General features: G+C 41.9%; 3 protein-coding genes across 7 annotated transcripts in view; all 3 read right to left on the reverse strand.

Annotated features, from left to right (window-relative positions):
- Nucleotides 1-2,152: 2,152 nt before the first annotated feature.
- On the reverse strand, nucleotides 2,153-31,790 carry LOC118362906 (microsomal triglyceride transfer protein-like). Of its 3 annotated transcripts, XM_052486573.1 has the most exons (19): nucleotides 31,714-31,790; nucleotides 31,476-31,579; nucleotides 31,141-31,349; nucleotides 29,125-29,315; nucleotides 27,832-27,975; nucleotides 25,212-25,319; nucleotides 23,671-23,927; nucleotides 23,215-23,365; nucleotides 22,642-22,799; nucleotides 22,196-22,364; nucleotides 21,319-21,426; nucleotides 20,338-20,550; nucleotides 18,374-18,585; nucleotides 12,855-12,952; nucleotides 10,952-11,073; nucleotides 5,854-6,081; nucleotides 5,372-5,496; nucleotides 3,643-3,813; nucleotides 2,153-3,498 (listed from the first exon to the last, which is right to left on the reverse strand). In XM_052486573.1, the coding sequence occupies exons 3-19, from the start codon at nucleotides 31,199-31,201 to the stop codon at nucleotides 3,351-3,353; spliced, it is 2,664 nt and encodes an 887-aa protein (XP_052342533.1). In that variant the 5' UTR covers nucleotides 31,202-31,349; nucleotides 31,476-31,579; nucleotides 31,714-31,790; the 3' UTR covers nucleotides 2,153-3,350. The 3 variants fall into 3 exon arrangements, with proteins under 3 accessions (XP_052342533.1, XP_052342534.1, XP_035599517.2); XM_052486574.1 differs by lacking the exon at nucleotides 31,141-31,349 and having other exon boundaries at nucleotides 31,714-31,779; XM_035743624.2 differs by lacking the exon at nucleotides 31,714-31,790 and having other exon boundaries at nucleotides 31,476-31,648.
- A 1,281-nt stretch (nucleotides 31,791-33,071) lies between these two features.
- Nucleotides 33,072-44,578, reverse strand: LOC118362090 (uncharacterized protein C4orf17 homolog). 2 transcript variants are annotated; one of them, XM_035742293.2, is made up of 9 exons: nucleotides 44,459-44,578; nucleotides 38,223-38,434; nucleotides 37,755-37,976; nucleotides 36,717-36,788; nucleotides 35,739-35,833; nucleotides 35,316-35,397; nucleotides 34,695-34,851; nucleotides 34,106-34,143; nucleotides 33,072-33,984 (listed from the first exon to the last, which is right to left on the reverse strand). In XM_035742293.2, the coding sequence occupies exons 2-9, from the start codon at nucleotides 38,362-38,364 to the stop codon at nucleotides 33,749-33,751; spliced, it is 1,044 nt and encodes a 347-aa protein (XP_035598186.1). In that variant the 5' UTR covers nucleotides 38,365-38,434; nucleotides 44,459-44,578; the 3' UTR covers nucleotides 33,072-33,748. The 2 variants fall into 2 exon arrangements, with proteins under 2 accessions (XP_035598186.1, XP_035598185.1); XM_035742292.2 differs by lacking the exon at nucleotides 44,459-44,578 and adding an exon at nucleotides 44,073-44,133.
- A 4,037-nt stretch (nucleotides 44,579-48,615) lies between these two features.
- LOC118362907 (tetraspanin-5-like) overlaps nucleotides 48,616-71,915 on the reverse strand; it is a 27,155-nt gene continuing 3,855 nt past the window's right edge. The window contains exons 2-10 of one of the 2 annotated variants that reach the window (XM_035743625.2): nucleotides 71,682-71,732; nucleotides 67,468-67,614; nucleotides 64,716-64,886; nucleotides 61,239-61,364; nucleotides 60,308-60,355; nucleotides 51,224-51,340; nucleotides 50,066-50,127; nucleotides 49,819-49,864; nucleotides 48,616-49,539 (exon numbers count right to left, since the gene is read on the reverse strand). In XM_035743625.2, the coding sequence (XP_035599518.1) occupies nucleotides 49,852-49,864; nucleotides 50,066-50,127; nucleotides 51,224-51,340; nucleotides 60,308-60,355; nucleotides 61,239-61,364; nucleotides 64,716-64,886; nucleotides 67,468-67,614; nucleotides 71,682-71,732 (735 nt within the window). In that variant the 3' untranslated portion in view covers nucleotides 48,616-49,539; nucleotides 49,819-49,851. The remainder of the gene's footprint in view (nucleotides 49,540-49,818; nucleotides 49,865-50,065; nucleotides 50,128-51,223; nucleotides 51,341-60,307; nucleotides 60,356-61,238; nucleotides 61,365-64,715; nucleotides 64,887-67,467; nucleotides 67,615-71,681; nucleotides 71,733-71,915) is intronic. The other variant, XM_035743627.2, reaches the window with a different exon arrangement.

Here is a 71,915-nt window from a genome sequence, read left to right on the forward strand (position 1 = left end):
CAGACAGCCCTTTGCACCCAGCTGCTCTCTGCACTTCCTAAAGAATCTCCATTAAGCCCCAGTTGTTGTGCTTGGATGCCAACCGGGGGCTCTGATGTCACAACTGCGACACAAGGCCAGACACGATTTATTGCCTCACCCGGGTCAGCAAATGGGTGCACGACTCACTCAGTGATCCTTCACACACACACTTACTCACTCTCATGTCATGCTGAATTCCAAATCAACCCATGGCCCTTAATCCCTAGCCACTCCGTAGATCTGAGAGGATTGGATAGGTGGAGGCGATATGGTGACATTTCCACACAGCCAATCATAAGGCAAGATGAAGCGATTTCCATGACGCTGATATCTCCGATCAACAGGACCGCCTGCAGTTTAGGGGTTAGGGGTCAATTTGGGATTCAGAATCAATGCTCTCCCCTGTTTGACATACTTTGCTTACGCTACATACCATCAACACACAGTGTCAAAAACATAACAGGACTTGGTTTCCAGCATTTGATGGGTTATTTTTTATACTATAAATCATTACTAAAGTGCAATTTTTTAATAGGCTTGTGAAGTATTTGTAACCATATCCTGTAAATATACATTGCTTTCAGAAAGTATTCATACCCCTTAACTTATTCCACATTTTGTTGTGTTAAAGCCTGCATTTCTCCTTTGCAGATTTCTCAAGTTCTGTTAGAAGGGGAGCAGAAGTGAACAGCAATTTAAAAATCTTTCCAAAGATTTTCAATGGGAATCAAGTCTGGGCTTTGGCTGGGCCACTCAAAGACTTTCACATTCTTGTTCTGAAGCCATTCCAGCATTGCTTTTTCTATATGCTTGGGGTCATTGTCCTGTTGGAATGTAAATCTTCCTTTGCACTCTGAAGCAGGTTCTCATTAAGGATTTGCCTGTATTTGGCTCCATTAATTGTTCCCTCTAACCTTACCAATCTCTGCCAATGAAAAGCATCCCCATAGCATGATGCTGCCACCACCATGCTTCACGTTAGGGATGGTGTTAGATGGGCGATGAGCTGTGCCTGCTTTTCTCCAGACATAGTGATGTGCATTCAGGCTTCAGAGTAAAATTTGTCTCATCGGACCACAGAATCTTTTGCCTTATGCTCGGAGTCTTTCACTTGCCTTTTTGCAAACTCCAGATGTGTTGTCATATTCCTTTTTCACAGGAGTGGCTTCCGTCTGGCGTACTCTCCCATAAAGACCAGATTGGTGAAGTGCTGTAGAGACTGTTGTCCTTCTGGCAGGTTCTCCCATCTCAGCCAAGGAACTCTGTAGTTCTGTCAGAGTGGTCATAGGGTTCTTGGTCAGGGAGGTGACCAAGGTCCTTCTTGCCCGGTTGCTCAGCTTGGTCGGACGGCCAGCTCAAGGCAGAGTCTGGGTAGTTCCATACTTTTTCAATTTCCCAATGACGGAGGCCACTGTGCTTTTGGAACCTCTAGAAAATGGTTTTCTACCCCAGATATACGCCTCATCACAATTCTATCATCTTGCAGATCTACAGACAGTTCCTTGGACTTCATGGTACGGTTTCTGCTCTGACATGCACTGTCAATTGTTATAGGACAGGTGTGTTTCTTTCTAAATATTGTCCAAACAACTGAATTGGCCAAAGGTGGGCTCCAATAAAGTTGTGGAGTCATATCAAGGACGATCAAAGGACATTGGATGCACCTGAGCTCAATTTGAAGTGTTATAACAAAGGGGCATGAATACATACATAAATAATCCTGTATTTAATTTTCAATACATTTTCAAAAATAAATTAAAACATGTTTTCACTTTGTCATTATGGGGTATTGTCTGTAGATGGTTGAGAATACAAATGATTTAATCTATTCTAAATTCAGGCTGTAACACAACAAAATGTGGAATAAATCTAAGGGTATGAATACTTTCTGAAGGCACCATCTATGAATATCCCTTATATGTACTGTACTTCTTCCCATACCTTTCTACTATGATTGACATGTGTTAAAATGGTCAAACTGAACAAGCCACACAGGAAATATATTATTAATTATCATCATCTAAAGAAATGTCAGGTAAACCAGTGTTCTGATAGCTTAACCAAGTAGGCAGAATGGCCATGTACAGGTCAGTAATGTTAGTGGGAAAGGTCAAAAGACATACAATTTCCATTCTGGTTTTCATAGCTTTATTGAAAATAATCTTACACATGCACACTAGTGTAATGCCAGAAAAGCACTGCAATGGAGCATAGTGGTTCCAGTACACTCTTTGTTGTTGGTCTAGTACAAACCCTAAACAAACTGATCTCAAACTATGGTACAAAAAAATATATATCAAACGCTTAATGTAATTATTATAATATCAAGTCACATTTCATATGGGACACAATTATCTAAATAGGATCAATTACAAATGTGTAAATAAATTAATCAGACACTTTCCTATTGATGTACATGTTTAGCATCCAGAAGTTAAAATCATAGAAGTCAATAAATTAACCCTGCGTTATCTGGTCTCATGTAACAGCTCCTTCAAGCTAGCTACAGAGTGAATCAAGTACTGTAAACATTATTTTTTACATTGTTACGCAATGACTTAACTGTAATTCAATCTTTGCAGTCTTGGAAACCACATCCATGTCTTCAATTAAACAAACAATCTAGAAACTGTAATGTGAGCATTTATGTAAATGCCAGTAAATTCAACCATAGCATCAGCTCACCCAATATATATGTACCATATTTACATAGGTGAATATTGTGTTGTATCACTTAGCTATATTGAGTATATGACACTCATATACCCATATAAATAGATATGCAAACAAATTCATAAAAAGGCACCACAGAAATTCCTGATTTGAAATAAAACGTTGAATTAAGAATGTAAACATGCATGTGGTGTGATACAGTAGGTGTTCCTGGAAAGCTTTAACATTTAAAAAATAATATTAATAAATAACTCTTCAGCTAGAATGTCAAGTAGGACTCATTGGAAGAATAACCCTATTACACTATTGTCACACTGTAAATGATGCATTGTGGAGATCGAAAGGGAGATAAATAGTAGTAAACAGCTAGCAAGTTAGCCGCTAGTTAGCGATTTTGCAGTAAACAGAACTCTGATGTAAGCGATTAAATAAATGCATGCAATTTCCAATCAGATCAACAAAAAAAGGCACAAGACGGTTCACTTTTGCCATTTTACAAATGGTCATTTCTTAGCTAGCTAGCATCCATTTATCCGCCTCATACAACACACTGTTTACACTATGACGTAATAACAAAATAGGATTGTTGGGCAATAACTCTCTACACTCTGCAAAATATCTTCCATCTTCTTACCGATGGATAAACACGGAGAAGACTACCAGTCTGAGTCAAACACCCTCTTGCACATGTTGGAATTCTCCTGGTGGAGAGGGAACTCCGAGCCAGGCAACAGCTGCTTGTGGCCCCTGCGCGACACGTAGCGCTTCCCTGATGGCAGGCTCTCGTATTTTGTTAGGGACTCACTGCAAAAATGGACAATGTCAATTCATGAGCTATGTAATCAGAGACTGTACAGGTGGAATTATGAGCCATTTTCTCATTCCTAATTCACTGAAAATACAATGTAGAATTCACTAGGCTGCAATTGGTCTTTAGCCCCGGCCTACCTGAAGGGGAAGGTGGTCTTGTCCATCTGCATGCACACCAGGAAGGGGTACTCCGAGAACTGGACCGTGGTGATAAAGTCTAGCGACGCCTCTGTCTCAAAGCTCACTTCCATCCCAGTGCGCACAAAGTCCATGTCCACGGTCACATTCCCAGTCACCACCATGGCTCCCCTGCAAATAGACACAATTACAGATGACAAATAAAAATGGGTCGATGAGAATAATTTGTGTTTTTTCTCAACTAAAGATTCATTTGCATTTGGCTAGCCTTTGACCAGTAAAATGCCTTTTAACTCAACAGACAATTAACAGGTGGTGACTGGTGATGGACACAGAGGTGTGACAAAAATCTTTTACAAACTTGAGAATGTCTGAAAATGAAACCGCTATCGTCATATTTCTCTGCTTGAAAATCTCAAAATGGCCACTGCCAAGCCATCTGAAAGTCTGTCTGTGGAAGCATGCCTTTGGCCTAGATGTCACATGGGTTTGTTCTGCTCACTTGGATTTGTTCTGTACCTATAGATAGCCTGCTGGTCTATTATCAGAGGAGAGGATCCATACACCTGCCTCTGCCATTCCCCTTGTTGACTTTGAGCCAACACAGAATGCCACCTAAAATGCCATCGCGAAACAAAGACCAAGAAAGTCTATCTACAGTATCCAGATCAGCGTTTCAACTCTAGGAAGTCATGAATCGAGCAAATTTCATTTCTTCAACTAGTATATTTGGAGGACCAATCCCAATGGCACTAAGATCAGACCAACCAAATCACTTCTTGGATAACATTTTTGACAAGACAAAACAACTTGACATTGTCAAGACCACTAGCCTCAAATAGGTGATACAAGCACTGGAATTAAATGTCTCATAGTAGGATTGCTGATCTAGGATCAGTTTTGCCTTTTTGAATAAGATTACAGCATGGACAGGGGAAACCTGATCCTAGTCTGAGACGCTTTGGGGGAATAGCATGCTATTAACCCGCCATTAGTTTGGGGTGGAGATCAAAGAAATGAAGATGGTGTGGTGGAGGTGTGTCTACAGATACACTGTATTCTGACCTTCACTCCCCTCATAATTCCAACACCTTTATGCGCAATGAAATGATGAATAAGGTCCAGGAATCGGTCGGTTCCATGTGGAACATCTACTTTGTTTTTTAAAAGTCTTAGAATCTAGATAGGCGCTTTACAGTTCCATCACTGGATTATGTCATATATTTATCTACTGGAACGATGATGTTTTCTGGCCATTGGGTTTGCATTGACAGCAAGCGTCAGTCAGTCAACTACTCTAATCTAGTGCTGAATGAAATGATGTCACCTTCACATATATCTGATGGAGACGAGAATAGTCACGGAGCCACTCGCGAGCTTGCTCTATGAATCAGTGGATGAAATGAATCAGGTGTCATTTTTAGATTGGGCAGTTAACGTCAATCTGTCAATCATGTATTCCCAGTTCAGTTTGTAAATGCTGCACATGTTGACTTAAGCATAACATCACTTTAAAAGTCAAGTATTAGTGACCTATTCCATAAAAACACATTGGATTGAATCTTGGCCTTTTTCTCTGATCTGACCCACCAAAAAAAATGATTATTCCAAATTATCCAACAATAAGCATGACTAAGTACATTCAGTTGGCAACATATGAGAAGAATGCGCCAACTGAAAGTGTTTCTGTTTGCATTCTGCCCATCACTATTGAACCCAGGTTCCCTACTTGTTGTTGACGCTGGTCTTTGACTCCCTGTACCACAGGCTGACCTCCATGCCTCCTGAGATGTCGATGGCCAAACCACCCTGGAACTCGGCATTGGCCTTCAGCCCAGACTGAAGCTGGATGACCTGAAATGATGTAGGAGAAGAGAGAAAACAGGAGTGAAAACACAATAGCCGCTTGCCCATCCGGGCCAGTGAGTGCTAGTGTCAAGAGGTTTGAAACCAAGTGGCTGAACAAGGCAGACAACTAAAATGTGGCCTAGGCGGATACCGACACCTATAATAGTCTATATGAAGAAATTTGTAAAAAAATGTCAGGAGGTATCAGTGACTTTATATGATACAGAAGAACAAGTTGAATGAACTCAAAGTTCATTTGTGTGTTGTGATATATTAAAATACATTTGAAATAAAGTTTGATTGACTGATTGATGGATTGACTGACTGATTCATTGGTTGATTCATTGATTTAAGAGTGCCAACCTGGGAGTGGTCAGTGAGCAGGATCAGGCCCTTTACCACGTTCATGGGCTCGCCGGACATGGAGAACATCTTGGACATGAGGTCACTGTAACCCTTGAAGAAGGTCACAGGCCGCAGCTGGACGTCGAAGAGTAGGGCCGACATCCCAGCGAAGGACTCCAGGTCCTCCTCGCCTTCGTCCGGCTTGGCCGCAATCAGGGACTCCATGCCTTGCGCCTCAATCGCCACCTGGACAGCGAGAGATAAAATAAGGCATGACTACATATACAGTGCTTTTCTACATGACTGCATATACAGTGGGTATTATAAGTATTCACCCCCCTTGGATTTCTTCACATTTTATTGTGTTACAAATGATTTAATTGTCATTTTTTGGTCAATGATCTACAGAAAACAGTAACACGTGGTACCGATTATTTGAAAATTAAAACACTTATGTTCCATGATTAGAAAAAGATTCACCCCCGAGTCAATACATGTTATAATCACTCCTTTAACAGCAATGACAGCTGTGAGTCTCTAAGAGCTTTGTACACCAATATTCACCCATTATTCTTTTAAACAATTATTCAAGCTCTGTCAAGATGTTGGGGATCATGGCTAGACAGCCATTTTCAAGTCTTGCCAAAGATTTTCAAGCAGATTCAAGTCAAAACTGTAACTTGGCCACTCAGGAACATTCACTGTCTTCTTGGTAAACAACTCCAATGTAGATTTGGCCTTGTGTTGTAGGTCATTGTCCTGCTGAAAGGCAAATTCCTTATGCAGTGTCTGGTGTAAAGCAGACTGAAGCAGGTTTTCCTCCAGGCTTTTGCCTGTCCTTAGCTCTATCCCTTTTCATTTTATCCTGAAAAACTCCCCAGTCTTTGCCGATGTCAAGCATACCATGATGCAGCCACCACCGTGCTTGAAAATAAGGAGGCAGTTACTCAGTGATGCGTTGGATTTTCCCCATACATTATAGCTTTGCATTTAGGCCAAAAAGTGTATTCCTTTGCATTTTTCCTTTCAGTATTACTTTAGTGCCTTGCTGCATACAGGATGCATGTTTGGGAATATTTTTTATTCTGTATCTTTTTATTCTTTTCATTCATTTAGGTCATTATTGTGGAGTCACTTCAATGTTGTTGATCCATCCTACATTTCTCCCCCCCATCACATTCATTGAACTCCGTAGCTATTCTAAAATCACCAATGGCTTCATGGTGACACCCCTGAGCAGTTTCCTTCCTATCCTGCAGCTCAGTTCAGAAGGATGACTGTATCTCTGATGTGTCTGGGTGGTTTAATACATCATCCACAGCATAATTATTAACTTGACCATTCTTAAAGAGATATTTAATGTCCGATTTGACATTGTTACTCCTCTACCGATCACTGCCCTTGTTTATTAGGCTTACGAAAAGCTCCCTGGTCTTTGTAGTTGAATCTGTGCTTGAAATTCAAGTGATTCAATGTAACTTTTTGTGATTTGTTAAGACAAATTTGACTCCTGAGCTAATTTAGGCTTGCATAAACAAAGTGGGTGAATACTTATGCAACGACTATATGTTCGTTATTAAATTATAATAATAAAATAAATAACATTATTTTGACTTCGACGGAGTATTTAACTCAAGTCAATGACAAAACAAATACCACCTTGTAACGCAACAAAATTAGAATACTTTTGATACCCACTGTATAATATTAAAATGATCGAGGTAAAACTCTATAAACAGAAAATCGCTTTGGATAAAAGTTTCTGATAAATGGAATGATACATGGAATATAATGACACAATGATAGTGACATAGTGCCTTCAAAGTATTCACACTTCTTGACCTTTTCCACATCTTGTGTTAAATCCTGATTTAAAAAACAAACATATATATTTTTTTACAAATTAAAAGCAGAAATATCTTGAGTCAATAAGTATTCAATCCCTTATTGTTATGGTGGGCCTAAATAAGTTCAGGAGTAAAAATTTGTTTAATAAGTTATATGGATCTACCCTGAGCGCAATAATAGTGTTAAACATGATTTTTGAATGACTACCTCATCTCTGTACCCCACACATACAGATAATTGTAAGGTCCCTCAGTTGAGCAGTGCATTTCAAACACAGATTAAACCACAAAGACCAGGGAGGTTTGGAGGTTTTCCAATGCCTCACAGAGTAGAGCACCTATTGGTAGAAGTAGACATTAAATATCCCTTTGAGAATGTAGTGAAGTTATTGATTACACTTTAGATGGTGTATCAATACATCCAGTCACTGCAAATATACAGGCGTCCTACCTAACTATGTTGCCAGAGAGGAAGGAAACTGCTCAGGGATTTCACCATGAGGCCAACAGTGACTTTAAAACCGTTGCAAAGATGAATGGCTGTGATAGGAGAAAACTGTGGATGGATCACCAACATTGTAGTTACTCCATAATACTAACCTAATTGACAAGAAGAAAGCCTGTACAGAATAAAAATATTACAAAACATGCATACTGTTTGAAACAAGGCACTAAAGCAATACTGCAAAAAATGTGGCAAAGCAATGCCCTTTTGGTTCTGAATACAAAGTGTTATGTGTTGCATTGGATTAGCCCCAAACATAACAGAGTACCAACTCCTCATATTTTCAAGCATAGTGGTGGCTGCATCATGTTATGGGAATGCTAAGGACTGGGGAGTTTTTCAGGATAGAAAAGAAACAGAATGGAGCTAAGCACATGTGAAATCCTAGAGGAAAACTTGGTTCAGTCTGATTTCCACCAGACAGATGAAGATAAATTCACCTTTCAGCTGGACAATAACCCAAAACACCTAAAAGGCTGAATGTAAAAGTAGACATTAAACATTGTGTTTTTCGAAATCGTAACAAAAAATTTGGAAAAAGTCAAGGGGTGTGAATACCAGGGTAATTACCACCATTAACCACGCCATCCCAGGACCTCCACATTTCTGTCTGTAATAAAGCCATTTTCTGGAAAAAAAGGCTATTCTTATTGGCTGTGCACCTGCACACTCATTTTAAATCTAGATTAGAGCCTAAGGAATGCATTTAAATTGACTGATTTCCTTATACTAACTTGTAACTCAGTTGAATTGTTGAAATTGTTGCGTTTATATTTTTGTTCAGTATAGTTATAGCTAGCTACCTGGCTAATATCCAGCCCTTGAGATACCTAGCTTACTGAAATATCTGTGACTATTTGCCAGTTCTACACTCATTCTCAAAGAGTTAGGTGGTTTTTGTTTGGGGGATGTCTGTTGACACGGCAGGAGTCAAGGTATAACAAAAAAAAATCCCACCGTCAGCGGTGTCTCTCTGCCACTTGCTACTGTAGGTCTCTACTGAGCTAGTTCGTTTCACCCTTCTAGGTCATGGACGGAGTTTCCCGTTGGACAGAGTAGTGAATGAATGCGCTGCTAACAAGCCAATTCTGGGGGAGCAGGCGAACATAACGAGAATACAAGAATTACTCAAGATTACACTCGTTCGTAGAGGTAGGCGTGATTAGAACTCAGATCAAGAAGTCTCCTGAGCGTTGATCAATGCTTGGAATGCAATGGTAAGGGGGTAAACGCAATTTCACAAATAAAAAGGTGCGTAAATTGCGTTTACTCTCTACTACATCAATATCCTGTCAGGGAGGATTAAATCTACATTTGCCTTGCATTTTAGCTATCAAATTGACGTTTGGCGGCGCCTAATCAGTCAGTTCTGTACCTGCCTGGCGCCAGTGTGGGTGGAATGAGTGAGCTTGCCTGGCAAACAGAGCGCGAAATACATGAGGAAATAAAACTTGCCTTGAAATTAGATCACATTTTACGAATATTTTTCATATTGACACATTTGATCACTTTCTGTTCCCTTCTCATTTTAATTCAAGTATTTTCAACTTGCAACTTGAGAAAATGTCTGATTTAAGGTATTCCAGTACTTGAATTTCAGAGTGCCAAATTCAAGTACTTTAACCTGTTACTCCTACCCCCTACTTTCTCGAACATTCTGTTAAAAATCATGCAACATTTCAGCACCCTGCTGCTCATGCCAGGAATATAGTATATGCATATGATTAGTATGTGTGGATAGAAAACACTCAGACGTTTATAAAACTGGTTAAATCACTGCTGTGACTATAACAGAACATGCGTTTCATCGAAAAGCGCAGGAAAATCTGATCACTGAAAATGGAAATAAATATCCATGCGCCACTTCCAGGAATTGTTAAAGAAGAACTGAATTAAATGAGGCCGAGGTTGCAGTACCTACAGCTTCCACACGATGTCTAGAGTCTTGTCATTTGCTTCGGCTTTGATTCTTGGTCAAACCGAATCAAGGGAACCGATTCCCTCCGGTCTCCGACCGGATGTTTTGGTTGAGAAATATCCGGCCATTTTTTCCAGACGGACACCTATAGAATTTACATCGCCTCCTGATGAATTTTATCGCTTATTAACGTGTACTAATACCTAAAGTTGCATTACAAAAGTATTTAGAAGTGTTTTGTGAAAGTTTATCGTCAACTTTTTTAATTTAAAAAAATGACGTTACGTTATGAAACGCTATTTTTTTTCGTTTATCACAGTCTTCATAGATCGATATCTAGGCTATATATGGACCGATTTAATCGAAAAAAAGACCCAATAGTGATTATGGGACATCTAGGAGTGCCAACAAAGAAGATGGTCAAAGGTAATGAATGTTTTACATTTTATTTGTGCGGTTTGTGTAGCGACGACTATGCTAATTATTTTGTTTACGTCCCCTGCGGGTCTTTTGGGGTGTTACATGCTATCAGATAATAGCTTCGCATGCTTTCGCCGAAAAGCATTTTAAAAATCTGACTTGTTGCCTGGATTCACAACGAGTGTAGCTTTAATTCAAAACCCTGCATGTGTATTTTAATGAACGTTTGAGTTTTAACTAATACTATTAGCATTTAGCGTAGCGCATTTGCATTTCCAGATCTCTAGATGGGACGCCTGCGTGCCAGGTAGGAGCAAGAGGTTAAGCTCCTCAAGCACCTTATGCGAAAACCTCGAATACTTTCTGAAGGCACTGTAAATTTAATATAATTTCTTCATTATCAATTCACCAATTCATTCTCTTTACCTGGAGGCCATGCAGCATGGCGCCGTTACTGGCTCCGTAGATGTTCATGTTGCTCCTCCTGAGGACCCCCGAGCCAGAGTACAGAATGTCCAGACTGTAGGTGGTAGTGGCATCAGCGGTACCTGCAGGAAGTTGATTTAGTTATAAACATAATTATACAGTAATTAAAACAGAGCCTGTGACTGTGCCTCATGACAGCAATGACTAATCAACTCTGATTATATGACATACAGTGGTTCCTCCTTTAAAAGTTGCTGCGTACTGCAGCACAGCTTACATGGTGCCACAGAATTCTATGGCACGTTATTTAAGTGCCAACCACGGGTACCATTAATGCTAGTTAGTGCTAGTTTGACCACCAGAGGGCATCTTTGAGAACCATTTGATAGCCTTCAATAGTGGCTGTACTAGAGAAATTAAAACCTTTTTTGTATTAACATAGTATATGGGACTGATTAAGACATTTTATTAATTAATTTGATTAATATTGTGTTTCTATTCCAAGAAAAATGAAAAACCCTCTGAGTTTCTGTTAGGATGGAACAGAAAATATGGCGTTGTACAACGTGACGGTTGGGAGTAGGCTACAGTACTCTGCTATTTAGCTAAAGAATCCCTGTGTCGTCCGGGTACTCGGGAGACCGAGGTTCAATTCCCCGATGGGGAGGAAGGAGCAGGCTGTCCTTGTAAATAAGAATGTTCTTAACCAACTTGCCTAGTTAAATAAAAAGGTTACACTAAGAGCATAACATTTCTACACCCTAATTGTTGTCTAACTAATACCCAAACGGGGATTCAGTCAAAATAAAAACCTCCAGATCAGTCCCCATGCTTGTCTCAGAGCAGCACGAAATGGTGCTAAAATAGTTGTAGGCTTTTGCTTCAGATCCTATTGCTTCTAACTTCAATATGCTCTTTAAAAAACAAGACCTTCACCACTTTTAATAGCACATTAATCAACACTAGTGAGACTCATGTCGCCTACGGTAGGCCTACAGTATATCGGAAAATATGACGTGACTCTCCGCCAATAATTACATATAGAGGATTGGAGGAGTCTAAATTTAAACCAAAGCCACATCATGGGTCTCCCGGTAGCAGATGGCACGGGTTTCAAACCTGCATCAAGGCTTTTTGCACTGCGGGAGTACCCATCCACAAAGTATATTATATTCATCTGATCACTCTTCATAACATTCTGGAGTATATGCAAATTGCCATCATACAAACTGAGGCAGCAGACTGAAAATTTATATTTGTGTCATTCTCTAAACTTCTGGCCACCTCCAATTCACTCAAATGATGCCTATCAGAAGCTTCTAAAGCCATGACATTTTCCAAGCTGGAAGCATAAATATGCCATTATTAGTTACATCGTTTTAGTTTGAACGTGCAGACTGGCACTAAGAACAGTGGGAACGTTTCCCTAGTCAGCGCCATTATTAGTGCAATGCCCCTTAAAAAGTGTTGCTCTGTGCTACCCAGTGTGGTGGGGGGGGTCCACCCCCACTCCTCCTTCCTCCTTCCCCATGGGCTAGGTCTGTCTTCTGTGCACAGCTCTGCAGGTACATTCCGAGCCCCCCTGTCCTCGTGCCTTGAACCTTCCATTTAGGTTTATGTCGCCCATTCATTGTCAGGGACACAGTAGGACCCAAAAGCATAATCAGTGTTCTAACTCTCCCTTGCGCTGGTCTGGAGTAATGAAGTGGTGGCACAGGGTAGCGTACTAAACCACAAATGACCTCTAAGTAGCACAGCATAATAGCAAAACCTTTAGTGGAGCAACCGCTGTAGCTGTATCGATTTCTTTCAAATGTACTCAAATTCCTTAACGTGGAAATAGTTTTTCATTTAAATTGAACAGGAGAAATGTGTGTGTGTGTGTGTGGGGGGGGCTACTTACGTGCCATGAAGCCAGAGAAAGCAGAGGATGACCCAACCTTGGAGAAGCGGTCATAGTTGTGGGAGATCATGTCCTTCATGGCTTGCCGTAGAATTTTGCTGGAAATTGTAGCGACCAATAGAAACAAAATGGTAAATGATGAAGTATTTCAATTTGGAGTCACTTTTATTGTAAATAAGAATTTAATGTTTTTAAAACACTTCTACATTAATGTGGATTCTTGCCATGATTACGGATAATCCTGAATGAATTGTAATGAGTGAGAAAGTTAGAGGCATAAATATCATACCCTCTCAAAATGCTAACCTCCCTTGTTATTGTAATGGTGAGAGGTTGTCTTGGGGGTATGATAGGCGTCTATAACTTTCTAACTCACTCATCATATTCACGATTCTGTCAGGATTATCCATAATCATGCTAGAATCTACATTCATGTTGACCTGTTTAGAAACATTCTATTCATATTTAAAAGTGACTTCAAAATTACAGAAATGGGTAAATAATGTATTTTATTGGGCACAAAATCATATGAAACAACCAAAACAAACAGCAAATACATCCTACATGTTTGTAGAGTCACTACCTTGATGAAATCATTGTGTGCTAGGAATATGGGACCAAATACTGGCCATGTTGACTCCAATGCCTCCCATAGTTGTGTCAAGTTGGCTGGATGTCCTTTGGGTGGTGGACCATTCGTGCCAGGAATACAGGATCAAATACTCAACTATTGACAGCTTCAATACACATATACAGAGTGTACAAAACACGATGAACACCTGCTCTTTTCATGACAGACGGACCAGGTGAATCCAGGGTAAAGCTATGATCCTTTATTGATGTCACTTCTTAAATCCACTTCAAAAATCGGTGTAGATGAAGGGGAGACAGGTTAAATAATATTTTTTTAAGCCTTGAGGCATGGATTGTGTATGTGTCATTCAGAGGGTGAATAGGCAAATGATTGAAGTGTCTTTGAACGGGGTATGGTAGGCAGTGTTGTATTCGAGACCACCTAAAGCGAGAATGATTCAAGACCAATTCCGGAGCGAATTGAGTCCGAGTCAAGACGGGGGTAGACAGACAATACCGAGAGAGGGACAAGGGGTCTGAGACAAGGTCAAGACCATGATTGTAAATTTGTCAAATCATCACCATAAGGGTTCAAAATGTCCAGTATGTGTGTCCTATTTCAGAACAACATATGGATTCTTTAGACATTCAGAATAGTGGAAAAATGCATGCTGAGGGAAAATAGAGCCACTCTATAAATTATTACTAAACCAAACACTGTGGGGAACAATAGGCTTTCTACGCCTTCAGAGAAGGGCTAAGGATTTTAAAATAATTATTATAATAATTATTTTCAAAGATTTTCTGATTTAATGTTTTCAGTTTTTGTTGGAAAGGGTCAACACTGAAGAGAAAAAAAGACCAAATCAGTATTTTTGCTCGTCTCTGGGGAGATAACGCTAGCTAGCTAAGTCAGCCATTGGCTATGCCATCAGAGGAATTGGATCATTTTTTGTACCCCCCAGGGCTATTGAACTTATCCCAGAGTCCGCTCCAAGACGCCGCCAGCGGAGAAGAGGTATTCGGAGTGGAATTCTAGTCCGACTCAGGAGGCGGGCACACCTTCCACCGCTTCCAAGTATATTACTTGCTAATGTTAAGTCTCTGGACAATAAAGTAGACGAGCTCAGGGTGAGGATCTCCTTCTAGAGAGACATCAGGGACTGTAACATACTCTGTTTCATGGAATCATGCCTCTCTCGGGATATACTGTCCCCGTCCATACAGCCAACAGGATTCTCAGTTCATCGCGCAGACAGGAATAAAGATATTAAATAAAGAAAAAATATTATTTCCAACTTAACCTAAACTCTCTTCATCAGTAATCCATGTCTCTCTCCCCTTATCAACGCCTGCCACGTGATTGCTTTCCCTGCACTCAGCACATTCCAAGCTTAATTGCACACACTATTTATCTTCCTCCTACAAATTAATTAACTTAATGGTTAACTTCTGGTGTAGACCCTCTAAACCTAAGCACTCAATATTTCAATAGGATACCTGATAATTAACCCTATCCCAAGTTTATGAGTTAGTACCCAGAATCAATCATCTTCCAAATAAATTATTTTAGGTTAGTCACAGCCGTGTGTATTCCCCCTCAAGCCGATACCACGATGGCCCTACAGGAATTACACTGGACCTTATGCAAACATTTAACCATGGCAAGGAAACCACAGTTCTATCAACAAATTGACTGTAGTACTCACTTAGAAAAAACAGAGCAAAGGCTACTCGCTTTTGAGGTGCCTACAAGGCCCTCCCCCGCCAAATCAGATCACGACTCCATTTTGTTCCTCCTGGAAAACCAGCCACGTCGCAGACACCCCGACGTCATGCTCCCAGACAAGCTAAACACCCGCTTCGCTGTTTTGAGGATAATACAGTGCCACTGACGCAGGACGGTGGTCTGTGGACGGTGGGCTCTTGTTATCCGTGGCCGACGTGAGTAAGACATTTAAGCGTCTTAACCCTCGCAAGGCTGCTGGCCCAGACGGCCTCCCTTGCCACGTCCTCAGGGCATGCGCAGACCAGCTGGCTGGAGTTTTTACGGACATATTTAATCTCTCCCTATCCCATTCTGCTGTCCCCACTTGCTTCAAGATGTCCACCATTGTTCCTGTACCCAAGAACGCAAAGGTAACTGAACTAAATGACTATCGCCCTGTAGCACTCACTTCTGTCATCATGAAGTTCTTTGAAAGGCTAGAGGGATCATATCACCTCCACCGTACCAGACACCCTTGAACCACTTCAATTTGCTTACCGCTCCAATAGATCCACAGACGCAAATCACCATCACACTGCCCTATCCCATCTGGACAAGACTAATACCTACGTCAGAATGCTGTTTATTGACTATAGCTCAGCATTCAACACCATAGTATCCTCCAAGCTCATCATTAAGCTCGGGTCCCTGGGTCTGAACCCCGCCCTGTGCAACTGGGTCCTGGACCTCCTGACTGGCCACCCACCAGGTGGTGAAGGTAGGAAACGTCTCCACCTTGCTGATCCTCAATACACAAGGGTGCATGCTCAGCTCCCTCCTGTACTCCTTGTTCACCCATGACTGCGTGGCCACGCACGCCTCCAACTCAAATCATCAAGTTTGCAGACGACACAACAGTAGTAGGCCTGATTACCATCAATGACGAGACAGCCTACAGGGAGGAGGTGAGGGCCCTGACGGAGTGGTGCCAGGAAAATAACCTCTACTGAACGTCAACAAAACGAAAGAGCTGATCGTGGACTTCAGGAAACAGCAGAGGGATCACGCCCGAACCCGCGTCGATGGGACCGCAGTCGAGAAGGTGGAAAGCTTCAAGTTCCTCATCGCACACGTCGCTGTGCTCGTAATGTTACTTTGTACATTTACTCAAAATAACAAAAGTATGTTGATTACTCATATTTGCTGTCCTGCGCCTGACTCTCTACACCGGCTACGCACAGGACCCTTACAGCTTCTCCTTTTTTAAGAACAAGAAGTTTCAAATGATCATCATACGGTGAGAGTTTTATTGAAGCACACTTGCAGTTCGAAAATAACTTGTGTGAATGAAACATTGTTGCATTTAAAATGGAACTGACATCATTTTAGCAACATGAAATCTTATTAAAACTTTATTATCTAACACAACATGCCATTGGAACACAGGAGTGATGGTTGCTGATAATGGGCCTCTCTCTGTACACCCATGTAGATATTCCATTCAAAATCTTTCCAGCTACAATAGTCCTTTTCAACATTAAGGGGCGGCAGGGTAGCCTAGTGGTTAGAGCGTTGGACTAGTAACCGAAAGGTTGCAAGTTCGAATCCCCGAGCTGACATGGTACAAATCTGTCGTTCTGCCCCTGAACAGGCAGTTAACCCACTGTTCCCAGGCTGTTATTGAAAATAAGAATTTGTTCTTAACTGACTTGCCTGGTTAAATAAAGGTAAAATAAAAAATAAAAATAAAAAATCTTATCAATTTGATGTTATTGTAATGGACAAAAAAAAATGTTTTTCTTTTTAAAAACAACAACATTTCTAAGTGACCCCAAACTTTTGAACGGTAGTGTATATAGGGCATCAGCCTCTAAGGTGCAGGGTTGAGTAACCGGGTGGTAGCCGGCTAGTGATGGCTGTCTGATGGCCTTGAGATAGAAGCTGTTTTTCAGTCTCTCGGTCCCAGCTTTAATGCACCTGAACTGACCTCGCCTTCTGGATGATACGTTGGTGAACAGGCCGTGACTCGGGTGGTTGATGTCCTTGATTATCTTTTTGGCCTTCCTGTGATATTGGGTGCTGTAGGTGTGCCCCCGGTGATGAGTTGGGCAGCCCGCATCACCTTCCGGACCATCACAGAAGCTCCTTTGTGCATGATTTCTCGATTGTACTACATAAATTGATCAATCGTATACCTCCACTACACTACTTTGATACGAATCAGTAGGGATACACCACTGGCCCTTTGAGTTTTACAAAAAGAGCGAGCTGGTATTACGGTTGCGGTCCTTTCAAAATAACAAACTTGTCACACACTTAAGGCATATATGTTCACCACTGCGCAAACATGTCTTTAATAGATATAAAGGCTGTTAAGATAATGTTACAAGAAAGCCGTTTCATGCGCTGACTAAATTAAAGCTGATAATTATGAGTTTTTTTACTCTGCTGGTCTCGGCAAGAAATTACAAGTCCTCACTGTCTGAGACCGAGTCAAGACCAAGTACAAATGTATCCGACACCGAGACACTCAATATGTGGCCTCGAGACCGGACTGTTAGTAGGTGCCAGGCGCACCGGTTTGTGTCAAGAACTGCAACGCTGCTGGGTTTTTCACACTCAACAGTTTCCTATGGTGTATCAAGAGTGGTCCACCACTCAAAGGATATCCAGCCAACTTGAAGCAACTGTGGGAAGCATTGGGGTCCAACATGGGCCAGCAACCCAGTGGGACGCTTTTGACACCTTATGAAGACAATGCCCCAACGAATTGAGGCTATTCTGAGGGGTGGGGGCAGGGGCGGGGAGGCTATTCTTGATGTTTCGTATACAGGTCCCCTAAAATGGGGGGACTACAAACATTGCTGTCATTTCTAAAACAGTTCAACAAGGATAGAAATACCCTTAAATTAAATCTGACAGTCTGCACTTTAACCTCATGTAGAATTTCAAATCCAAAAGTGCTGGAGTACCGAGCCAAAACAACAACAAAATGTGTCACTGTCCCAATACTTTTGGAGCTCACTTTAAGTAACGTCTGCCTTCAATTTAGGTTGACACAGCAGTGCCTGCTGGTCTAGCAGGTAACGCCACTGCCTGCACCACATATACACCACCCCAGTGTGGGTACAAATCCCAGCCCCACCTCTAGTCTCCCACTCATTTAGTGCTGTTTCTGTCTGAATAAAATGAAAACACCAAAGAAATTACAAATCAAAATGTAAATCCCATCACCCACCTGGCAGGCATTTCAAAGTGGAGGATGTCGTTGACCTTGGAAAGCATGTACTTGTTCAACTCTCTGGGCAGGTTTCCGATGGACAGGAGCATGTTCTTCACCTCCATGTAAGAGGGGTTGCTGCTGAAGACCACATCCGCAGCTGCTGCCCTCACATTCTTCTCATAGACCCGGCGGTTCTGGTGGTACACTCGGTTCACCGTCTGCTTCACCTGAAATATATGTATACACACAGTTGAAGTCAGAAGTTTACATACACTTAAGTTGGAGTCATTAAAACTTTTTTTTTTTTTCAACCACTCCACAAATGTCTTATTTTTCGTGTTTCGGCAAGTCGGCTAGGACACCTACCTTGTGCATGATACTATACATTTTTCCAGCAATTGTGTACAGACAGATTTTTTCACTTATAACTCACTGCATCACAATTTCAGTGGGTCAGAAGTTTACTGTGCCTTTAAACAGCTTGGAAAATTCCAGAGAATGATGCCATGGCTTTAGAAGCTTCTGATAGGCTAATTGACATCATTTGAGTCAATTGCAGGTGTACCTGTGGATGTATTTCAAGGCCTACCTTCAAACTCAGTGCCTTTTTGCTTGACATCATGGGAAAATCAAAATAATTCAGCCAAGACCTCAGAAAAAGTAGACCTCCACAAGTCTGGTTCAACCTTGGGAGCAATTTCCAAACACCTGAAGGTACCACGTTCATCTGTACAAACAATAGTACGCAAGTATAAATAAACACCATGGGACCACGCGGCGTCAAATCACTCAGGAAGGAGACGTGTTCGGTCTCCTAGAGATGAATGTATTTGTGAAAAGTGCAAATCAATCCCAGAACAACAGCAAAGGACCTTGTGAAGATGCTGCTGGAGGAAACGGGTACAAAAGTATCAATATCCACAGTAAAACGAGTCCTATATCGACATAACCTGAAAGGCCGCTCAGCAAGGAAGAAGCCACTGCTCCAAAACTGCCATAAAAAACCCAAACTACAGTTTGCAACTGCACTTGGGGACAGAGATCGTACTTTTTGGAGAAATGTCCTCTGGTCTGATGAAACAAAAATAGAACTGTTCGGCCATAATCACCATTGTTATGTTTGGAGGAAAAAGGGCGAGGCTTGCAAGCCGAAGAACACCATCCCAACCGTGAATCACGGGGGTGGCAGCAACATGTTGTGGGGGTGCTTTGTTGCAGGAGGGACTGGTGCTCTTCACAAAATAGATGGTTTCATGAGGGAGGAAAATTATGTGGATATATTGAAGCAACATCAAGACATCAGTCAGAAAGTTAAAGCTTGGTCGCAAATGTGTCTTCCAAATGGACAATGACCCCAAGCATACTTCCAAAGTTGTGGATAAATGGCTTAAGGACAACAAAGTCAAGTTATTGGAGTGTCCATCACAAAGCCCTGACCTCGGAGTGTGCGAGCAAGGAGGCCTACAAACCTGACTCCGTTACACCAGCTCTGTCAGGAGGAATGGGCCAAAATTCACCCAACTTATTGTGGGTAGCTTGTGGAAGGCTACCCGAAACATTTGACCCAAGTGAAACAATTTAAAGGCAACGCTACCAAATACTAATTGAGTGTATGTTAACTTCTGACCCACAGGGAATGTGATGAAATAAATAAAAGCTGAAATAAATCACTCTACTACTATTCTGACATTACACATTCTTAAAGTGGTGATCCTAACTTACCTAAACAGGGAATTCTTACTAGGATCAAATGTCAGGAATTGTGAAAAACTGAGTTTAAATGTATTCGGCTAAGGTGTCTAAACTTACGACTAACTGTGCGTGTTTCTCTAACACGTTTTGTTACTTTACAGCAGGTGTCCACATACATACTAAGGGTATATCGAAATAAGAGAAATGTATCTAAATATATGGCTCTGGGAATCCAGCTTCCCACATCCGGCACTTCCCCTGTGAATTTAGACGTCAAATGGCCTCACCTCGTCTGTGATGAGGGCGACGTCGTATCTCTGCAGGGCTGTGAGGGAGATGGTGCAGTAAGCTCCGACCTCCGACTCAGCATATTTGGAAAACAGGGGAATGGCCTCGGGCAGCAGGGAGTTCTTCAGCGCTAGCAGGTACATCTGAACGTCTGACTCCACCTGCGTACTGTCGGGACCTTCCAGAATCATCTTCTTCACCTCAACCACAGTCTGGGTTGTACATGAGACAAAAACACACAATAAGTCAGCCACTGTATAGTTCCTTTTAAGAAATTGTAACTTTTTTTGGTGCATTTCACAACAGGATCATATTTATTTTATTTAACTAGGCAAGTCAGTTAAAAACTAATTCTTATTTACAATGTCGGCCTACCCCGGTCATACCCTAACCCGGATGACACTGGGCCAATTTTGCGCAACCCTATGGGACTCCCAATCATGGACAGTTGTGATACAGCCTGGAATTGAACCAGGGTCTGTAGAGTTTCCTCTAGCACAGAGATGCAGTGCCTTAGACCGCTGTGCCACTCAGAGCCCAAATCCAGAGGGATAATTTCTGTATCTTTTCGAACCATCAGACACAGCTACGTCTCACTATTGTATCACTACTATATTCCAGTCTGGCATTCTAATAGTTGTACTTGGTTCAGTTAAAAACGTCCAATCAGTATTCTCTTGGTTGAAGATTATTCAATTGCTTAAAAAGGGACATTTAAACTCATTTCTACTTCACATTCATCGAGACAATGCCTATTCATAGTTGGTTAAAATGACATGATGCACAACAGATGATGTTATCAGAAACAATCATCTTCCTCCATTTTTTGAACTATGAAACACACCATTTTCACATATGTTGATGTTCGGGTGGTGCTGGAGATGAATATTAAGTAAACAGAATGTGTGAATCCCTTTAAGAACGAGTTTTGTACATCTCCCCTCATTACAGACATCGGGTCAAACATATTCGATACTCACTGGTAGCTCACAACCCCCTTTCTGACAGAGCTTGTGCACAAGGGCACCCATGATGATCACCACCGACTCTTTGATGTCATTACTGACAATCTTGCCCTTTGAAATGTCCTGAAAAAAACAATGCGTGTAATTAAAAATCACCATACGTTTTACACACACAAAAAAAACACCATTTTAAATATAAGTGTAAATTTGAAAGCCGTAGGTGGAAAATCGAAGAGAAAGAGAAACTGCACCACAAATTATTTGTGTACACACTATTGGTCAAAGGTTTTAGAGACCCTATTCATTCAACAAGGGTTCTTTATTTTTTACAGTTTTCTACAATGCAGAATAATAGTGAAGACATCAAAACTATGAAATAACACATATGGAATCATGTAGCAAACCAAAATGTTTTAAATAAATCATATATATTTTATATTTGAGTTTCTTCAAAATAGCCAGCTTTTGTCTTTCATGACATCTTTGCACACTCATGGCACTCTCAACCATAGTGTCTTAACAACCGTTCGATAGGTGCATGTTCATTCATTATTTATGGTTCATTGAACAAGCATGAGAAAGTGTTTAAGCCCTTCACAATGAAGATCTGTGAAGTTATATGGATGTTTACAAATTATCTTTGAAAGACAGGGTCCTGAAAAAGGGACGTTTATTTTTTTGCTGAGTTTAATTAATGAAGCTGCCAGTTGAGTCTAGTGTTGCGGTGCCTGTCAGAAGTCACAATGACATATCTGTCTAACCAACTGAAAACGTTGAACGGACTTTTACCGAATAATTTCTCCCCATCCCGCTGTGTTGGACATGCATTTCATTCATTTTGGTTTGTAGAGTTCAAGGAAGTGGCAGCCTTTGGCAGCCATTGGCCACTCACCACCAAAGCCTGGAGCATTCTTTCGTTGGGGTGCGAGGCGAAGCCGCAGGCGTACAGGAACCTTTCCTGCAGAACCAGGCCTTTGGGGTCGGCAAAGTTGAGGAACTGCAGCATGGCGTCCAGGGAGGCGGGCGTCTGGGACGAGGTCACGGCGTCCACCACCTGAGGTCTGCAGACCACGACAGAGTTGGAGAGAGGCAGTGAGGCAGAAGTCTAAAATGTCACAATATTCCCTATATAGTTAACTATGTGGCTCTGGCCAAAAGACCCAAGGGGCGAGAGACAGACAGCAAGGAAATGGGGTGACAAGTCACTACATCTCATAAGAAAGCATCACAGCCCGAGAGAGAAAAAGACAAACATACATTAAAAAAAGAGGAGAAAACAAGAGATTGAGAAGAGAAGTGAAAAGAGAGAGAGAGAGGTGGGTAAGTGCTAGGCCTTACAGGGCAGTCTTGGTGGAGCTCTTCAGCACTTGGAGGATCTCGTCCTTGGAGGCTTTCCTTATGCTCTGGATGAGAGCCAGGAAGCGTCGGGGAGCGATGGCCTTTGACAAGCTATCTGGTTCAAACTGCTTCTGGACCTCTTGCCAGTGCTCAAACAGCTAGCGGGGTGAGCAGAGAAGAGGAAAATAAGGGGGGGGATGCTAATTTCTTAATTACATGTTTGGACAGCAAGGACATGCATCGATAGTGTGGTATAGCGTTGGTAAATACAGACTTCACAAGGGCTTTTCACACTAATTGTAACACCCTGTACTGTGTTGGTTCTGATGATTTCATTCTAGCACCATTCCAGCAATCAACCAGGCCAGCATCGTACAGTTTTCCTCTGCCCTTTTTAATTATTCTATAGCAAAGAGTCATTTAGTTCGGGAGTCAATACCGTCAATGTAAAAGCTGAATTGAAGATTATATTGAAGGTTATATTGGAATCTTTCAGAGGAAAAAGTCAGTGTCCAAGGTTGAAAAACGACGTGAAGCACTTTTTTTACTTTATTGTTTCTCACAACCACTCACCGATTGACAGCCCTTGCATTGGGATTTGACCTTCTCAGCTGTCACACCAACCGCATACAATTTCTCATCAAGTGATTTGACAACACTGGCGACATTCTTCCCCGCCGCCTCAAATGGCCCAGCCTCAATTGTTACCAGCGTCAAGTTTTGCCTGAGGACAACATAAATTAACAAATCCAAATCAAATCAGTTTCTGTTCCTTGCAATTGATGCGCTCAGAAAGCCTACTCAAATCAGTAAGTGAAAAAAAGAACATTACTTTTACAATGAAAGAACACGTGTTGGATTAATGTAGTAAACACAAAGAAGAAATACAACTATTGCCTCAATGTTTACAGCAGAATTTCACCATTAAAATTCAATTTGACTCTCGTGTCATACTTTTCTTAAAGCCGCATTGTTGGTTAAGGGCTTGTAAAGTAAGCATTCCTGTTGTATTTGGCGTATGTGACAAACCTGGACACGATTTTAGCGGCGGTGGTGCGGCGTGCGTTGACTGCTAAGATGTGAGTCTCCTTGGCTGTGGCTGACTTAATGAAGCCATCCTCCAGGGTGAAAACAGTGACAGAGCTGGACTCCCCACTCACGCCCAGGACCTGAATGTAGGTGGTGAAGCCGGTCTCTGCGGTCTTGCAGGTCTCCAAAGCCTTGGTCCTTATCACCTGGCCTTGGGAAGCCTTGTACTCTACCGTACACCTCCCTGAAACATCATTCTGTTCCCAGAAAGATCAGTCAGCCAACCAAAAGTACTCACACAGAAAACCATAGAAAAACAATTAAGCATTTGTTCGAATTATTTACATTGAGAATTCATTGCAAACTTACAACAGTGTTTATGGTCAAATGTTATTTTACAGTGCATTATTTTTATTTTTTTATTTTTTTAATGACACGACACCTGCTCATTCAAGGGTTTTTCTTATTTTTACATTTTAGAATAATAGTAAAGACATCAAAACTATGAAATAACACATGGAATCATGTAGTAACCAAAAGTGTTAAACAAATCAAAATACATTTTAAATTTGAGATTCTTCAAATATCAAGGCAAAGGGTGGCTGACAGCTTTGCACACTCATGGTATTCTCTCAACCAGCTTCACCTGGAATGCTTTTCCAACAGGAGTTCAAACATATGCTGAGCACTTGTTGGCTGCTTTTCCTTCACTCTGCAGTTCAACTCATCCCAAACCATCTCAATTGGGTTGAGGGCAGGTGATTGTGGAGGCCAGGTCATCTGAAGCAGCACTCCATCACTCTCCTTCTTGGTTAAATAGCCCTTACACAGCCCGGAGGTGTGTTGGGTCATTGTCCTGTTTAAATACAAATGACAGAGCAAACCAGATAGGATGGCGTATCGCTGCAGAATGCTGTAGTAGCCATGCTGGTTAAGTGTGCCTTGAATTCTAAATAAATCACAGACAGTGTCACCAGCAACGCACCTCTACACCATCACACTTCCTCCTCCATGCTTCACGGTGGGAAATACAGATGCGGAGATCATCCGTTCACCAGCAACGCGTCTCACAAAGTTTGGAACCCAAAATCTAAAATTTGGACTCATCAGATGAAAGGACACATTTCCACCTGGCTAATGTCAGGTGGGGTGATTACCTCATGAAGCTGCTTGAGAGAATGCCATGAGCGTTCAAAGCCGTCATCAAGGCAAAGGGTGGCTATTTGAAGAATCTCAAATATATTTAGATTTGTTTAATACTTTTTTGGTTACTACATGATTATGTGTGTCATTTAATAGTTGTGATGTCGTCACTATTATTCTACAATGTATAAAATAGTAAAAATAAAGAAAAACCCTTGTTGAATGAGTAGGTGCTCTAAAACTTTTGACCAGTAGAGAGAGAGTGTGTGTGTGTGTGTGTGTGTGTGTGTGTGTGTGTGTGTGTATAATATATCTTAGTAAGTGCCTGCTAAAATAGGACTGCAGATTAAATGTTTCCACAATTTCCTGTAACTGTATATGCATTGGGTCTCATTTACCTCTATGACCTTCCCAGATCTGGATTGCACCTGCAGCAAGCTAGCCACACCCCTTTTCAAGTTCTTAATGGAAGCAGGCTCCGCCTTGTAGCAGTAAAAGCTGCTCACCTGAAACAGAGGTATGGAACAACAAACAAGTCAATATGATACGAAACAGTGCACTAGAGTCAAGGGACAGAACAGCCAAATTAACAGTACTTCTCTCCGATTATCAAAGTGCCTCAGATAATGATGAGATGTCAACAAATGGAAAAGGGTCTGACTACGTAGGGTCTGACTGTGAAATGCATCTTGAGGGAGTTCCTTTTCTCTTGGCAAGGTATGTGTCACACCCTGATCTGTTTCAGCTGTCTATGTGCTTGTCTCCATCCCCCTCCAGGTATCACCCATCTTCCTCATTATCCTGTGTATTTATACCTTTGTTCTCTGTTGCCAATTCATTTTGTTTTGTGAAACCTAAGCAGCCCTGTTCCTTGCTTTCTAGTCCGTCCCAGTTTTGACCATTCTGCCTGCCCTGACCCGGAGTCTGCCTGCTGTTCTATACCTTGGGGCAGCAGCGTGGCCTAGTGGTTAGAGCGTTGGACATGGCCAAAAGGTTGCAAGATCAAATCCACCGAGCTGGCAAGTTACATTCTGCCATTCTGCCCCTGAACAAGGCAGTTAACCCACTGTTCCTTTGCAATCATTGAAAATAAGAATTTCTTCTTAACTGACTTGCCCCACGTCACTGGATTATTGACCCCTGCCTGCCCTGACCCCCTTGTACCCTCTCTGGATGACTGACCTGTTGTTTGCCTGCCCCTGTACTAGAAATAAATGTTTGTTTCTTTGACACGGTCTACATCTGGGTCTTACCTGAAACCTGACAGTATGGCCATGGCGTGGCACAGGGGGCAAAAATAGTCACTTTCTTGGCAAGGAATGCCCATGGCAACCCAAGACACATTCTGCAGTCAGACACTATCAAACAAATGTCTTATTCACCTTCACAGCGTATTACACTCAACTCAGGGCATCACACTGTAAAATCACACTTTGAGGTTTAGATTAAACCACTAGATGTATTAGGTTTTAGTTATTATATTTGTTGAAGACAATCATTCTTCTTCATTCTTCAACCTTATTTTGTCCATACTCAGCCATTATCAACTCAGAGAGATAGAAGGCTTCATTTGAAAAACCATGTCTAACATTGCAGAGACTACAGCATAAAAAGTCCAAAATACAATACAAAAGTACAAAGGTTGCAGACAATAAATCACATTGTAGTAAAAACAAACAGTCACCCTAAGGTCACTATTATCACTCACCGGCCAGTTTATTAGGTACACAACCCTGTTCATGAAAACGATCGCTCCTACAGACAGTGAGTCACATGGCAGTGGCTTGTAATTTAAAGCAGGCAGAAAGGCATCAAGGCAATCAGTTACTGTTCAATTGAATGTTAGAACGGGCAACACAAGTGACCTAAACAACTTTGAGCATGGTATCCTGGGTTTTTCCACGCACGACTGTGTCTAGGGTTTACCGATAATGGTGAGACAAACAAAAACATCCAGTCAACGGCCGTCCTGTGGGCGAAAACGGCTGTTTGATGAGAGAGGTCCAAGGAGAATGGCAACAATCATGCAGGCTAACAGGCGTTCAATCTGCATCAACTGCGTGATGCCATCACGTCAGCATGGACCAACATCCCTGTGGAACATTCCTGTTGAACGCAAAGGGGCGTCCGACCCGGTAGTAGATGGGTGTACCTAATAAAACTGGCCAGTGAGTTTATGTTGCCACTTATTATAGTTCGTAATACTATGAGATACATTTAGTTTCAATATATACAGTCCCGTGCTAAATTCGCAATATTTTCAAAACAGATTAAGCTGATCACAATGCATTCAACAGGACATTCACTGATCAACTGGTTGACCTATTCACCTCACCCAGTCTGTGTCATCCAGGAACGGCACCCCTTTGCCACGCCGATGCCCCCACGCTTCTCTCGTGAGATCTGATAACCGGCCGGCCAGCAATCTGAAGGATTGACCCTTGCCCTGTACTCACCATCTGTCTGGTATTTCCCCTTCCAGCGTCACCACACCAACACATTGCCAATTACGGTTCTATTAATAGTCCCCAGCGATACAGATGTCATCAATGATGCTCCAGAAATGGCTCCCATACTAGACTTAGTATTTATTTATTTTTATCTTAACTGATTATAGTAAAATTGATGGTTGATATAAATGTACAATTGTACAATACTTTTATGACTATTGACCTATGAAGATAGAACAGCAATAGTACTACAATGATAGAAAAATAGCTATTTGTAGTATATCTAGTATACTTCTGGTAACAATTAAACATCCTACAACATCTACCTATGGCAGATGATCTCCACTACAGTATACCCAAAGCACATTCATATACCCAAAGCACACAACTGCCTTAAGTTAAAGCAATAATTTTGCATTATGCATCAATAAAAACATAGTAACACTTTACTTAGCTGCAAGTATAATGCATTATGATGCAGTAATTATTTGTAAGACCTGTTATGAGTTTGAACGGGCCCCTTAATAATGTCTTACAATAGAAACTAACCAACATCCACAGCTCTTACCTTTCCGTTTTTCAGGTGCACCATGAAGGGCCTTTCCAGTGCTGCCAGCTTATTCTCTCCGAGAAGGCTTTGCGTTGTGGCGCCCTCGAATATGTTCTTCTTGGCTGAGCGTTGGGCCACACTTTTTATCTTCACGTTTGAGATCTGCAGATGGGAATGGAGGAGCTTGTTAGATGATAAGGACATTTCAAGCAGCTCAATATCAATATTCTCCATAGAATACAACCAGAGTGGAAGTTATGGACTTTGAATTATTTCAAATACTATTTGAACCTATTCAAAAACCGTCAGTGTTTGGTTTAGCCTGTCTGGCATTCCAGGCAGGCATGTTGGCACTTTTGAGATGACTGCTTTTGGGCCAGGCACACACAATTAAGCACAACTTAAGTAGTTAACAGAATTCAAATACTATTTGAACCCAGGCCTTTTAAATACACTTTTTAAAACTTCTTAGACAGGCCCCTCAGGGAGTTAAGTACTATTTTTGCACAATCAGACCATGCTTATTTTTCTATTCTTTCCAATTACAGGAGACATTAAGAACCTCTTTCCCAGGATCATATCAATATGTGGTTGAGTTTCCATTCACATTGTAAAGACAGCATACACATGGATTTTGTACTGTATATGTGGTAGTGGTGGAGCAGGGGCCTGAGGGCACACAATCTGAATGTATGGTAATGTTTTTAAAATTGTATAAACTGCCTTAATTTTGGAGGAGCAGCAGCTACTGGGGATCCATAATAAATATAAATACACAATATTTTGCATGTATAAACTCCAACATGTGTATCCTCCCAAAACAAGTGTTTTTATTTATTTATGTTTTATTCAATATCCCAGGGAAACATGTAACCAGGTTACATCTCAGTCTGGTCTCTCAGTCTGTCCCTGAATGAATCCTAAATCAACCCCTACCCCCTGCATTTGTGTAGATCTGAAAAGACTGGATAGGTCTAAGCGATATGGCAAAAATTCCAACTAGGCTATCATATGGTGAGGTAGGGTTATTGCCATAAAACAGTTACACCTATCCAATCCTCTCAGACCTACAGAAGAGCATAGGGTCTAGGGGCTGGGGGTTTGGGATTCAGGTACATCCAGCCAACACACATTTAAATTTGAGTCAATTAGCAGACACTCTTATCCAGAGCGACTTACAGTTAGTGCATTCATCTTAAGATAGCTAGGTGGGACGACCACATATCACAGCCATAGTAAGTACATTTTTCCTCAATAAATGTAGCTATCGGCAAAGTCAGGGTGAGGAGGTGGTGCTGTGGGATTACTTACCACCAGTTGGATGAGCTGGTCGTCCTTGCTGCTGGGGTCTCTCCACACTAAGTTGACATCCACGTCACTGGAGATCCTATAACCGACACTGCCATCCTTTGACCCCTTGGCCCTGTCCACCAGCACCTCGGTGGTGTAGCTGAATTTGTACAACTGGTCATTGTTCAGCCTGGGTCCAGCAGCACCAGCACCTGAAACAAGAGGGGGCGTGCAGAAATCGCAGAGTGAGATCAAACGTGACAGTGATGAGTGACTTAGAGCAGGGGTTCTCAAATCAGTTCTCTTGCTGAGCCCCGCTAGGCCTTTTCAAACTGCGTTCTCTTAGCCCAGGGCTATCTTTAACCCTGGGTTGAAATTAGCCCCAGGCCAGTTTAATGTCCTTTTACACAAGCATTTGTTAACCCTGGCTAATTGGAACCAACTGTCACTTTTCTGGAGTAAAATATTCCTGTGTCACTTTTCTGGAGTCAATTGGGTGACAACCAAGGGTGTTTGCACTGGGCTACGTGCAGTTTGAACATGGCTACTGAGACCCTGACAACTCACGGAGGACCCCAAATGGTTGGGATTCACTTAGACCCGTGTTTCTCTATATAAATATCACGGTCTTTCATCAGAACAATGTCAACAAGCTGGTTAACACCAAAATGGCCCTCACTGCTGAGTGAGATGTCTGTCAAAACATCTCCTAAACAAAATAGTTGGTATATACCATTAAGCAGTGATTGAATTAAGGCATTTCTCTCAAATCATCTGCTTTACGACAGTCAAATACTTCCCCTTTGTATCTCAATCATAACAAAAAGGCTTGAGTTCAGATTGGATTAATTTATTACCCTGTTGGATTTGTAATGTTTTGGCTCGGCAACAATTAATTGTTTAACCATTACACACGTTACCTGGTCCCCTAGCTAATTGCTACTGGTTCGACAGCGAAATGTCAGGCAGGTGGATGAGACTGACACTTGTAAAACCACGTGTAGCTTTATGCAAAATACTTCCAAACATCTTATCCTCTGTAGCAGATGATTTAAAAACAGACAGTAATATTTATACATTCATACTGTCAGGCATCCTGGATTCAGAAGGTGAGCCCTTCATCGTGGTGCAATTGCAACTTGTAATAATGTGTCATTATTTACGAGAACCCTCTATGGTCTACGTTTCTAATGGACGCAATCAACACTGGAGACAGAAGGTTGTGGGTGGACTATTGAAGTCCTTGATTGCTCTAATACAGTGTAGCATTACAAAATAATTGACATTAGGCCATGAGTCAAGACTGACGTGTCACTTTCGGGTTGCATCACCAATCACAAAGTGCTGAATCAAACATACAAAACCTGCCACAGACAGCTGTATTGACCCATTTTGACCAAGTTGAACAGGAAATCATTTCATTCATATCACCTATGATTCATAGAATTGACACCCCCCAAAAAAAACTACTTTACCACCAGCTACAGTAATATCCACAATATCTACCCTACAGGTGGCCTTAATGTTCAGGGGAGTAATTACTATTGGTAGTGTACTTTATTATTTAACTAGGCAAGTCAGTTAAGAACAAATTCTTATTTACAAGGATGGCCTACCCCAGGCCAACCCTAACGTCGCTGGGCCAATTGGGCACTGCCCTATGGGACTCCCAATCACGGCCGGGTGTGATACAGCCTGGAATCAAACCAGAGTGTATAGTGACGCCGCTATCACTGCGATGCAGTGTCTTAGAGCGCTGTACCACTCGGTAGCCCACCTTACATCACCAGGAAACTATTTGACTGTTGAATTTAGGAACAAACATGTGCTATGAAATGATGAATATCCAGTGAAAGTGATTTGTTGGTTGTTGCAAGACCATTCAAAAGGTTGACAGAAGTTCCAAGGTCACGGACTGTAAATCATAGAACCCAACCGCTGACATACTCTAAGCAAATCACACACCAACACAATATACAATAACATATTCATCACACATATCCGTACATGAAAAACATTTTTTTTTAAATAACTCACCTCTAGTAGAAGCAGAAAATGAAGATGTTATGCAGAGCAAAAGCACAAAGAGAGCTAACATTTTGAAATCTACTAGGAGCAAGAAGGTGGCCGCAGGTAAAAGTTGACTGGATCGGCGCTCACAGGCCAGAAAGAAAGGCTCGGCTACCAAACTATTCGAATTATGGTCATCGGCGTGGAGGGCAGAATCGAAACTCCACGCTCAAGTACTAAGTACGAGGTAAAGAGCAAATCATTAACTTGTAGAGCTGAGATTTGACAATCCCTTCGCAATGCCCACTGTTGGCGGGAGATGATACTTTGTACGCGAGCAGTTCATTTCTGTTACGACATACCTAATGGCCATGACGATCAATCGGATGAGAAGAGGACGATAGCCTTATCAACAGCGCATGCACAAGTGCGAATTGACATCTAGGTTTCGTCCTCAAGTAGTAGCCTATCATGATAAAAATCAGTGAGACAATTACATATAGGATAAAACAGTAACGTTAGTTTCACAGCTGTAGCGATAAAATACTCTTAACATTTTCAACGTACGACTAAAAGGTTGAAAACAATGGTGACATTTACCCCTCGGTAGTGAGACGACGTGATTTTGAGATTGAACCTTTCACCTAATTTAGCAATAAACACTGACATTGTTGCACACACCGTTGAAGGAAACGGAATATATACGTCACTCTATAACAGACAGCATATGAGCCAATGGTAGGTGCTTGGCGTTCTGCCGTGTTTGTGTGGAGGAATTTGTAAGCACCGATTTGAGGTCAGTTTTTCGTTTGCCACTCTAATGGTAAGGATGGATGTGGGGATATGTGGGAGGGGACGCTGACTAATCCTTGACCTGTGACCCCTATCTGCATCAAGGACAAAATTGATCTGGGTTTACATTATGGATGATTCTTATCTTTGACTACATTGCGAGGGAAAGGGAAATAACAGTTCTAGAATTTATCAAGCAGTGAAGTAATTTCCTTGACATTGAAGTCGTTTTTTCTCATAGTCTTTATTGGAGAATCCTATTTATATACACTTCAGTTCAAAGGTTTGGGGTCACTTAGAAATGTCCTTGTTTTTGAAAGAAAAGCACATTTTCTGTCCATTAAAATAACATCAAATTGATCAGAAATACAGTGTAGACATTGTTAATGTTTTAAGTGACTATTGTGGCTGGAAACGGCTGATTTATTTTATGGAATATCTACAAAGGAGTACACAGGCCCATTATTAGCAACCATCACTCCTGTGTTCCGTTGTGTTAGCTAATTCAAATGTATCATTTTAAAAGAGTAATTGATCATTACAAAACCCTTTTGCAATTATGTTAGTGTAACAGTATAGACTTTAAGTCTGTCCCCTCGCCCCGACCTGGGCGCGAACCAGGGACGCTCTGCACACGTCAACAGTCACCCTCAAAGCATCGTTACCCATTGCTCCACAACAGCCGCAGCCCCTTGCAGAGCAAGGGGAACCACTACTTCAAGGTCTCAGAGCGAGTGACGTAGAAAGAGTCGTGGGAAGCCCCGGTGCACAACTGAGCAAGAGAACAAGTACATTAGAGTGTCTTGTTTGAAAAACAGATGCTTCACAAGTCCTCAACTGGCAGATTCATTAAATAGTACCTGCAAAACACCAGTCTCAACATCAACAGTGAAGAGGCGACTCTGGGATGCTGGCCTTCTAGGCAGAGTTCCTCTGTCCAGTGTCTGTGTTCTTTTGTCCATCTTAATCTTTTCTTTTTATTGGCAGGTCTGAGATATGTATTTTTCTTTTCAACTCAGCCTAGAAGGCGAGCATCCCCGGAGTCGCCTCTTCACTGTTGACGTTGAGACTGGTGTTTTGCGGGTACTATTTAATGAAGCTGCCAGTTGAGGACTTGTGAAGCATCTGTTTCTCAAACTAGACACTCTAATGTACTTGTTCTCTTGCTCAGTTGTGCACCGGGGCCTCCCACTCCTTTTTCTATTCTGGTTAGAGCCAGTTTGCGCTGTTCTGTGAAGGGAGTAGTACACAGTCTATTGTATTCATTAATAAGCATTCATTGATTCACTTTATTTTTTCATGCATTCGGGAAATGAGTGAGATAAATATACAGATATATTGACTACGGATCCTATTGTCTTTATAGTCTTTCAGATGATGTTATTCTATTTGTGTGAACAATTGTCAGTCTAGAAATACTAGTAGTGGTGCAGTATGTGGTAACACTTACGTTACATTGCCATTATTACTGTGTAACTACTTATGTCATTACAGTGTAAAAAGTATTGTTGTAACTAATGATTATACTCACATCCCATTTTAACTCCCTTTCCACCTCAATGAAACTAATTCAAAATCTAATTCAAACCAAATCAGAACAAAATGACTACCAAAATGACAGATTGCTGAATAAGAGGTCTATTGAGATGCACAGGAGGGGTTCATTCATTAGGGCACAACGTTCAGAGTGTTGCAGATATGAATAGAATCACTAGAGCTGATACAATAACCTATTCATCATGACAGACAATGGTATCTATTCTACATCATACATTTCTATCTGAACGTTCAGTAACGTTGCAACTTCCTGAACCAGCCCCAGGTGTTTTGCCAGAGTTGTGTTTTATGTCACGAGTGAGCCAGGTGCCTGCTGGGTATAGTTGGGCCATTCGGCCTGGAACACTTCAGGTGGTGTGTGAGGCATCAGGGCCCGCTTGGTGTAACGTAGGACCACCTTTTGGTTGAGGTGGCACACGGTGGGGCTACACAGGGTCCTCTGGGTACTCAGGGGTCTGGCAATGTGTCTCTGCCTGTGGGTCTTGGACTCTGCCCTCTCTGTGCCTGCATCCTCCAGTTTACCTGGGAATGGTGTATCATAAATAGACAGACAGACCTCCAGAAATTGAGTGAATCAATCAACATATTAATTACTAGGTCAACAAATTGTATTATTTGTCAGGACTTAACCTTGGAGACTCACCTAAGTCACAGTTTGGCATAATTTCTAGGGAATGATCTCTGTGAAGAGTAAACATAATATATTTTGTAAATACATTACAGGCTGTCCTTTTTGAATAGGTTAAATGTATTGGCCAGTGGGTCGCAGTATTTCTATACAGCACCTAGTGCAGGGGTGCACAACTTCCAGTTTTTGTCCAGGGGGGAAGTGGCAGCCAGATATTGACAATGATTCAAGTGGCCAGAAGATTGTTATAGCGGGATGTACTATTTCTTGGCAGCATGGCAATTTCATGCTCCGTGACATTGCATCATCATTCATCCAATTTCAAATAGATTTCCTTCAGAACTAGGATTTCCTCCCCCCACATGATCAATTTCTTTTTAGGCTGCATTTAGTTCTGGGGCTGTATACTGTGAAGTGTGCAGCCAACTTCCAATGTGCAATGAATCGAAAACGTCATTTTTTTTTGCTGTGATCCACTAAAAGCTTTTGCCATCTTCCAGTGACCCAAAAACAACCAAAATGTTTCAACAATCGATCCTCCCAGTAGACAACATTTGGCATAGGTGTCTTACAATGCCGTACATTTCTGGTTGGAAACACTAACCTGGTGGTATTCTCCTCACTGATCGAAGCCATTCTGGAGGCAGGAGGGAGGTTTTGAACCTCCTTCACTGTCAGCTGCTCTCTTCCCGGAGCCTCATAGGCTGAGACAGGGTCCTTTGCCAGGGCGGAAGACAGCAGACTTAGAATCTGGTCCTTTTCTGGACAAAAGTAAATACCACCACAGGTTAACACCATGACAGATCAATGTTTACATCCTGATGGATCGTAGTAGGGACTTGGGATTATGGTCCCGAATAACACTATTTTGGGGACTTTTAAAGGCTTTGTGTGAGTGTGTCATATACTTTGTGTGAGGGTGTCTTGCATCTCACTCCTCTGCAATATTATTGGTTCATTCTGCCTGTGGCAATGCTAATTGCTGAGTCTCACTTTAATGCTGCGATAAAAATGTTTCTTGGTAATGTACCCTTTTGTTACTGTTCATTTGGACGGTGCTATCAAATCTCCTTTGGGGTATGAATAAAGAGCTATCTTATCTATCTAATCTTGTCTTTCCCTCTCTATGCTCTGCAGCTGGATTTCAACAACTAGAAAAGGGCTCTAGATAACAGTGACAGCATGCTAAATGGATTGGTGTATATGTGCAGTCCAGTGCACTTACCTCTTTGACCAGCTGTCAGAATCCATTGCTGGACATCTCCTATAGACTCAGTTTGCAGGATCTGACACAACATATCAATCACCTACAACATATAAGAGTATTCAAACTATGTCATAACGTGTTACAAGCTGTAACTCAAAGGCCATCATGAAGGCAACCTATAACTGAAACATGCAAGTTGCAATTGTTTTTAACATTCCTTGCAGTATGTTATACAGTATGCCAATGTAATAAAGACATTCAAATTGTAATTTACTCTATCTGACAACCCACTGGGCACACACTGGTTGTATAAACGTTGTTTCCATGTCTTGTCAATGAAATGATGTTGAACCAAGATGGAATAGATGTTAAATTGATGTCGTTACCCAGTGGGAAGTGCCTTGGAATTTTTTTTCAAACATGAATTTCACTCGTGCTCACCATCAGCTGTAGTTTAAGGTTCCCCTCCCTGTCATCTCTAGACCCCCCGAGGGCTGACACACAGCTGGACTGGGGAAAGAAGGCGACACCATTGCCTGGAGGTCAGAGGGCAATGGGGTTACAACCAACAACCCTAATTATAATATTAACCCTAAATCTTACCTAAACCTAATCCTCAAACCAAAAATGTTTTTCACCAGACACAGAATGTACATCTATAACAATACTTACAAATGTTATAATTTTTTTATTTTTATAATGTGGGTATTTTACACCCAATTTCGAACTTGTCTCATTACTGTAACTCCCTAACGTGCTCAGGAGGTGAAGGTCGACTCATGCATCCTCGCTCCTTAACACCCGCCCCAACCACACTCCTTAACACCCACCCATTTAACCCGGGAGTCAGCCGCATCAATGTGTCGGAGGAAATACCATTCACCTGACGACCAAGGTCAGCCTGCAGGTGTCCGGCCTGCCACAAGGAGTTGCTAGAGCACGATGAGTCAAGTAAAGCCCCCCTGGCCAAAGCCCCCCTTAACCTGGACGACACTGGGCCAATTGTGCACCGCCCAAAGGGACTCCCTATCACGGCCGGATGTGATACAGCCCAGGATCAAAGCCAGGTCTGCAGTGATGCCTCTAGCACTGCAATGCTTTGCCTTAGACCGCTGCGCCACTCGGGAGGCCCCAAAATGATTTTGACTGAGATGGTTTCCTCTTAAGTGTTAGGATTACATTATTAAACAACATTTTATATTTTGCAGCAGTATGCAGCAGTTGGGGTTGGGGTCAATACAATTTCAATTCAATCCCACTCCATCTTTCTCTCATCAATGGCAACATCTGGAGTTAAGAGATCTCCAGTTAGGATTCAGCCTTTCTTGTGGTGGAGTTGAAGTGGAATTTACCTAGACCTGGCTGGGCAGTATATAATAATAACATTTCATCTTCTGAAAAAATTATATTCCATCTCACCTCTTCCACCTGCTCCCAAAAGCCCTGCCCTCTCTGTCAACTCTCGCAACTCCTCACGCCAGGCCTCGGTCACTTGGAAGAGAACAAAAAAGCAGCAAATTAATTCTCTGCTAGCACTGAGGACAGGAGATGCTCATGTTCATAAGCCTGCAATACGGCCCACATATGCCTTATTCAAGATCTGACAAACACGTGTGACACCTGCATACATGTGATTTCGATGTTTACACTGTACAGCACTGTGATTATTTTGTATTTTTTCCTGTACAATTATTTTCATTATGTAACTTAATTTCCCAAATACAATGTCGATAACAACACATGCACACACACATATACAGTACACACACACACACACACACAAATACATACATACATTTTGAGTGTCTTTAGGGCACAATCATGAACATAGTTTTAAATAATTGTTGTTTTCCATTCATCTTCCCTACCATTTTATCATTTGTATTGAATAGGCTGCTTTGTGCAGCAGTTGTAACATGATAGGGTATATATATATATATATAGATGGATACAATGAAGTGCTTAACCGCCACACTGATATCTGGTTACCTGTAGCCTGTAGCAGAATGCCCTAGAGTCTAGTAGGGGCTAGAGTTTCATTCTCACTCTACATGCCTCTTTTGACTTTCAGAAACACTATAATATCCAAGGCATAACATGCAGCTAAAATACAAGATCAAAATAACACCATCGTAACTTAGTTTACCAGTGCGTAGGTACATCATAGTTGTAAACACAAAATAATGTACAATAGGCTACTCCACGGGAATACAGCTGGATGCAGCAGGGCAAGAACCAAAGCACATCCATTTGACAAGAGAACTACTTTGTTACAACACCATATCACAGGACCAATAGGGCTGGTTTTGTACATAAATGACATCACCATAAAAAAAGAGAGAAAGGTTCATATTTACAGAGACGACTTGCTCTATTGAAGGAGTCTTGCCAACTCCTATGCCCATTGACATGACACAAACAGATCTGGAGCCAGACTGCCAGACTGTCTGAACGTACATAACCTCAGAGAGGGGGAATCCGTCTGCTTCAGGGGGAAGAACTGGAGGCCCGTGAGGACGTCAATAGGGAGGTAGGTGCTGTTGGTGCCGATGGCCGCCGTCGGTATGTTTGACTGCAACACCAGATTCTTCTCAAGGGTCAGGACCCTGCCCAAGCAGTACTGGGGAAACTGGCCAAAGGTGACATCATTGACAGCACATATTTGTTTGTCATTGATACCTGTGCAAACAACAGACATGGATGAAAAATGTGTTATATGAAGGATGGAGGCATTTTTGAATTATCTGTAAACTCAATAATATTGAGGCACTGTACCAATGCTACTCATCATCTGCTAGGTGGGAATGTGACTCAACTATTAGTAAATGAATAGACACTGTGTGTGTGTGCGTGCGTGTGTGTGCGCGTGTTTGCACGTGTACAAATGTGCATGCCTCTTTGTGTCTCTGGGTGTATCAAACTAACCCTTGATGTGCCTGACCCTCTGTGGGTGGGGGTTGTTCCTACAGAAGAAAGGGCTGTGGCTGGGCACTCCGAAGCGGGCACTGCTGCGGATCACTCTGGGCTTGTGGCATAGCGGGCTATCCTCTGCCACTTTCAGGGACATAGTGGTGAGCTCACGATTACCCAGGGAGAAGGGCGAGGTGTGGGGATGGCTGGACACACTGGACTCTGGCCTGGTAGAAAGGTCTCACAGTTAAGGTGTTGTGGTAAGGTAGGCTAACTGTGTGTGTGTGTGTGTGTGTGTGTGTGTGTGTGTGTGTGTGTGTGTGTGTGTGTGTGTGTGTGTGTGTGTGTGTGTGTGTGTGTGTGTGTGTGTGTGTGTGTGTGTGTGTGTGTGTGTGTGTGTGTGTGTGTGTGTGTGTGTGTGTGTGTGTGTCCTAGGCTACCTGGCTAAAATGCTTGCTCGCTAGCCTAGCTTCCTTTCATGGGCAACGTTAGCTGGTTAACATGAGCGTTCTACATCTAGATAAATATTGAACTTCTATCTTCTCAGGCTAGGGGCACAATGTATAAATGAATGGTTGGATCACCTTGATAATCATTGACCGGTACGGAGAATTAAGTAAAACCACAAGTTCAAATCCCTTTCTCCATCAATGGCTAATTTAGGAAAGGGTCAGTTTTAGCTAGCTAGCCACCGGAGGACAACAACACAACAAGATGTGAAAATTCAAGTTGTTTCTGTCAATTAAGTATACTCTCAATGAGATTTGATAGGAGTGACGCCAAACCTAAACTGGATTTTTTTTTTACCATTCACAGTTGAGCTCGCTCAGTTTAGCTTAACGCTGATTGGCTATTATTTTATACTTTTTTTTTTAATCAAGGGAGGCCAAATGCTCGCTGGTTGCCCCAGGGGCGCCCCCCTCCTATTTACAGTGAAATGGTTCGATCCTGCCCCCTAACCAGGCGCGAACATTACTTGCTAGCAGTGAATTGCGAGTGAGGAGTGCCGGTGGAGCATCATGTCTCAGCTTCCTAAATAAAAATCTGGCTTCCAAAAATGATCAGAAAGGAAAGAAAGACAGGACAGAGAAAAGAAAAGAAAAGAAAGGGCGACAGTATGTCACCCAATTTTTCACAAAGAAAGGTGGGTGTAGTCCGTGAGTGGTGGAAATGAACCTGTTAGCTTAGCCCATAGTGAAATAGGCTACTTTTGCATTAGTTACTTAATATCTTAATCAATGCAGGCAAACTTTTAGCAAGCTATTCATACTAAATCAGTTGTCCCTGAACCTGCCTGGTGCCAAGGCCAACAGATGCAGCTTCAGGCTCCGCAGCCCGGTCTCCCCATACCTCTCTAAACCAGCCCTACTCCCATCTGAAGTGTTTTCTACTGCTATGGACAGCATCATAAGGACACTAGGTTCCACACCACTGCAAAAATTGTACGATAATTTTCTGTTGTTCTGAAAGTTGGGCAGATTAGTGAGGATAAAGTCCCTTCTGTGTGCCAACCACTGATCATGAAGTGTTCCACCTGAACACTGTATATGCTGCCCTCTTGGTCTCCTGAATGAAGGTTTGTAAGATACAGTTGCAAAGCATTTTTGGAGAAGTGTGCATTGCTTTACGTATGTTTTGCACACTGCCTGTGACTGTTGCTCGTGGCGAGAGAGCTTTCAGTAAGCTAAAACTGATTTTTAAAAACTATTTAAGGTCCACTATGTCCCAGGACAGGCTTTCCAGGGCCGGCTTTAAGTTATTCATTAATGTTAAGATCATTTTACCATTAAAATCACATTTAGACTGTACAAGATGGCCTTTAGCACTTTTCTTATAGAGGGTATCAGTCTTGCATCAAATAGTGAATTCCACTGTATGCAGAATGTTGCATGCATGTCTGCACAGTGTTATATTTTCACAGCTCACTGTCTAGTATGATCTAAAATAAGGACGCGCGACAACGAGGTTCTAGCCCTCGCATGTCCTACATAGGTACGGATACCCCCAAGGGACATCCTACTACATCTTCCTCTCTCCCATGAACAAGAACTCAACATGCATAACTGACATGCAATTTGGAAACCAGTATTATTCTCTAACATGCTACTTCCCATCCTGAAACAGTATGAAAGCATTGAATCACACAGTATGTACATTAACTTTAGGTACAGTCTCTTTTTGCTGGGTATGGTCCCCAACAGTATGTTTTCTCTTCACGTAACATAGTCTTTCAGCCACTCTGGTGGCTTCACATCCCTTTTTGCACTGCTGCATTGCTCCTCTGCAATCTGCTGCAGTTTGGTCTGAGATGCAGGTAGACTGTCCGTTATTGCATTAATGGACACCTGTACCTCACCCTCTAGACATTGCTCCTCCTCTTATAATGGACGTTTAATTGGGGCCCTGGAGAGTGCATCTGCTGTGATCAGTGCCTTCCCTGGCACATACACCATGTTGTAGGTGAACCTCAGTAATCTGAGGCGGAAGCGCAGAACTCTGGGAGGCAAGTCGTCCAAGTGCTTTTGTCCCTAACAGAGCCAACAGTGGTTTGTGATCAGTCTCTGCTGTAAACTGCAGGCCAATACGGTATTGGCTGAGCCTTTCACATGCCCATGTGATCGCCAACGCCTCCTTCTCCACTTGAGCATATCTTTGCTCTGTGTCGGATAAGCTTCGGGAGATGTATGCTATTGGACGCCACTCCATGTTGTCCTGCAGCTGTGTGAGGACCACCCCTAGCCCAAAGGATGATGCATCTGTGTGAGGACCACCCCTAGCCCAAAGGATGATGCATCTGCTGATACTTTTGTCTTAGCGTGGGGACGGTACTGGGCCAGCACTCTCTGTGAGGCCAGATCTCCTTTGATTTTGTCAAACGCTACCTGTTGCATGTGACCCCATGACCAGTCATTCTCTTTGGCTAGTAAGTCTCTCAGAGGTTTGGTTGTATGTGAGAACTGTGGGAGGAACATACCCACATATGTGGCCATGCCTAAAGAAGGTCCTGACTTCAGCCACATTCTGGGGTCTGGGCATATCTGTGATGGCGCTGATCTTCTCTGGGTCCGGCTCTATTCCAGCTGCACTGATTTTGTGTCCCAAGAACAAGCCTTCTGATTGTGCAAAAGTGCATTTTTTGAGTGTCAGGCCAGTCTCCTGGAGTCGGGTCAGAACTGCTGTGAGCCTTACATCATGTTCTGCTCTGTCCCTTCCGCACACGAGCACATCGTCCGCGTGGACTATGACGCCACGCTAGGACATGCGTCTTTGGAAATGCTCAGGACCGGAAGCGATTCCAAATGGCAAAACATTACAACAGTAACGGCCAAACGGTGTTATAAACGTTGTGAGTGCCCTACTCTCTGATGACAGCGGTATCTGCCAGAAACCTGAGCGGTCATTCAATTTAGTCATGTCCACACAGATCCTTATGTCCCCATTGGCTTTTGGGACCACCACCATCCCTGCACACCAGTCTGTGGTACTCTCTATTTTAGACACTGCCCCAATTTCTTCCATCCTCCCCGACTCTTCCTTTACTCTGGCCAATAAAGGGATAGGTACCCGGCAGGGGGTGGTAAGGGCATAGGGGACAGCATCCTCTTTCAGGCGGATTCTATAGTCACCTTCTATCCTCCCTAGACCAGAAAACACTTTGGGGAATTTCTTTTTGAAAACCTCACCTGGGTCCTCCAGTTCGCTCACTCTCTCAATGAGTTGCAATGCTTCAATTGCTGGCAACCCCAGCAACGGTCTGGCTAGAGAGTCAATGACGGAAGACAGGCTGGATGGCACTTTTGTCTTTACTCTCCAGTTTAATCACCAAGTGCCCTACCACTGGTAAAATGTTATTACTGGGCCCATACCATGTTTTGTTTGTAGAGAGCAAAGGGCCATCTCTGCTATAGCTATACAGCCTAGTTGGGATAGCTGTCACTGTTGCCCCAGTGTCTAGTTTAAATGACACAACCTCCCCATTGAGTTTAATGTCTGAATGCCAGCCAGCATTGTTTTCCTTTACTTCTCCCAGAAAAATGCTGTCCTGCTGTACCTCCTCTGAAACTTCATGCATTTGCTTTAATCAACAGAGCTGAAAATTGTCCTCTCCTGTGACATTTCCTGCATTCCGCATCCTTTGGAAAGGGGATTTCCCACATTTGCGACAAACACTTGAACTAGCTACTGGTGCTGTCTGTATGAAAATGCATGTATTTCCCCACTCTCTTCGTTCTGCAAGGAGCTGCTGTCGCGCAGTATCGTCTCCTGTCTTTTCACTGTCTCACTCTGCCTAACCTGGTTTACAGCTTTGGACAAGGTAAGCTGGAAATCCAGCTGTAACTTTTCAGAAAGTTATATATTTCTTATTCCGACTACAATCCGATCTCGGATCAGCTCTTCCCTTAGAGCGCCAAACTGACAATGTTCTGCTAGTTTGTGAACAGCTGTGATAAAACTGTCGGTGGTTTCACCCTGCTCCTGTTTGCGCATATTAAACCTAGCTCTCTCAAAAAATAATGTTGTGTCTCCCTACAAAATGCGTTTCAAAACAGTCTTTAACGGCACTGTAGTTAAGTTTCTCTTCCTCGGTCAACGTTGAAGCATTTAATATATCCTCGGCTGCATCACCCATAGAGTAGATCAGTGTATTAACTTGAATGCTACGGGCGGCAACAACGTCATACTCTTTTGGAACAGACTGCATCAGATAAATAGCCTACACATACAGAGACAGAGGGGCGCTGATGCTTTCTCCGGTGAGATACAGTACATTCAGCCTCTTGTGAATTGAAGGGAAATGATAAAACAAAGAGAGACGAAATATACATTATTTTATGTTATTTAAAAAAAAAATGATTGGTCAATTTTGGGGGGAAGCAAGGAAGCCTTATGAATACACCCCACTGCCATAAACCCATGGATCGTGAATCTTTCTAATACGTTTGATTTTTAATCAAATTAAACGAAACACCATACATCTATTTTTTTTTAAACAAACAACAATATTTCTAAATTGGATCTGGTCAGAAGCATGATATTGTTCCATGAGCATGAGGCAATGTGCGCACACTAGGCCTATACGGGCTCTTTGGAAGGAGACACACGCTGCATTCGCATTTCGGAAATGCACTGCATGTTCAACCCATGGATAATTGGACATTGCCCAAACGTTATAATACGATTCGTCATCGCCTGATATGGCCTGTTAGCGACTTTGCCACGTAAAAGGTAAACAAACGAATAGCCTCGGCTGCAAGCGGATTCAGCACCAAGGACAGCGATCGGAATTCCCACGATTTGACAGTTAGGGCCAACAGATGAAAGTGGAGGTGCCGTTTGTTTTTTGAATGATAAAGGAGACACAATAAGAAGTCTATTGTAATAACTTGGTGTTTCGTAAACAGACTTCCTACAGTCACAGACATCTTCCATTCAATAGGCATCGCACACAGGCCTAATGAGTCCACACTTTTCACAGAAGCTGAACGGGAATGTCTGTTGACTGTTTTGCTGCTCGTGATACTTTAATACAAAATGTGTTATATAGGCTACTGACAACTGATGGGATTGACTGATTAAATGGGCAGTAAAGCAACAAGAGAAGGGGGTGGGTTATTGTTTTTCTACCAACTTATTATGCAATACAGTAGGCCTACCATCTACATTATTTGAATTTGATCTCGAGTGTGACAGGAAATGATTGTGTTACTGTAAAGTGGCCATGAGATCACGTTTTAAATATGCATAACAACCATGAGCCTTAAAAAGCTCAAATTAACAAAATGTTGGGAGGAAAAATACCATTTTTAAAGTAGGTCAGTAAAAATCCAGTAGGTTAAATGAATGACAGATAAACAGAAGACTCACGTATTTCCCCTGAAAGGTTCGAAAAATGGTCTCTCTGACATTTTGAAGAATCAAAAGATCTAATGGGAAGTATACAAATATTGTCTAAATGAGTTTCAACAGAAATTCGCACATTGAACGTATAGCCTTTAAGATGACAATCACAATCAAAGAAAAAGCCACTACATGCAACAAGCGGGGCTCACTTGCACTTGCCTTTGTGCCTTATTAATGTGGCCTTGCTGACAATATGTATTGTGTAAAGCCATCACACATTGACAACCTACAGCCCCAATGCAACTCGATCACAAAATACAACCCATCATAACCTAATTAATCAGTATCCCCATTGTTTTATACGTGTGTAATAGGTAATTTACGTAATTCATCAGTGAAACGTTCCCTACCTTTTCGAAGTCAAAGGAATGTTCCATCTACTTCCGCTCTTCAGATGTGGAGTGCTCCATAAATCCTTAGACTACATTGGCTCCATTGGAATTGACGCCATGGAAACGTGACGCGCGCGAAATAAAGACTTGATGTTAATAAAGGCTTGATGACGTTGAACAGATCTACTGTATCAGAGTCTTCTCTCACCCAGCTGTCACTGTATGCATGCTATTCCATTTTAACGTCAGCCCATCTCTAAAACACTGTTAACGTTAGCTAACCTTACAAGACAGGATATTCAAGTTGATTATTTATTTATTCATGTATTATTGTGTATATGTTGATCTTACACGATAGTAAAAAAAAATGTTTTGGATGTAAATGTGCACTTTTAAATTGGGTTGACTACATCTATGAAAAACATTGCCATAGCCTATAGTAAAATCGAATTATTTTATAGCATGAGAGATTCTCTGAATAAGGGACCATTTGTCATAGAATATTTAGGACTGCAGAGACTGTCACAAACTTTAGCTTGCAAATGATCTAGCAAATTCGATAACTTGGAGGTTTAATCACAACCCTACCCGCAACCTTACCCAGGCCAGGTAGCATTTGAAAACAGACCCTCAGGCCTTCAGCTCTCTTGTTCGGAAATGACATTGTTTTGATAAAAAGCAGTAGTGTGGCTTATGCAGAGAAGAGAGCGAGATCAGGTGTGTGTGTGTATAAGTCCGTATGTGTAAGCAAGCATGTAGTTCAGTACTTGTGTGTTCATATCCACTTCATAATGTTCAGATAATTTAAACAGTTCCCATACTTTCCCTGTAGAATTTAGTACAGCCACGGTGTTATGGAGCTGTCTCGGAATAGCTGTCCATCTATAAAGAGTTTGTCCACAATGATAAAGACACGCCTACCATCCTTCCTTTGTGGTCTTTGTACCGGATATAGTCTCTTACGACGTTCGTTTATCTCCTTTGGAAATTGGTCATTGAGACCAAATTTGGTCCCTTTAAGTTCCCTTCCTCTGCTTTTGATCAGCTCCTTTTGTTGGTGGTGTTCAAATTTTGCGATGATCGGTCAGGGACCCTTGGTCTTGTCGCGCCAAGCTCCAAGTCTGTGTACCCGGTGGAAAGCCACCTTGTTTACAGTCTCTATAGGAAGTTTAAAGACGGATTGCATGAATTCTCTGATCTTTATTTTGTAAAGGTGGTCGGATCTTTCCACGAAGGAGTATGTTGTTCCTCCATAGCGTAAAGCTGTTGGTACTCGTTGATTTCCCTCAGGATCTCCTTGGTATCCTGATTGGCTCTATACTGCAACTAGATTTAAGTCTCTCAGTCCCAGCTTTGATGCACCTGAACTGACCTCGCCTTTTGGATGATAGCGGGGTGAACAGGCAGTGGCTCGGGTGGTTGTTGTCTTTAATGATCTTTTTGGCCTTCCTGTGACATCGGGTGCTGTAGGTGTCCTGGAGGGCAGGTAGTTTGCCACCAGTTTTGCGTTGGGCAGACCGCACCACCCTCTGGAGATTCCTGCGGTTGCGGGCGGTGCAGTTGCCGTACCAGACGGTGATACAGCCCAACAGGATGCTCTCAATTGTGGATCTGTAAAAGTTTGTGAGGGTGTTAGGTGCCATGCCAAATTTCTTCTGCCTCCTGAGGTTGAAGAGGCTCTGTGCTGCCTTCTTCACTACACTGTCTGTGTGGTTGGACCATTTCAGTTTGTCACCGAAGGGTACAACGAGGAACTTGAAGCTTTCCACCTTCTCCACTGTGGTCCCGTCAATGTGAATAGGTGGTGTTTCCTGAAGTCAAAGATCAGCTCGGAGGGTACGTTGGTGATGAATGCTTGGGGTGGCAGGGTAGCCTAGTGGTTAGAGCATTGGACTAGTAACCGGAAGGTTGCAAGTTCAAACCCCTGAGCTGACAAGGTACAAATCTGTCATTCTACTCCTGAACAGGCAATTAACCCACTGTTCCTAGGCTGTCATTGAAAATAAGAATTTGTTCTTAACTGACTTACCTAGTTAAAGAAAGTTTTAAAAATGCTGAATAGCATTCTGAAATAGGTTTTCCTCTTGTCCAGATGAGATAGGGCATTGTGCAGATCCTTGACTTGTCTCTCAAAGCACTTCATGATGACAGAATTGAGTGCAACGGGTCGATTGTCATTTAGTTCATTTACCTTTGCTTTCTTCGGTACAGGAACAATGGTGGACATCTTGAAGCATGTGGGGACAGTAGACTGGGATAGGGAGAGATTGAATAGGTCCGTAAACACTCCAGCCAGCTGGTCTGCGCATGCTCTGAGGACACGGCTAGGGATGCCGTCTGGGCCCTGTGTTATCCTCAAAGCGGATGAAGGTGTTTATCTTGTTCGGAAGCAAGACGTCGGCGTCAGCAACGTGGCTGGTTTTTGCTTTGTAGTTCGTGATTGTCTATAGACCCTTTCACATACGTCTCGTGTCTGAGCCGTTGAATTGCGATTCCACTTTGTCTCTATACTGATGTTTTGCCTGTTTAATTGCCTTTTTCCCTCCATAACTACAGTTTGTATTCGGCCATATTCCCAGTCACCTTGCCATGGTTAAATACGATGGTTCGCGCTTTCAGTTTTGAGTGAATGCTGCCATTACACAGGTGTACCTGGTGCTGGGGACTATAAAAGGCCACTCTAAAATGTTCAGTTTAGTCAAACAACACAATGCCACAGATGTCACAAGATGAGGGAGCGTGCAATTGGAATTCCGACTGCAATGGACAAATGCTCACCTTCGATGGCCAGTGGCACGCTGGAGAAAGTGTTTTTCACAGATTACTCCCAGTTTCAAGTGTATATGGCAGATGGCAGGCAGCATGTATGTAGTCGAGTGGGCAAGAAGTTTGCTGATGTGAACAGAGTGCCCTGTGGTGGTGGTGGGGTTGTTATGGTATAGGCCAGGGGTGGGAAATTCCAGTCCTCGAGGGCCTAATTGGTGTTACAGTTTTGCCCCGGCTAACACACCTGACTCCAATAATCACCTAATCATGAACTTCAGTTTAGTATTCAATTGGATTAATCAGCCTTATTTGCTAGGGATGGAGAAAAAGTGTGACCCCAATCAGGCCCCCGAGGACTGGAATTGCCGACCCCTGGTATAGGCAGACATAAGCAACGGACAACGAACACAATTGCATTTTGTCAATGGCAATTTGAATGCACAGGGATACCATGACGAGATCCTGAGGCCCATTTTCATGCCATTCATCCGCCTCCATCACCTCATGTTTCAGCGTGATAATGTGCAGTGATTTATGCAATGATTTATCTGTACACAATTCCTGGAAGCTGAAAATGTCCCAGTTTTTTTGGGGCCCCATTGGACCTTTAAAACAAATTTCCAGCAATTCTACGCATTTTGCCATGGGGTGGATAGAACTTTTTGCAGTTTCAATTTTTTTTCTGCCATTCTACACATTTTGTAATGACTTATGCCATGCTATTATTATCTGAGTGAGAATGACTAACAAAGTCAATGGGGGACCCCTGGAGGTCAGAGCCCCTGGGCACGTTCACTGCATGCCCGGTTGGTGTTCGGCCACGATTACTACAAGTTTAGGTAGCTGGCTAGACTAACTACCAACCTAAAATGTGTTAGCTGACATGGCTAATTGAGTGACTGCCAGTGACTGATAAGAGAAAAACTGCTTCTGCACAACCACATATCGAAATTGCACCTGGTGCATTCTACTATTCTTCCTCTCAATAGTAAGTTGAGACCCTCGACTGAGTTACGGCCGATGTCACTTATGCCTGGAACCGGCCTTGGCTGAGTCAGTTATCACTGGATGGTTACTTCGCCAATGTAGTTTGTGTACTGTCACTGATTCACCTGCAGGTGGAGACATTTAGCAGGAAACGGCTAATGATATCTGAGATGACACGGTTTGACAGATCTTGTTCAAATAAAGTTTCAAAGCAGCACAACAGTAGGCGGAATCAATCTGTTAGCCTCTTAAAACTAGCCTAACATGCCATTTGACAGTCTCATAGGCAGACGTCCAGGCCCTTCTTACATTGCCAGAAGAAAAAAAAGAAATAAAAGTATGAATTGGGCGGTGGTTCATGGTCAACAAACATGTTACCTTTTACACAAATAGATGAATGAATCACCTCTCAGACCCACTAATACAAAGCAGCATACATTTATTTTGACATGTTTAAAACTTCTTACTATCCAGTTATTTACATAATTTCAAACACATATGAAATGAAAGTACAGAACATCATGATCACACCTATGGCACAGGGGAAATGTTTGTTTTTGAGTTGTGAGATGGCGCAGTGAGAAGTACAGACCTACATGCAGTCCCCCAAAAAATCAGTCAGCATTTGCTAAATATGTGATATTATTACTCTATACCCCAAATAGGGACAGATTTACTTACGACTACGCAACAGTGGAGGCTGCTGAGGGGAGAACAGCTCATAATAATGGCTGGAATGGAGTATATGGAATGGTATTGGTATAAATTGAACATGACAATGAAATGCAACACTTGTGTCTGAAATAGAGTTAGTTCATGGTTATTGCTAGTCAATAGACTGGTATTAGCAAGACAAATTCTCTTTAGAAACTGACACTTCACACAGTATGGCATGACATTACAATACATGTTACTGCTACAGCTCCGCAGGCTTTATAACAGTGTACGAAGTGCTACCCAGCCAATTCAATCCTTACTGGTAATCTGACGTATAATGTACAATACATCAGACATCATAACATTAAAGAATACAGGTAGGAGAACCAATGCCCTATGAATAGGCATGCAGTGCATTTCCAGAACCACCTCAGCTCTATTCTGTACATGACCAGAGCCATATCGACACATATGTTTGGCTCCCATATATACATACATGTGGCTTTGTACATGACCCAGTGTTGGACACTGCCTGGAAGGCTCATGTTCAAAGCCATATGTATATAAAAAATAAACTCTTACAAAAGTATTATATACAGAGCATAAAGGAAGCAGCGAGACTCTTCGTTTTGTACATTTCCCAAGTGTCCTGATCTTCTCCCGTTAGAAGGTGGCAAAACTGAAGAGATCTGCATGGGAGATACGAAATCAAATCAATATTTCATTGAAATGTCACATATGGATGAAAGATGTAGGTTAAAGTATGGTAGTTAATCTGAGCATGATCAAATATAATGTCTTAAGGACACTAAACTAAGACCCAAATCAAGAGAATACAATGGTAACGGGGAGGACTTATTTCACCTTTATTTATTAACTATAGTTTTATTGGTTCCCCAGACATATTTGTCTTTAATAGATGAGATTAAAAAGATTCCGGAGTCTAGAACAAGAATAAAGGCGCTTACCTTCGTTACAACCTTTAGTTTGCTTGAGATGTTTCAGGTAAACAAACTGATGTGTGATGGGGGAAAGTGAAAATAAATTAAAAGAGCACTCACCAAACCTTGGGTTTATATTTAAAATGTTTTTTTTTCAATAGATAATCTCTACACAGAGTCAACAAAACATCAACAGTAGTTCATCATATAGTACCAGTTATGACCACCAGGTGGTCTAAAAAATAAAAAATAAAGTTTCAATTGTGGTTCTTACCAGCTCTCTCTCACTACTTCAATGTCGCTCACTAGATTCTGTGCTAAACAGATCCCAAAAATCTGAAAAGGGGCACAAAGATCAGGCGGGATATCTCTACTTTTGAACGGCTACTGTGGTGATAGATCTAGTTGATTTCAGTGTTTCATGGTCAGTTTTATGATCAGCAATACAGTTTGTTTAATGTCTAAATTCTATTCTCAGACAATAACCTAAGTCATCATTTAGTAGCAAGTAAAGTTCACAACCACATTCACCAGCATAGCCAGCTATGAACACAAAAAGCAGATAAACAATGTTTCAAGACATCTTAAGAAATTGAGCATTGACCCCACTCTCAAATAATAAAGAAAACCTGGCTATTTCAAGTACATTCCATTCCGACGACAAGTCAGAAGAAACATAATGTTGAAAGTACAGCCCCTTAAAGCTACATTCTGGGATTAGAAAAAAACAACAAAGGCGGGTGCCCGCTATTTGTTTGGTTATACATCTGAGGGATGGGGGTCGGGAAATATAACCCCTCTCAAATTCGGACAGTTCACATTCTTAAAATAAAGTGGTGATCCTAACTGACCTAAGACAGGGAATTTCTACAAGGATTAAATGTCAGGAATTGTGAAAAACTGAGTTAAAATGTATTTGTCTAAGGTGTATGTAAACTTCCGACTTCAACTCTATGTCGTTTGTTCACATTATTCTTGTTTGTAAACAATGGAATAATGAAACCTTGGCGGGGATTCAACCTTGGGGTCGATTTATCCCATGTAGCACCCTTTTTCGCTGTCGACAATGTGCCTTTTAAAGCCAATGTTACCACATACATGGAGATCGCATTCAAAGTAAACATGGCAGATGTCGTCTCAATTGGAAATTATCTTAATATGTCACGTGCCCTATAACGCAGGTTCGGATTGAATTCCGTCCCTTATATTTTGGATTATGGTGAAGACAGACAGTTGTGCTAAACTCATGAGGCATTTACACATTAAATTATATCAATGTGTCAAATATCAAGAATTGAAATGACCATTGAACAGCTTCCCAAATCCCAGGCTGTAGCTTTAAGACCCAAATGCAATGAAAGGAGACCCAGGTAAAACCAGGGTTCATACGCCGGTGTATTTGGGGCTTATGCATCAGACATGTGTTCCCAACCTGTAGTAAAGCGATTCCTATGAAGATCCCCGCCACCACTGTCAGGTTGTCTTGAAGCCACTTCTCAAACTGAGGCACACAGCCTTTGATGTAGATAAAGGTCCTCTGCTCCGAGACCTAACACAGCAGAGACGACACAAAACAATTACCTTTAATGCTAACACTTTTCTCTTACAGTCTATAATTGAATTGGTGTTTACTGTCATCAAGTGTAGCTCAGTTGGTTAGAGAATGGCGCTACCACCACGGTCGTGGGTTTGATTCCTGCTGGGGTTACATATATATAAAAACAGTTACTATACTAGAAGTTGCTTTGGATAACTGGATCTGCTAAATGGCACAGCTACTTTCTAGTATCGCTATATTATTATGTGAACTGTACATCAGGTTAATCACGCTTCAGTAGCCTAGATGTTAAAGGTCAGCTTTTGTTAGCCACCTTATGAGTCACCTCAAGTGTTTTCGCGGGGCACTAGGGGGTGAAGTTTCTCCTACGTATAGATCTAGGATCAGCTTCCCCTCCCCCAATCCTGAACGCAAAACAGACCAAAGATCAGCGTGTAGCGGCAACTTCACCCTGACCTACATGCCATATACAGTGAGCTCCAAAGGTATTAGGACAGTGACACATTTTTGTTGTTCTGAATCATGAATAATGATGAGTGAAAAGGTTTGATGAAAAATGTGTCTAACCTTCTCACTCATCATTATTCAAGATTCATTCAGGATTATCCGTAATCATGGTGGCATCCACATTAATGTAGAAGAGTTTAGAAACATATTCCATTACTATTTACAATAAAAGTGACTCCAAAATGACAAAATACATGATTTGCCATTCATTTCTATTGGGCACAGAATGATCTGAAACACAACCAAAACAAACAGCAAAGACATCCAACAGGTTTTTAGATCACAAGCTTGATGTAATCATTGCGTGTTAGGAATAGGGGACCAAATATTACACTTTGACTACTTTAAACTTGTCACAATTACGGCTTGGTTGCAGGTGATTGTCAAGCAAATAACTGTCTGTCTCACGGTAATTGACCGTTAATTAACGAGCACTTTAAGCATCTACTGGCATACACACATAGCCTACAAGCCACCGATGCAGACCAGAGGAACATCTACACTTTAAAAAAAAAGGCTAATTAATCCATGTAATATAGCCTAAACCATCACAATAAATCCATTATTTATTTTAGACAGGTCTAAAGAAACATGATATGAAGAAAATCTAGTCTGTTCCAGAAGAACTGAATAGCATACTCTGAGTTGTCCTTATGTTAGGTACTGATCTGGCTATGGGCTACACTAGTTCATTTAGCAGACATGATTTTCTGAGAATTCCATGGCATTGTTGTATAGTATGAAGAATGCAATTGAATAAAATATAAATTTTATTTTCTCCAAACGATTTGAGGGAGTGAGCACAAGTGGCTATTCTGTGTTGATAGGTTAACAAAGAAACAGGTATTCCTATATGCTTCATTTAGAGTCACTAATGTAACTTTAGTTGTGATACAAACGTTGAGCTATATGTTTAGATTTTTAATGCATTCTAAGGCTGCATGATGCAACTCCAATGATGATTTGAAAGGCATGAGCTCTGCTTTGTTTTTTTGCACAGGCTGTACAGTCGTGGCCAAGTTTTGAGAACGACACAAATATTAATTTCCACAAAGTTTGCTGCTTCAGTGTCTTTAGATATTTTTGTCAAGCATTACTATGGAATACTGAAGTATAATTACAAGCATGTCATAACTGTCAAAGGTATTTATTGACAATTACATGAAGATGATGCAAAGAGTCAATATTTGCAGTGTTGACCCATCTTTTTCAAGACTTCTGCAATCCACGCTGGCATGCTGTCAATTAACTTCTGGGCCACACCCTGACTGATGGCAGCCCATTCTTGCATAATCAATGCTTGGAGTTTGTCAGAATTTGTGGGTTTTTGTTTGTCCACCCGTGTCACACTCTGACCATTATTTGCGTTGATTGTTTCTATGTTTTGTTTGATCAGGGTGTGATATGAGTGGGCATTCTATGTTGCATGTCTAATTAGTCTGTTGCTATGTGTTTGGGCCTGATATGGTTCTCAATCAGTGGCGGTTGTTTGTTGTTGTCTCTGATTGGGAACCATATTTAGGCAGCCTGTTTTGTATTGTGGTTGGTGGGTTATTGTCTATGTGATGTTGCATGTTTGCATACAGTAGTGATAGCGGTCACGTTCGTCTTATTATTTTGTTTGTTTGTTTAGTGTTCTTCGTGTTCATTCGTCTAACATTAAAGTATGTATTCACACCATGCTGCGCTTTGGTCTCCTCACTACGACGATCGTGACAACCCGCCTCTTGAGGATTGACCACAAGTTCTCAATGGGATTAAGGTCTGGAGAGTTTCCTGGCCATGGACCCAAAATATAGATGTTTTGTTCCCCGAGCCACTTTTGCCTTATGGCAAGGTGCTCCATCATGCTGGAAAAGGCATTGTTCGTCACCAAACTGTTCCTGGATGGTTGGAAGAAGTTGCTCTCGGAGGATACGTTGGTTCCATTCTTTATTCATGGCTGTGTTCTTAGGCAAAATTGTGAGTGAGCCCACTCCCTTGGCTGAGAAGCAACCTGATATAAGATACATTCATATGATTTATATGTTTAAGGTAATGGTAAGATAATGACTAAATTATTTATATGTTAAAGGCAATGTTAAGGTAATGACAAAGTATTCCACCCTGTCACTGTATAATGGAGTGAAATGTAATGGAATCATAAGACTGGAATTGTTATGATTGTGTGTGCATAGGACAAGTTAAGACTTACCATTTAGAAGTATAGGCGAGACAGTGTGTGCCTAAGAAAATACCGAGAACAATTTCAACTGTGTTTGACCCAACCTGGCTAGAACTCTGAGAAATGTATGATAGGACAGGGAGTACTTCTCAAGGTTTCTCTAATCTCGGGGGAATGGGACTGTCGGCTGGGTAGTGATACACAGTGGTGAGAACTATGGAGAAGGATACAACTCACCTACTGTTCGTGTGTATGTATGTGCATAGGATATCTACTGTTTGTGTGAAAGTATGTGCGTAAGTAAGGAGCAAGGTATAAAATGGATGTCTTTGTATAATGGACTTCAGAACGTTCTCGTGAAACTGTACAAACATTTTGCATAAGCTGAGTCTTTGCCTAATTATTATTAAACCCCATGGTGTTACAAACCTCGGGGACTGGTCAAAGCTATTGATTGTTAGTTATTAGTATTGGGATTGAAAATTATTGTGACACAACCCCACACATGAATGGTCTCAGGATGCTTTACTGTTGGCATGACACAGGACTGATGGTAGAGCTCACCTTGTCTTCTCTGGACAAGCTTTTATCCGGAAACAATTTTGCCCCAAACAATCGGAAAGGGGATTCATCAAGAGAAAATGACTTTACCCCAGTCCTCAGCAGTCCAATCCCTGTACCTTTTGCAGAATATCAGTCTGTCCCTGATGTTTTTCTTGGAGAGAAGTGGCTTCTTTGCTGCTCTTCTTGACACCAGTCCATCCTCCAAAAGTCTTCGCTTCACTGTGAGTGCATGCCTGCTGCCATTCCTGAGCAAGCTCTGTACTAGTGGTGCCCCGATCCCGCAGCTGAATCAACTTTAGGAAGCACCGCTCACTCACATGGCTACAAGTGAAGACAGACACGTCGGGGACACAACTGTCCTTATCTGATTCCGAGGCGCAAATTGAAGATACTGGAAGAACTGTCCAGATTTACATTTTGTCAGTCAACAAGAGAAGTAGGCCGAACGAACAGCAAAAGCACTAGCCTATGTCAATCTACTATTCCCCCATAGAACAAAAGTTGACCTATTCTGTGCGAGAAATAAATATTCCAAACATCATCTCGGACAGTTGTGGGATGCAATAGATCCCAAATTAATACAACCACTAGCATCAAAAAAACTTTAAGTAATGATGCTGAAGCAACAGATCAGAACATTTAGCTTCAAATGTTGATAAACTATTAGAATATGTCTTCACATTCAAAGCTCAGCAATGTGTAAAATGCAGTAGGCTATAAGCACAAATGTTCCATGAGCGGGAAAACACCATTATCAAAAGTGACTGCAAATGCGATTATGCATGTAATGCTTTTATTATAAATGTGTATTTTTACGGTGCACGAAAGGCATGAGCTCTGCTTTGTTTTTTTGTGCATGCTGTACACACTTCATCAGTCTCTCATTCACAATTTGACAAGCCCTTGATTATGTCTCGAATTTTCCGGCAGCAAATATATAATTCACAGGCTAATATGGTCAACCATCAGACTATTCTTGTTTTAATCTTGTCTTTACATATATTATTTAGTATGTCTCGGAGCAGGGGCAAAAATATATGTAATCTATGCACTTAAATAGACAGTACCGTGCAGTATCGAAGAGCCCTCACTGCTGCTCAATCATCCTATTTTTCCAACTTAATTGAGGAAAATAAGATAAATCTAAAATTAATTTTTTATACTGTTGCAAAGCTAACTAAAAAGCAGTATTCCCCAAGAGAGGATGGCTTTCACTTCAGCAGTAATAAATTCATGAACTTCTTTGAGAAAAAGATCAGCTGCTTACTGGACCCTATTCAAACTAAACTACTGAAAGAGCTGCTTCCTGTGCTTGGCCCTCCTATGTTGAACATAATAAAGGGCTCTCTATCCACCGGCTGTGTACCAAACTCACTAAAAGTGGCAGTAATAAAGCCTCTCTTGAAAAAGCCAAACCTTGACCCAGAAAATATAAAAAACTATCGGCCTATATCAAATCTCCCATTCCTCTCAAACATTTTAGAAAAGGCTGTTGCACGGCAACTCACTGCCTTCCTGAAGACAAACAATGTATACAAAATGCTTTAGTCTGGTTTTAGACCCCATCATATCACTGGGACTGCACTTGTGAACGTGGTAAATTACCTTTTAATGGCGTCAGACCGAGGCTCTGCATCTGTCCTCGTGCTCCTAGACCTTAGTGCTGCTTTTGATACCATCGGTCACCACATTCTTTTGGAGAGATTGGAAACCCAAATTGGTCTACACGGACAAGTTCTGGCCTGTCAGGATCTTATCTGAAAGATATCAGTTGGTCTCTGTGGATGGTTTGTCCTCTGACAAATCAACTGTACATTTCGGTGTTCCTCAAGGTTCCGTTTTAGGACCACTATTGTTTTCACTATATATTTTACCTCTTGGTGATGTCATTCGGAAACATCATGTTAACTTTCACTGCTATGCGGATGACACAGCTGTACATTTCTATGAAACATGGTGAAGCCCCAAAATTGCCCTCACTGACAGCCTGCGTTTCAGACATAAGGAAGTGGATGGCTGCAAACTTGCTACTTTTAAACTCGGACAAAACAGAGATGCTTGTTCTAGGTCCCAAGAAACAAAGAGATCTTCTGTTGAATCTGACAATCTCGATGGTTGTACAGTCGTCTCAAATAAAACTGTGAAGGATCTCGGCGTTACTCTGGACCCTGATCTCTCTTTTGACGAACATATCAAGACTGTTTCAAGGACAGCTTTTTTCCATCTACGTAACATTGCAAAAATCTGACATTTTCTGTCCAAAAATGATGCAGAAAAATTAATCCATGCTTTTGTCATTTCTAGGTTAGACTACTGCAATGGCTCTTTCCGGCCATCTGTATAAAGCACTAAATAAACTTCAGTGAGTGCTAAATACATCTGCTAGAATCCTGACTAAAACCAAAGAATTTGATCATATTACTCCAGTGCTAGCCTCCCTACTACACTGGCTTCCTGTTAAGGCAAGGGCTGATTTCAAGGTTGACTGCTAACCTACAAAGCATTACATGGGCTTGCTCCTACCTATCTCTCTGATTTTGTCCTGCCGTACATACCTACACGTTTGCTACGGTCACAAGACGCAGGCCTCCTAATTGTCCTTAGAATTTCTAAGCAAACAGCTGGAGGCAGGGCTTTCTCCAAAAGAGCTCAATTTTTATGGAATGGTCTGCCTACCCATGTGAGAGATGCAGACTCGGTCTCAACCTTTAAGTCTTTATTGAAGACTCATCTCTTCAGTAGGTCCTATGATTGAGTGTAGTATGGCCCACCCTGCCTGGCCGGTTCCCCTCTCTCCACTGGGATGCTCTGCCTCTAAACCTATTACAGGGGCTGAGTCACTGGCTTACTGGTGCTCTTCCATGCCGTCTGCGTCACTTGAGTGGGTTGAGTCACTGACATGGTCTTCCTGTCTGGATTGGCTTGTGTGTCTTGTGTGAATTTAAGTATGCTCTCTCTTTCTTTCTCTCTCTCGGAGGACCTGAGCCCTAGAACCATGCCTCAGGACTACCTGGTATGATGACTCCTTGCTGTCCACAGTCCACCTGGCCGTGCTGACCTGTTGCACCCTCGAAAACCACTGTGATTACTATTATTTGACCATGCTGGTCATTTATGAACATTTGAACATCTTGGCCATGTTCTGTTATAATCGCCACAGCCAGAAGAGGACTGGCCACCCCTCATAGCCTGGCTCCTCTAGGTTCCTTCCTAGGTTTTGGCCTTTCTAGGGAGTTTTTCCTAGCCACCGTACATCTACACCTGCATTGCTTGCTGTTTGGGGTTTTAGGCTGGGTTTCAGTACAGCACTGAGATATCAGTTAATGTAAGAAGGGCTATATAAATTTGATTTGTAGCGAATGCAGGACGCTATTCCTGTGGTTAATCTTCATGCCATCCTGTTGTTGTCACGTTCTGACCTTAGTTCCTTTGTTTTTGTCTTTGTTTTAGTATGGTCAGGGCGTGAGTTGGGGTGGGCAGTCTGTTTTTTCTATGTTGGTTTTTGTGTTCGGCCTAGTATGGTTCTCAATCAGAGGCAGGTGTCGTTAGTTGTCTCTGATTGAGAATCATACTTAGGTAGCCTTTTTTTCCACCTGGGTTTTGTGGGTGTTTATTTTCTGTCTAGTGTGTGTTGTCACCTTACAGAACTGTTTCAGTTTCGTTGATTCACTTTATTATTTTGTTCCAGTGTTCAGTTGTGTTTTTGAATAAATCAACATGGACACTTACCACGCTGCGTTTTGGTCCGATCCTTACTCCTCCTCAGACGAAGAGGAGGAAATCCGTTACAGTTGTAAAGAGAAGCAATGTGCTTAATATTAGAAAAGTTGAGAAATAAATATAGTAGGCATAGCTTATAGAAAGCTGATGGGATCCTGCTCTTTTTAAGAGGCCATCACTCTGTTTTCTCACGCAATTAATTGCATAACCTATAGAAATGTTGCGATCTCATGAAGTGTTTGATTAGATTTTCGATCATATTTGCATTGATGTCAGAGTGCTTAGAGGGACAATATAGTGCTGAGTACCAGATAGTTTGCAAGTTTGGTAGGCTACTGATGACCATCAACAGCGTCCGAGCTTGGAGAAGCCTAATTACCGTGACACAAACGTTCATGTGGAATTTGACTCGTGACCGCCGGTGTAGCGGTAATACAGTCACGGTAACAGCCCTAGTCACAATACTCTTGGTCCCCCTAAAATGGGGGGGACTATGTACAAAATAAATGCTGCAATTTGTCAACAGTTCCTCCGATATGAATGAAAATACCCTCAAATTAAAGCTGACAGTCAGTATGCACTTTAACCTACTTTTCTTTGTATCATTTCAAATCCAAAGTGCTGGAGTAGAGAGCCAAAACAACAAAACATTTCTCACTGTCCCAATACTTTTGGAGCTCACTCTCTCACCAAATGGCCATTCCATTAACATCCTGTAGTTCCCCGTGTCCTTTTATTGAAATACCTCTAATTTCCCTGAACTGAATCTTGTCAAAACAGCTTCTTCTACATTATGCTTTTCTCAGTGTGAGGGTAATGCTTGGAAAATAAATACAACCCTTCCTTACAGTTCCCTTCAGTTCCCTCTCCCATGGTACTTGGCCAAAAGCACATTTCTCCATCATGAGTAATTCCAGGCAACCAGCTGTTGTCAAATGGGGGCTGGGAGAGTGGTAATGGACTGTGAGACCAGTGTTGTGACTTAGACTTGGGTGGGGTGCAGTAAGAATGACCTCATCTAGCTCAACCAACCTGCCAATGGCATTTTTTTTTAAAATTTATTTAACCTTAATTTAACTAGGAAAGTCAGTTAAGAACAAATTCTTATTTACAATGACAGCATACTGGGGAACAGTGTGTTAACTGCCTTGTTCAGAGATAGAACAGATTTGTACCTTGTTCAGCTCTGGGCATCGATCCAGCAACCTTTTGGTTTCTGGCCCAACGCTCTAACCATTAGGCTAACTGCCTCCCCTAATGGGAAACAGTTTTCCACAATTCCTATTTTGCAATTCCACTGTTTTATTTTGAGGACTGCCTTTTGATGAAACAACCCATCCCCATGCTGTGGAAAAAACTCTGGAAGCTTGCTTCCAAGTGAACAGACTGCCATAATGATGGATTCTGGGTCTGTTTGTATCAAGTGTCTCAGAGTAGGAGTGCTGATCTAGTATAAAGTTCCCCCTTTCCACGTGATGGATTCTGACTCCTAAATATGGAATAGTGTTAATTATCAGGTATCCAATTGAAATATTGAGTGCTATGGTCTAGAGGGTCTACACTAGAAGTTAATGGTTATCTGTGGGAGGAATGTACACGGTAGAGGCAATTAAGCTTGGAATGTACTGAGTGCAGGGAAGACGATCATATGTTCGCAGGCACTGATAAGGGTGGATAGGTTTGGATTAGTGAGGAAGGGTGTCGAGGTCAGGTCACATTAAGAGAGAAGGAACAGTTTACTAATTGTGAGTTTAAATAAGTTCATTTAGAAATGAACTATTGTAATATTATTCCTTTTGATCTAAGAGTCAAGACAGCAGGTCTCTGAAGAACGTTTTCCCCCTCTAATACTAAGGCATTGCACCGGCCTCAGTGTGTCGGCTCAACACAAATAACAGCAACTTTCAAATTAGAATATTGGTGCAGACTCTTTGACAAAGTACTTCACAGCATGTCCAGAGATCTTAAATAACATTTTCTGCAATAAGAACGATTCAACTCACCGCTTTAGCTCGAATGTCGTAGCCACACTGGGTGTTAATGACATCCTCCTACAATACGAAAGAGAGGATATTTATAAACGGTCTATTCACAGCATTCGCCTAATTGACTCAATACCAAACCTGCGACAAGTTTGCAAACAGTAGATAGAAATGGATGCAGGGCCTGCTAAGTGAGAGGATGGTTTCAAACGGGGGTTATTAATGAGCTTGATATAGGCATATGTATATTGATTGACCTGTGTAGTGAGCCAAACCATTAGTTATTTTTCAAATATCATGGATAAGGTCAATGTCAAGGACTTGTATTTTGTATGTGCATGTAGGCAAAGAAATGTAATTTGAAGCTACATGCCATCTGGTCTTGTTGCATGCTAAAAGAAAAGAAGAGATTTCATCATAAACATCTTGAAATAAGGCTCAGCTAGGGTTATGTAGCCTATTTGTATGCCGTTTGGCTGTAGTATGAGTGAATTCTCTGCGGCACAGGCTAGTTGTGTCCCTCCTTGTGTGTGTTGTATGAGTATGATTTATGGTGATGTGAAGTTAGCAACTGTGAAACGTTAGCCCGTTAAAAAAGGGATTTGAGCTAAAATAGGAACACTGCCATCTAGCCAGTGCTTTTGACAGAGAGAGATTACGACATGGCTTCTGACTAGTCACAGAGAAACAACTAGGAAGGTATTGAGCTTTAAGCTACAGACTCTGCTAAGTGTGTTCGCAGGCCACTTTACTATTTCAAGTGTATTGGTATGGACTAATGCAATACGCTGGTGGCTGGACATTAGAATGGAGCATTTTGATAACTCCTCCAAATTAGTTTTTGCAATTGCACTAGTGATGTACTGACTGATCAACTCCAATAAAAGCGGTCTGTACTTCAGAGGATACTGGGTATAGTTCAGTGAAGTGAGAGTGGTGAGAGAACACGTACTGCCGGGTCTTTGGTGCAGCATGAAAAGGGCACTCCGCACTTCTCGCGACTTGGGTTGGAATCTGTGCAGTTGAAGTAGATGTTCAAGTTCCAGTCATCTGCCCCAAAGGCTCCACAACACTCCCACTGGAAAGGCCAAAGAGACAGAACAACATCCCGTTCAGACATCAACAACCTCTTCAAAGGGATATTCAGTGTATTTTTTTTTTTATTGTTTACCCATCTACCATTAGGTGATCTCTTTGCAAGGCATTGGAAAACCTCCCTGGTCTTTGCAGTTGAATCTGTGTTTGAAATTCACTGCTCGACTGGGGGACCTTACAGATAATTGTATATGAGACTTGTTCAGCAAATTTTTAGTCCTGAACTTATTTAGGTATTTCAGCTTTTAATTTTGTGTTCATTTGTATAAATTTCTAAAAACATCATTTTACTTTGACATTATGGGGTATTGTGCGTAGGCCTGTGAAACAAAATCTCAATTGAATCCATTTTAAATTCAAGCTGTAACAGAAAAATGTGTAAAAGTTCAAGGAGTGTGAATACTTTTTAAAGGCACTGTAGTTTTTTTCTAGGTTTTCACTCTCAAAATCACACTTTTTATTTTTTTTATATAACAAAAAGTGGATGTTCTAAGTCCACAACAATGCTTAAACCATATCAGGAGATCATTTTTGGATGTCTGTGAAATTTTGTGAAATCTATAAAACCTATTTTTTGGAGGGTGCAGTTGCCCTTTAATTCAACTGAACACTGAGCAACTGATCATTTGGCTAGTGGTGTTTCTGTACTGGAGGCCTATAACAATGTTAGGAGCTGATGGTGGACTATAGGAAAAGGAGGGCCGAACAGGCCCCCATTAACATCGATGGGGCTGTAGTGGAGCGGATCGAGAGTTTCTAGTTCCTTGGTGTCCACATCACCAACTAACTTTCATGGCCCAAACACACCAAGGCAGCTGTGTAGAGGTCAAGAGACTGAAAAGATTTGGCATGGGTCCCCAGATCCTCAAAAGGTTCTATAGCTGCACCATCGAGAGCATTCAGACCAGTTGCATTACCGTCTGGTATGGCAACTGCTCGGCATCTGACCATAAGGCGCTACAGAGGGTAGTGCGTATGGCCCAGTACATCACTGGGGCCAAGCTTCCTGACATCCAAGACCCATATACCAGGCAGTGTCAGAGGAAGGCCCCGCCCCAATTTCTTTTTTTTAAAGACTCCAGTCACCCAAGTCATAGACTGTTCTCTCTGCTACCACACGGCAAGCAGTACCGGAGTGCCAAGTTCCCCTTTGTTTTTACACTGTTGCTACTCGCTGTTTATTATCTATGCATATTCACCTTACAAATTACCTCAACTAACCTGTACCCCCGCACATTGACTCGGTACCGGTACCCCCTGTATATAGCCTCGCTATTGTTATGTAATTCTGTTGTGTTACTTTTTGACTTTATTATATTTTTTGACTTTAGTTAATTTAGTAAATATTTTCTTAACTCTTATTTCTTGAACTGCATTGTTGGTTAAGTAAGCCTTTCACGGTAAAGTCTACACCTATACACCTGTATTCGATGCATGTGACAAATAAAATTTGATTTGAATGTAGACCCAGTGTGTGGCAGCTTGCCCGTTAGGCAATTAGGGCTGCGCCCCACTTTTGATTATCCCCCGCACCCCAAAACAACTGGTGATGAAAAAAAAAGTTATATTTTTCAATAAAAATAGTGTATTATATAATTCATGGATTATGTTTTAAATTCTCATAAAAGTGTGGTAAATGTTCAAAACAAGCTGTTGAGCTACTCTGCACCTCAGTGACTGCCAGCAGCAGCAGCAGCTTCGACTCTGTGGGCGCATAGACCGTGCGAGCATTGCTTGGATTGTTTTACTCAGTTTCACAATTCCTGACATTTAATCCAAGTAAAAATTCCCTGTTTTAGGTCATTTAGGGTCACCACTTTATTTTAAGAATGTGAAATGTCAGAATAATAGTAGAGAGAATTATATATTTAAGCTTTTATTTCTTTCATCACATTCCCAGTGGGTCAGAAGTTTACACATACAACTATTTTCTTTCTCATCAATTTACACACAATACACCATAATGACGAAGCAAAAACAGGTTTTTAGAAATGTTTTCAAATGTTTAAAATAAAATACTCAAGTACCTTATTTACACAAGTATTCTGACCTTTTGCTATGAGACTCAAAATTGAGCTCAGGTGCATCCTGTTTCCATTTATCATCCTTGAGATGCTTCTACAACTTGACTGGAGTCCACCTGTGTTAAATTCAATTAACTGGACATGATTTGGAAAGGCACACATCTGTCTATTTAAAGGTCCCAGAGTTGACAGTGCATGTCAGAGAAAAAAACCAAGCCATGAGGTCGAAAGAATTGTCCGTAGAGGTCCGAAACAGGATTGTGTCAAGGGAGGTGACCATGGTCAGAGTTCCTCTGTGGAGATGGGAGAACCTTCCGGAAGAACAACCATCTCTGCAGCACTCCAACAATCAAGCCTTTATGGTCGAGTGGCCCAACGGAAGTCACTCCTCTGTAAAAAGGCACATGACAGCCCGCTAAAGGACTAGGACCATGAGAAACAAGATTCTCTGGTCTGATGAAACCAAGATTGAAAAGATTGAAATCTTTGGCTTGAATGCCAAGCATCACGTCTGGAGGAAACCTGGCACCATCGCTACAATGAGGCATGGTGGTGGCAGCATCATGCTGTGGGGATGATTTTCAGCAGCAGGCCCTTGGGAGACTCGTCAGGATTGAGGGAAAGATGAACAGAGCAAAGTACAGAGAAATCCTTGATGAAAACCTGTTCCAGAGCGCTCAGGACCTCAGACTAGGTGCAAAGGTTAACCTTCCAACTGGACAACGACCCTAAGCACACAGCCAATCAACGCAGGAGTGCCTTCGGGACAAGTCTCTGAATGTCCTTGAGTGGCCCAGCCAGAGCCCGGACTTGAACGCGATCAAACATCTCTGGAGAGACTTGAAAATAGCTGTGCAGTGACGCTCCCCATCCAACCTGACAGAGCTTGAGAGGATCTGCAGAGAAGAATGGGAGAAACTCCCCAAATACAGGTGTGCCAAGCTTGTAGCGTCATACCCAAAAAGACTCATCTGTAAACGCTGCCAAAGGTGCTTCAACAAAGTACTGAGTAAAAGGTCTGAATACTTCTGTAAATGTGATATTTCAGTATTTAATTTTTTATACATTAGCAAAAATGTATAAAAAAACTGTTTTTGCTTTGTTACTATGGGGTATTGTGTGTAGATTGATAAAAAAAATCAATTTTAGAAAGAGGCTATATGTAACAAAATGTGGAAAAAGTCAAGGGTTCTGAATACTTTCAGAAGGCACTGTACCTGCATATAGCCCTCACTACACCACTGGGTGCACCAGTAAACTATTAATCTTATCACACAGAAAGACAATTCTGAAAAGGTAACTGCTCTTACGTATTCTTGGGTGAAATCTATGAGATTCTGAAGGTCAATGTCATCCCGGTACGCCCGGATGTTGTTGTTGATGAAGAAGTTGAGCTGGTCCTTGATCCAGTCCTTGAAGACGAAGGCCAAGACTCCAGCTGTCAGCTCCAGGAAGAAGATGATCCCCAGGAACACGGAGAACTGGAACAGAGCAATGTTGGCCAACACTTAATATGGGATACCCAGCAAGAAAAATTGGCTCAAATTACTTATGATCAGGTGGTATACTGTTTTGCGATAGGACGTTTTGTAAATGCATTTTCATTATTTTCTATTTTAAAATGTTTGTGGCCCATCACCCCTCTTCGGAGGACAATTTTTTGTATTTTTTTTATTGTTACATGTACATTCTACACGGGTTTACGTATATGGCACTTTTTTCACACTAGTTACATAGCAAGAATATAGTTATTTGATATACAGTTGAAGTCGGAAGTCTACATACACCTTAGCCAAATACATTTAAACTCAGTTTCTCACAATTCCTGACATTTAATCCTAGTTAAAATTCCCTGTCTAGGTCAGTTAGGATCACCACTTTATTTTAATTATGTGAAATGTCCGAATAATAGTAGAGAGAATTATATATTTCAGTTTTTATTTCCTTCATCACATTCCCAGTGGGTCAGAAGTTTACATACACTCAATTAGTATTTGGTAGCATTGCCTTAAAACGTTTTTTTTTTTAACTTGTGTCAAACGAGTCGGGTAGCCTTCCACAATAAGTTTGGTGAATTTTGGCTCATTCCTCCTGACAGAGCTGGTGTAACTGAGTCAGGTCTGTAGGCTTCCTTGCTCGCACACGCTTTTTCAGTTCTGCCCACAAATTATCTATGGGATTGAGGTCAGGGCTTTGTGATGGCCACTCCGATACCTTGACTTTGTTGTCCTTAAGCCATTTTGCCACAACTTTGGAAGTATGCTTGGGGTCATTGTCCATTTGGAAGATCCATTTGCGATCAAGCTTTAACTTCCTGACTGATGTCTTGAAATGTTGCTTCAATATATCCACATAATTTTCCTTCCTCATGATGCCATCTATTTTGTGAAGTGCACCAGTCCTTCCTGCAGCAAAGCACCCTCACAACATGATGCTGCCACTCCCGTGTTCGCAGTTGGAATGGTGTTCTTCGGCTTGCAATACCTCCCCCTTTTTCCTCCAAACATAATAATGGCCATTATGACCAAACAGTTCTATTTTTGTTTCACCAGACCAGAGGACATTTCTCTAAAAAGTACGATCTTTGTCCCCATGTGCAGTTGCAAACGAGACATGGCGGTTTTGGAGCAGTGGCTTCTTCCTTGCTGAGCGGCCTTTCAGTTATGTCGATATAGGACTCGTTTTACTGTGGATATAGATACTTTTGTACCTGTTTCCTCCAGCATCTTCACAAGGTCCTTTGCTGTTGCTCTGGGATTGATTTGCACTTTTCGCACCAAAGTACGTTCGTCTCTAAGAGACAGAACGTGTCTCCATCCTGGTGTTTATAATTTTTTGTATATGCCTGAAGGTACAACGGTCATCTATACAAACAATAGTACGCACGTATAAATGTGGTCTCTACAACCAGCAAAACAGTTTACAGCCAGGACATTAAGTCATCATTTAGCATTCCAAATGTTTCCCTCTGGATCAATTCATATCACAGTATATGAAACATGAACAAACGCTACATATTTGTAGATAAAGCAACTGAACTTTAAAAAAAAACTGAACTAATCAACACTGCCAGCCAAATATATTATGCAAACACATTAGTAATCACTTGTTGTTTTCAAGCTTTCTACTTTCAGCTACCCCCTCCATCACCGAGTTCAAGAGAGAGAATGAATCCATTCTGGACCTCTAACAATTCATTGCCAATCCATTCAACATTCCATTGACATTTTATAATAGAGCTCTTCTAAGATGTTGACTTGGTTTATAAGACTCAATATAAAGCTTTTTGTCATAAACCTAAAACCCCCTTTCATCTATACTCTTTGAAAAAAGACTTCCGAAAGGGTTCTTCGGCTGTCCCCATAGGATAAACATGTTTGGTTTCAGGTAGAAGCCTTTTGAGTTCCATGTAAAATTCTCTGTGGAAATGGTTCTACCTGGAAACCAAAAGGGTTCTACCTGGAACCAAAAAGAGTTCTTCAAAGGGTTCTCCTATGGGGACAGCCGAAGAACCCTTTTAGGTTCTAGATAACACCTTTTTTCTAAGAGTGTACCTCATTTCTATCAAAGGCCCACCAATCCCCAGGGGAGAAAATGTATCTGGTTGTTAAACTGGTTTTCTGGTTGAGAAGTCATCATATAACCAGATTACAGCCAAATGGTCTCTGTTACCCAAGGTCTCTTTCATGACGACATCAAGAAGTCATGGGAAAGAGGTCATATTTTGGTTGATATTACAACCTGATTTTCTGGAGACATTATTTTCTGGATGTTAAAAAGATGTTAACAAAACGCCCTTATACAAACTGACTTAACCATGACTTCATAAAATACATCACAATGTAATAAAGAAGTAATTAAGACATAATTGTCTTAATTCACCAGTCCAAACAACAAAAAACACACACTTTCTCAAAGCTGTGGTTAAGTACACACATTGGAGTGGCCCTATAATTGCTTGGTAGGGTAGGGTTAAGTATTGACAGGGGGATGAAAAATACTTCCAATGTTATTTCATATCAATGTAAAATATAATGCTCTCGAATAAAAAGGTGAACATACAAACTTGAGAAGGAAAGAGTTCTCCCTCAGCGCTCCGATACAACCAGCAAAGCCAAGGATAAACATAACTCCTCCCACCACCAGGAAGAGCCAGACGGGGTCAAAGCCCCCCAGGTCTGTGATGGATGAGATGTTGGAGAGCACACCCTGGGGGGAAGAGAGAGGGGGGGGGGATCACTAGATATAATTGACTCATGAATAGTCAATAAGTTATGTTTTTATATTCATAGTCAATCATGTCAACTGTTTTATAGAGTTTGAAACACAAAGCTTGAGCAATGGAGACCTTATTGGACATACTAAAATGATTGCACTCTAGGACTCTCATGACAAAGACACAAGCATACAGTATATTGTACAAGGGCTCACACATGCACGCACGCACAAATCCACGCCCGGATATGTACACGCACACACATATATGCATGCACATACACACCGCCTTCATGACAGCTTAGAAATATAAGCCAAAAGAGGAGCAAACACAATGAAAAAATTGGGATCCCTAATAAATACAAATGAACCTGTGAATGTGTCCAATCCATTCAGGAGTCATTGTGAAGTCATGCTTCCCACTGGAAAACTCCAGTGTTTTTAAAATTTTAACAGAAATAAATCACATGCAGGGCAGATGGGTGTGGAACACTATTTAACATGGGTCAGTCTCGTCATAGACGTATAAACCTGTGATCTATTAATATGACATATGATATACTTCTTTATTGGTAGAACAGAAATAATAAATAACACTAGGATCTCTTCAGTAACACTTTACTTAAAGCCTGCAAGCATAATGCTTTAAAACTTGTTATAAGCATGTATATGAGCCTTTATAATGTCTTATAAACAGGCTTATAATGTTGAAATGTCGACATTTCAACTAACTCAAATTGGCTGGTATGTAGTGTGGATCACTATTAATTAATTATAAGACATTATGCTCAAAAGGTTTTACAATGCATTATAAGTGCATTATAATGCACTATACCTGCAGACACTTGAAAGTGTTACAAATTCTTTGAGCAGTCAGCTAGCAGATCATTTTTTTATTTTTTATTTCACCTTTATTTAACCAGGTAGTCTAGTTGAGAACAAGTTCTCATTTACAACTGCGACCTGGCCAAGATAAGGCATAGCAGTGTGAACAGACAACACAGAGTTACACATGGAGTAAACAATAAACAAGTCAATAACACAGTAGAACAAAAAAAAAAGAACAAAAAATAGTCTATATACATAGTGTGTAAAGGGCATGAGGAGGTAGGCGAATAATTACAATTTAGCAGATTAACACTGGAGTGATAAATGATCAGATGGTCATGTGCAGGTAGAGATACTGGTGTGCAAAAGAGCAGAAAAGTAAATAGAATAAAAACAGTATGGGGATGAGGTAGGTAAATTGGGTGGGCTATTTACCAATGGACTATGTACCGCTGCAGTGATCGGTTAGCTGCTCAGATAATCAGATGTTTAAAGTTGGTGAGGGAGATAAAAGTCTCCAACTTCAGCGATTTTTGCAATTCATTCCAGTCACAGGCAGCAGAGAACTAGAAGGAAAGGCGGCCAAATGAGGTGTTGGCTTTAGGGATGATCAGTGAGATACACCTGCTGGAGTGCGTGCTACGGGTGGGTGTTGCCATCGTGACCAGTGAACTGAGACAAGGCGGACCTTTACCTAGCATGGACTTGTAGATGTCCTGGAGCCAGTGGGTCTGGCGACGAATATGTAGCGAGGGCCAACCGACTAGAGCATACAGGTCGCAGTGGTGGGTGGCATAAGGTGCTTTAGTAACAAAACGGATGGCACTGTGATAAACTGCATCCAGTTTGCTGAGTAGAGTATTGGAAGTTATTTTGAAGATGACATCGCCGAAGTCGAGGATCGGTAGGATAGTCAGTTTTACTAGGGTAAGTTTGACGGCGTGAGTGAAGGAAGCTTGTTGCGAAATAGAAAGACGATTCTAGATTTGATTTTGGATTGGAGATGTTTGATATGAGTCTGGAATGAGAGTTTACAGTCGAGCCAGACACCTAGGTACTTATAGATGTCCACATATTCTAGGTCGGAACCATCCAGGGTGGTGATGCTAGTCGGGTGTGCGGGTGCAGGCAGCGAACGGTTGAAAAGCATGCATTTGGTTTTACTAGCGTTTTAAGAGCAGTTGGAGGCCACGGAAGGAGTGTTGTATGGCATTGAAGCTCGTTTGGAGGTTAGATAGCACAGTGTCCAAGGAAGGGCCAGAAGTATACAGAATGGTGTTGTCTGCGTAGAGGTGGATCAGGGAATCGCCCGCAGCAAGAGCAACATCATTGATATATACAGAGAAAAGAGTCGGCCCGAGAATTGAACCCTGTGGCACCCCCATAGAGACTGCCAGATGACCGGACAACATGCCCTCCGATTTGACACACTGAACTCTGTCTGCAAAGTAGTTGGTGAACCAGGCAAGGCAGTCATTAGAAAAACCGAGGTTACTGAGTCTGTCGATAAGAATATGGTGATTGACAGAGTCGAAAGCCTTGGCCAAGTCGATGAAGGCGGCTGCACAGTACTGTCTTTTATCGATGGCGGTTATGATATCGTTTAGTACCTTGAGCGTGGCTGAGGTGCGCCCGTGACCGGCTCGGAAACCAGATTGCACAGAGGAGAAGATACGGTGGGATTCGAGATGGTCAGTGATCTGTTTGTTGACTTTAGACCTTAGACAGGCAGGGCAGGATGGATATAGGTCTGTAACAGTTTGGGTCCAGGGTGTCTCCCCCTTTGAAGAGGGGGGCGACCACGGCAGCTTTCCAGTCCTTGGGGATCTCAGACGATATGAAAGAGAGGTTGAACATGCTGGTAATAGGGGTGCGACATTGGCGGCGGATAGTTTCAGAAATAGAGGGTCCAGATTGTCAAGCCCAGCTGATTTGTACGGGTCCAGGTTTTGCAGCTCTTTCAGAACATCTGCTATCTGGATTTGGGTAAAGGAGAAGCTGGGGAGGCTTGGGCGAGTAGCTGCGGGGGGAGCTGTTGGCCAAGGTTGGAGTAGCCAGGAGGAAGGCATGGCCAGCCATTGAGAAATGCTTGTTGAAGTTTTAGATTATCATGGATTTATCGGTGGTGACCGTGTTACCTAGCCTCAGTGCAGTGGGCAGCTGGGAGGTGCTCTTGTTCTCCATGGACTTTACAGTTTCCCAGAACTTTTTGTAGTTAGAGCTACAGGATTCAAATTTCTGCTTGAAAAAGCTGGCCTTTGCTTTCCTGACTGACTGTGTGTATTGGTTCCTGACTTCCCTGAACAGTTGCATATCGCGGGGATTATTCGATGCTATTGCAGTCCGCCACAGGATGTTTTGTGCTGGTCGAGGGCAGTCAGGTCTGGAGTGAACCAGGGGCTATATCTGTTCTTAGTTCTGCATTTTTTGAACGGACCATGCTTATCTAAGATGGTGAGGAAGTTACTTTTAAAGAATGACCAGAGCTGAGCTGAGGGGGGTTGGCAGCAGGCGGCAACAGTGAGAGACTTATTTCTGGAGAGATTAATTTTTAAAACTAGAAGTCCGAACTGTTTGGGTATGGACCTGGAAAGTATGACATTACTTTGCAGGCTATCTCTGCAGTAGACTGCAACTCCTCCCCCTTTGGCGGTTCTATCTTGACGTAAAATGTTATAGTTGGGTATGGAAATATCAGCATTTTTGGTGGCCTTCCTAAGCCAGGATTCAGACACAGCAAGGACATCAGGGTTGGCAGAGTGTGCTAAAGCAGTGAGTAAAACAAACTTAGGGAGGAGGCTTCTGATGATGACATGCATGAAACCAAGGCTTTTCAATCACAGAAGTCAATAAATGAGGGTGCCTGGGGACATGCAGGGCCTGGGTTTACCTCCACATCACCCGCGGAACAGAGGAGGAGTAGGATGAGGGTGCGGCTAAAGCCTATCAAAACTGGTCGCCTAGAGCTTTGGGGACAAAGAATAAAAGGAGCAGGTTTCTGGGCGTGGTAGAATATATTCAGGGCATAATGCGCAGACAGGGGTATGGTGGGGTGTGGGTACAGCGGAGGTAAGCCCAGGCACTGGGTGATGATAAGAGAGGTTGCATCTCTGGACATGCTGGTTGTAATGGTTGAGGTCACCGCATGTGTGGGAGGTGGGACTACGGAGGTATCAGAGGTTTGAAGAGTGGAACTAGGGGCTCCATTGTAAACTAAAACAATGATAACTAACCTTCTCGCTCCATGCCCAAAGCCCTATGCCAAGGAACGCCACTCCAAGTAACTGTGAACAGACAGACAGACAGACAAGTATTTTTGATATGAGTTATTAATATAAAACTAAAGACATGCACTCTGGCTTATCGACTGAGTTGTGGTTTAGGAAAATTATTCCACCATTAAATCAAACATCAAGATATGAGAAATGTACTGAATGTTGGTGAGGTTAACGTCAACCAATTATTTC

Source organism: Oncorhynchus keta, chromosome 29 (assembly GCF_023373465.1).
Source record: "Oncorhynchus keta strain PuntledgeMale-10-30-2019 chromosome 29, Oket_V2, whole genome shotgun sequence".
NCBI classification, from domain to species: Eukaryota; Metazoa; Chordata; class Actinopteri; order Salmoniformes; family Salmonidae; genus Oncorhynchus; species Oncorhynchus keta.

Excerpts from the sequence above, each read along its gene's own strand:
- LOC118362906 (XM_052486573.1), bottom strand. The coding sequence starts at position 31,201 with ATGTTAGCTCTCTTTGTGCTTTTGCTCTGCATAACATCTTCATTTTCT. Across the intron at positions 22,800-23,214 it reads AATGCAAGGGCTGTCAATCG|CTGTTTGAGCACTGGCAAGA; the intron begins GTGAGTGGTTGT and ends TCACCCCGCTAG. Across the intron at positions 3,499-3,642 it reads AAGACCACCTTCCCCTTCAG|TGAGTCCCTAACAAAATACG; the intron begins GTAGGCCGGGGC and ends CCATTTTTGCAG.
- LOC118362090 (XM_035742292.2), bottom strand. The coding sequence starts at position 44,113 with ATGTCAGAGAGACCATTTTTCGAACCTTTCAGGGGAAATAC. Across the intron at positions 38,435-44,072 it reads GAACCTTTCAGGGGAAATAC|GCCAGAGTCCAGTGTGTCCA; the intron begins GTGAGTCTTCTG and ends CCTTTCTACCAG. Across the intron at positions 37,977-38,222 it reads GAGGGTCAGGCACATCAAGG|GTATCAATGACAAACAAATA; the intron begins GTTAGTTTGATA and ends TTGTTTGCACAG.